General features: G+C 38.4%; 2 protein-coding genes across 3 annotated transcripts; both read left to right on the top strand.

Annotated features, from left to right (window-relative positions):
* The first annotated feature begins 28,271 nt into the window (after positions 1-28,271).
* On the top strand, positions 28,272-35,451 carry LOC114321297 (rac-like GTP-binding protein 5). Of its 2 annotated transcripts, none has more exons than XM_028268478.2 (7): positions 28,272-29,161; positions 29,729-29,816; positions 29,912-30,021; positions 30,142-30,205; positions 34,228-34,292; positions 34,398-34,463; positions 35,022-35,451. In XM_028268478.2, the coding sequence occupies exons 1-7, from the start codon at positions 29,063-29,065 to the stop codon at positions 35,124-35,126; spliced, it is 597 nt and encodes a 198-aa protein (XP_028124279.1). In that variant the 5' UTR covers positions 28,272-29,062; the 3' UTR covers positions 35,127-35,451. The 2 variants fall into 2 exon arrangements, with proteins under 2 accessions (XP_028124279.1, XP_082724384.1); XM_082868258.1 differs by having other exon boundaries at positions 28,582-29,161; positions 34,878-35,097.
* A 4,524-nt stretch (positions 35,452-39,975) lies between these two features.
* Positions 39,976-42,183, top strand: LOC114321298 (ubiquitin-conjugating enzyme E2 28). The gene is made up of 4 exons (XM_028268479.2): positions 39,976-40,313; positions 40,862-40,989; positions 41,258-41,362; positions 41,804-42,183. The coding sequence occupies exons 1-4, from the start codon at positions 40,244-40,246 to the stop codon at positions 41,945-41,947; spliced, it is 447 nt and encodes a 148-aa protein (XP_028124280.1). The 5' UTR covers positions 39,976-40,243; the 3' UTR covers positions 41,948-42,183.
* Positions 42,184-72,089: the final 29,906 nt, after the last annotated feature.

The following is a 72,089-nucleotide window of genomic DNA, read 5'->3' as shown; positions in this document are numbered from 1 at the left end:
TATAGGTCAAGACAGGTTGTTAGGTTATGTTGCTTAATCACGAATGCAATTTTGCCTTGTTGATTGGGTCTTACTCTTACCCTCCCAACCAACACTTTGTACAATCACGCTTTGTCTGTTTCAGTGAAAAATAATTGTAAAAAATATCTTTTTCTATATTTTTTTTGACGTTTGATAAGACAAAAATCAAAAGGAAAAATATTTTTCATAACAAAATAATAATTATTATTATTTAAATAAAAAATATTTTTTATTTTTAAAAAATAAAAAAACGTTTTCCAAGTAACATTTTATCACCACCGGGGGCATACGTAGGAATTTTCTTTTGGGAAATGTTTGGGATCCTCTTTGAGGATGATTCTTACACTTCCAAAGTGATTCTAACCTTCTATTTTATTTTATTTTATTTTATTTTTTTAATTTTTTGATAACTCAGGTATCCCCACAGCCGAAGCATGAGACTAATCCTGAGAGCCCTGAAGTTAACGACCGGGCAAACCTCCAGTGGCCCGCACAGTAACCCGTGGGGAGTGGGATTCGAACTTGAGACCTCCAGGAGGAGCAAACTCCCAGACCCCAGGTTTTCTTCCCTCACCCACTGGGCCACCCTTGCGGGTTATTCTAACTTTCCATGTATGCGTGGAATCTACTCATATATGTGTAGAGTCCGGTCCATGTTATGAATGGCCAAGTTTGTGAGGTCTTGTGAGAGTGAGAGTTTCAATCATTACTCTTTTCTTTTTAGGTTTTCAATTTAAGTCGATCAAAATTCCAAATTCAATCAAATAAGCATAATTTATGGCGAAAATGTATGTGTCATCCTCGAAGAAAGTGGGCTTTGGGTCTAATTTATGCAATTGACTTTTGAAGAAAGTTCTATTTCAAAATATAAATTGTGAAAGGGCATTAATGCTATGTTTTGATATTGAATTTATAAAATTAAAGAAAAATTCAAAAGAACAAAGCTATATATATTATTTATTTTGACTGATTTTTATTTTATTTTATGGGAAAATATGAGACTTAATACATTGCATATCTAACAATATATTATCAAATAAAGTATATCAGAATACAAAATAGATCCCATAAGAGATAGACAGAACCTCCACGCAAGGAGGATAACACTTCCATGAAATTAACAAATCTCAACACAAGATGAGTTATTGCAACAAAAAAATAAATAAAAATAAAATATTTATCGCCAAACAAACATTACCAATTATCATCACGATCCGTTCATTGTCGCAATCAATAATTGTGATATCTTAATTCCTGTCTTTACATTACAAAATAAAATATTATGAATTTAAGGTTAGTGGCAGATGTAGGGGGTGGCCAGGGGGGGCACTACCCCTGTATCCATTTCCAATAGTTTCATTAGTATTTAGTATGGCATATTTTATTTTTTTTAGATCGGGAAGAAACCTTCATTATAAAATCGATAAAAGTTTGGATCAATCTAATACAACAGTATCACAAGATCTCAAAAAGAGATCAAAACGTTTATAGAAGGAAGGATCCGAACCTCCATAGAAACACCCTTATTCAGGCCGTCACCTCGATCATCCCAGCTTACGTAATGCAATGCCACTCCCTTCCCAAATCGGTCACCAATCATATTGATAAACTCAATAGGGACTTTTTGTGGGCCTCTTCCCCCAATCACCGAAAAATCCATGCCATCTGTACGGGGAGGAAATAATTCTCTTCGTATAATCCTGTTGACCAAGTCCACGCTCCTCCGTACGACGTCGCTTTATCACCTGAAAACACAAACATGAACTAGCCGGCGGGTATGTGCCGGAAACCTCTCCGATGCCTAAGTCAGTAAACTTGACAAATAGACAAAGTTTTATGCTCTCAAAAAGAATTGTGTTCAATTACCTCCCCAAAGGCGATGTTTGTGGGTTTTTATAAGTTTCCCGTGGCACAATCCTAGTAGGACTTGTATTTCTCCATGCAGTGTCCTCCTAGGATTCATACTCCTAAGGATAATGCTTATCCTTTTACACCCTCCCCCACTGCTTAAACCAAGTGGGATGGTTTCCTCCATGGCCGAACCACCATTTGACCGAAATAAATCTTGGCTATACTTAAGCCACCGAGTGGACCGAACTCACTCATAGTTCGGTTCTTTTGTCTTCCCTTTCTTATCTCGGCTTTCCATATAGAACCCATAGTACGGTTTTAGGCCGAACCAGCGACTTTCGACCGGTATAGCCCCAAGACCGGCACAACTCCAAGTTGCTTTCGGACCGAAGTACCTCTACAGTCACTGCGCCGAAGTAACTTTGTCCCTCTTATGCCGGAGTAGCTTTGCCTCTCCTGGGCCGGAGTAACCCTGTCTCTCCTGGGCCGGAGTAACCATACCTCTCCTGGGCCGGAGTAACCTTGCAGCCTTTTCACCAAGTCCTTGGCACTTTGGGCCGCGAAGCCTATCACATAGCTCGGCCCAATTGTTACCAAAAATTACCCTCTCAATTGCCCCTTAATTCCATCTGCATAGCATGATTGGGATTACCAGTCCACCAGCCGAGCTGGCGTCGTTTTAAGCTTTTCCAGCCGAGCTAAAAATACTTTAGCCTCTCCAGCCGAGCTAAAAACTCTCGATCTTTTAAGCCGAGCTAATTTTACTCCGGGCTCCATTTTGTCCGGTCAAAAACGTCTCTTCAATCATAGCGTCTGTAACGCTTCCCATTCCAGTGACACGTGGCAAGCTCTGATAAGCTGTGAGCAGCTGTCACGCCGCCCTCGCAGTACGAAAAATTTGAACAGTCCCGCCCTTTCGTCCATTAACCAAAACAACCCTTTTATTTTTTGAATCACTTTCTCCATTATTCTTTCGTCTTCTCTCTCTGTGCCTTTGTTTCTTCCATTATCAAGCTCGCGTTCTTCACTTGCTGATACTGTTGCCGACTCCAGTCCTCTTTTATCCCATCTGGTAAGCAAATCCATTTCCCTTCCATGTTTTTCCTTTGTATCTGTTCAGTGTATTATGTTTAGTGTGTCTTTGCAAAACATTTCTTCCATTTTTGCTACGCTTCTGTACTTTCAGTAGAACTTATGTGTGTATGAATTATCCTGTAAAAAACTAGTCTTGGATCCAAAATCATGTAGCAACCGAACTAGGATACTGTTTGTCCCATATATGTAGATAGATTCAGACAATAACCAAACTAGAACTTGTAGGAATATCAGTAGTTTCTTCTGAACCACTTTAGTCGAGATAAGAGCACCGAACAAAGTTTGCACGTATTGAACTAGGTACTTCGGTCTATAACCGAGCTAAGCCTTTGGGGCCAAGCCAGCTTTCTTAGTTTCTACACCAGACTCAGAAAGCTGCCCCTAGAGGCTCAACCGAAGTAACAAAACCCACAGTTCAAACCGAAATAATCAACCAAACCCGAAGTCCGAACCGAGATACAAACTGTAGCATCCCACATAGCCGAAGTAGGACATGTATTGCTTTTATTTGTAGCACGGTCAGATGATCTGTGCTTAACCCCTATGTTTTCCACTTTGCAGACTTAGGTGGCCCAAGCACTCCCTTGCACACTTGACCGAGCTACTGAGTACAACCCTTGAACCGATCTAACTTATTCTTAATTTATACGATAGATGGGCAAGTATAGATACCTAGTAAATACCCTGGGCGGCCTAGCTGAATTCAGGAAAGAATACCAAATACCTGACGACGTCCAGCTGGTTTTGGCCGAAAAAGACATCACACCCTGGGATAATGAAGGCTTCGTCCCCTTCACTCTTTTATCTATCATTGAAACCGACCTGCGGTTTCCGGTTCAACCGTTGATCTGTGAATTTCTTAGGCAGACTAGATTATGCCCTACCCAACTGTCCCCCAATACGTACCGCATCATCATGGGAATAGCCGCACTGAACCACCAAACCGGACTAAATCTTGGCTTGGCCGAGATATTCCATCAATACTCCATCGGCTCAAAAGAAGATGGGTGGGTATATTACCTTAGGATACGCCGCCGCCGAGAGAAGATAATTAAACACACACCAGACAAAGATGTAAATGACGACGACTTTTTCTGGGTCTCTGGGAACTTTGAGGATTTTCAAGCCCAAATTCCTGGCCGACCTATAAATTGGAAAAAAGGGGAGCCCGGTAATTTAACTTCGGCCTTGTTTTTTGCGATTTTTTATTTCGGTTTTGCTAGTCCATCAACCGAACTAACAGTTGTCTTTATGTTCGCAGATTCTGCTCACCTTCATTCCGTGTACAGTTATCCAAATCTTGCCGTGTTGCGAGCCGCACTACGGTATCCTGAACGTAGTTGGACCAAGTTGCTGCAATTCGAGCCGACCTACCGATATAGCGGTCGCCGAAAAGCCCGAGTGACCGATTTCCTCCTTGAAGACGCACTTGAACCGGACCCAACCTTGCCCGAGATACGACTTGTTCCACTGACTACAGAAGAAGAGATGGCAAAGAAAAGCAGAGTTAGGGCCCTTCTGACTGAAACAACTAGGCCCGAGGTAACACCACCCAGCCAATCGCAACCTGCTGTTGTAGCCCTCCCTTCTCAACAGCCATCCTCTTCTCGCCGAACTAAGCGCGCCCGGACTGCCGAGACCGAACAAGTATTGGTTGATGAAGCAGAACCCGTACTTCCGCCGAGCTTGCCACCGAGCCCCCAACTGGTTCCTTCTGACCGAACTATCGACCGCTGGGGCCCAAAACTTACCTTTAACGACCAAGACATCCGAAATACAGATTCGGTCGTTGCTGAAAAAGACCATTTATTGGCCCTCAATCTGGCCAAGGGTGTGTGCCTCCCTAAAGACATGGAGCATCACCAGAAACAACTGAATACCGAGCTAAAGGCCATCCGGTCAACGACAAAATCCATGATTCTGGTAGGCAACTTCGGTCGTTTTGCTGTCTACTTTCTTTCTTAAACTTCTACTTCGGTTTTAAAGGGAAATCTCTGCTTTGTCAAGCGCTTCAAAAAAACCAAATTACTCACAAGAAAGTGCTTGAGCTTAGGAAAATAACAAGACAAGCGGCGGCGGAGGCCGAAGCAAAAACGACCGAGCTAGAGGAGGCCCAAAAACAGATGGCCGAGCTACGCGGGGAGGTCGACAGGCTGACCGGACTGGTTAATTCGGCGGAAGCCGAAAAGCAAAAGACTGCCATTGCTCTGAAGGATAAATACCTGCGCGAGCTGGTGAAGCTTGAAAGAAAGAAAGATGCCGAAATGAAGGAGAGGACAAAGGAAGCTGACAAACAAGGCTTCAAGAGGGCAGAGGATGCTTATGCCCAACAATGCAATGCTGCCAAGGAGCTGTTCTTTAAGTGCGGCTGGAGGGGAGCCGTTGAGAAGCTCGGTCATGATCCTCAGACCGAGGTTTTCAACCCTCCAGCCTACTTTATACCAAACTCCCTGATGGAATACGCTAATGCCATGCAACAGCAATTTCTCGAGGACTCAGACTCAGATGAAGACTCTGCCCCTGAGGATACTCCGGTCGTGAATGTAGATCAGGTAGTTCGGTCGGAGCCCATGGTGGAAGATCTAACTATTGATCAACCAAGTGAAACCGTGGTTCCGGCCGAAACCACTCTTCCGACTGAAAACGTCCTTGCGCTCGAAACCGGTCTTCAGGTTGCTGCCGATGCTGCCTTTGACGCCGAGATCGAAGATCTTTTTTCTTGATTTTTTCTCTTTGTTTGTTATCTTTTCTTTGTAACCGGGTTATGCCCCTTCCCTTGTAATGGTTTTGAAATGAATGAAAAAATTTTGCTAGAACTCTTATTCCGGTTTTAGTTTGTATGCTTGCCTTTGTAATGCTCTCTATTACTCCAACTGCTATTTCGGTTTTTTCTTGTTAGACTATGCTTACCAGCCAACCACTCCTTAGCCGACATAATTACTTCGGCTGAGGAGTACACATAGTTTGGTTTTTTCCAATCAACCACTCTTCAGCCATACCCTTACTTCGGCTGAGGAGTAACCAGAGTTGGTTTATTCCAGCCAACCACGCTTCAACCATACCCTTACTTCGGCTGAAGAGCAATAAAAGTTGGTTCATTCCAGCCAACCACTCTTCAGCCATATCCTTACTTCGGCTGAAGAGTACCAGAGTTGGTTTATTCCAGCCAACCACTCTTCAGCCATACCCTTACTTCGGCTGAAGAGTAACAAGAGTTGGTTTATTCCAGCCAACCACTCTTCAGACATACACTTACTTCGGCTGAAGAGTAACAAGTGTTGGTTTATTCCAGCCAACCACTCTTCAGCCGTACACTTACTTCGGCTGAGGAGTAACAAGTGTTGGTTTATTCCAGCCAACCACTCTTCAGCCGTACACTTACTTCGGCTGAATAGTAACAAGTGTTGGTTTATTCCAGCCAACCACTCTTCAGCCGTACACTTACTTCGGCTGAAGAGTAACCAGAGTTGATTTATTCCAGCCAACCACTCTTCAGCCATGCACTTACTTCGGCTGAAGAGTAACAAGTGTTGGCTTATTCCAGCCAACCACTCTTCGGCCTTGCACTTACTTCGGCTGAAGAGTAACAAGAGTTGGTTTATTCCAGCCAACCACTCTTCGGCCTTGCACTTACTTCGGCTGAAGAGTAACAAGAGTTGGTTTATTCCAGCCAACCCTCGAAGTTAGTTTTTTCAGCTAACTTATAGTATTTGGTTATTCCGACCAAATGTCCTGCAGCCTGGATCCTTATCCTGGGCTTAGGAAGGGTGTTGGTTTATTCCAGCCAACCTCTAAGTTAGTTTTTCCGGCTAACTTAGAATGAAAATGCTAGCAATGCGCCTAATCTTTACTAAAACTAACTTTTACAAGGAACAACTTGTGCTAAAAAGAATTTCTCATTTTATTGAAGGAAGAGAAAATTACATATGTTTGAAAAAAAAAAAGCTAAAAGTAAAATAACTTGAGATTGGCCGTATTCCATGGCCTAGGGATTGCCTTGCCATCCTTGTCTTCTAGGTGGTATGCCCCTTTGCCTGCTAACCCAACCACCTTATAAGGACCTTCCCAATTTGGGCCTAACTTGCCATCTCCTGGGATCAAGGTGTTTCCCATTACTTTGCGTAGTACCCAATCCCCAATCTTGAATTGTCTTGGATGCACCTTTTTGCTGTATTTTCTGATTAACTCTCGTTGGTATGAGGCGATGTGGACTAGTGCTCTTTCTCTTCTTTCTTCTGCAAGGTCGAGTTCTAAGGCTATGGCTTCTCCATTTAAGTTTGGATCAAAGTTTTCGCTTCGAATTGTGGGGAGGCCAACTTCTAGTGGGATCACTGCTTCCATTCCATAGGCTAAGGAGAATGGTGTTTCTCCAGTTGATCGCCGAGGTGTGGTGCGGTAAGCCCATAAAACGTGAGGAAGTTCCTCCGCCCACTTGCCTTTGGCTTTCTCTAGCCTTTTCTTTAGTCCATCCAAGACGACTTTATTTGATGCTTCTGCTTGCCAATTTGATTAAGGATATGCCGGTGTAGAATTGTAGAACTCTATCTTGTACTCTTCACAAAAGCTTCTGAAGATTCTGCCGTCGAACTGTGTACCATTGTCTGAGATCAGTGCTTCTGGTATGCCAAACCGAGTGATGATATTCTGCCAAACAAACTTCTTCACGTCTTTCTCTTTGATTGATGCCAACGCTTCTGCTTCCACCCACTTTGTGAAGTAGTCTGTTGCTGCGAGAAAGAACTTCCTGCCGCCGGGCGCTGTTGGAAATGGTCCTACTATGTCCAAGCCCCACATTGCGAAAGGCCATGGGCTAGTTAATGGTAGGAGTTCTCTTGCTGGTTGATGTATTTGGTGCGCGAATTTTTGGCATTTTTCACACTTCTTCACATATTTCTCTGAGTCTGCTTGCATATATGGCCACCAATATCCTTGCGAAATAGCCCTGTAAGCGAGCGACCTTCCCCCTTGATGACTTCCACACACCCCTTCGTGTATTTCGAACAAGAATGCTTCTACTTTGCTGGGATGAACGCACTTGAGGTAAGGCCCAGAGAACGACTTCTTGTATAATGCCAAAGATGGAGATAGCCAAAATCGCTGCGACTTTGCCCTTATTCTGTTGGCTTCTTTTTTCTCTTCTGGTAGGATGCCGTCTTTTAGGAATAGGATGATGGGATCCATCCAAGAAGGGCCTAATTCTGTGCAACATACTTCTTCTGCTTCGGGGTCTTCTATGCTTGGTCTTGGTAAGAAGTCGATGAGTAATGGATGAGGGATTGATGTATCTGCCATTGAGGCAAGGCCTGCTAGCTCGTCCGCTCGGCTGTTTTCCTCCCTGCCAATTTGTTCTATCCTTACCACATCAAATTTCTTGATCTCTGTTCTGACTAACTCTTGGTATTTGGCCATTCTGTCATCCTTTGCTTCGTATTCGCCAGAAATTTGGTTTACCACCAGCAGAGAGTCACTGTATACCATTAGTTCGGTTGCCTTCATGAAGTGTGCTGACTTGAGTCCTGCGAGAAGCGCCTCATACTCCGCTTCGTTGTTGGATGCTGGGAAGCCAAGGTTGATTGCTTGCTCTATAACTAGGTCGTTTGGAGAGATGAGGACTATGCCAAGCCCTGCACCATGTCGGTTGGATGCTCCATCCACAAAGAGCTTCCACATCTCTCCAACGAATAGTTTCCAGCAAGTGGAAGGATCAGATGATGTCGTGAGGTCAAGAACGGTGTTTTCTTCCAGGTCCATGTTGGCTGTCTGCCCTTCGTCTTCTGTTTGAGCTGTTGGTGAGCCTTTGTTTGGCTCTTCCTGGTTGTCCTTAGTATGGTCTGCCTTGGTGCTTGATTCACTACCTTCCACTAGGGGTTGCGCTATTCCGGCGTCAACTTCCGTCCCTAGTTCGGTTGTGTCAGTTAGGTCGACTGGGCAGATATGATGACTTCCAGGAGTAAACTCTGCGACGAAGTCTGCCAAAGATTGGGCTTTTATTGCGGTCTTGGGTTGGAACTTAATGTCGAATTGTCCCAACTCTACTGCCCACTTCAAAATTCGCCCACTAAAGTTCGCCCTTTCAAACAGAGCTTTTAGTGGAAAGGCTGTGAGGACGACTATGGTGTGGGCGTGAAAGTAGTGCGCCAATTTTCTGGATGCCATCATTAATGCTAATGCTAGTTTCTCCAGGGGCAAGTACCTTGTTTCGGCTCCCAACAATGTCTTGCTGACATAAAAGATGGGCAAGTGTTGTATTCCTTCTGCACGGACCAACACTGCGCTGACTGCGTGCTGAGAGACTGCCAGGTACAAAAAGAGTTCTTCACCAGGTACTGGAGTTACAAGTAGTGGTGGGGAAGACATGTACTCCTTCAAGCTTTCCAGAGCTCGGTCGCATTCTTCATCCCACTCAAACTTGGCCTTTAAAGCTTGGAAGAATGGTCGTAGTCTGTCTGATGACCTGCTTATGAACCGGTTGAGCGCAGCTGCCATACCAGTGAGATGCTGCACTTCTTTGACTGAGTTTGGTCTCTCCAACTCCTGGATTGCTTTGATCTGAGAGGGGTCTGCTTCTATACCTTGGTTGGTCACCAGGAAGCCCAAGAATTTGCCAGATCCAACTCCGAATGCGCATTTGGACGCATTGAGGCGCAACTTGTGTTTCTTCAGGATCTGGAACATCTCGCCTAGATCTTTAAGATGGTCATTCTCATCCTTGCTTTTGACCACCATGTCGTCGATGTAAGCCTCCATTGTTCTGCCTAACAATGGTTCAAACATCTTGGTGACCATCCGTTGGAATGTTGCCCCTGCGTTCTTTAGGCCAAAGGGCATGACCTTGTAGCAATATAACCCCCTTGGTGTTGTGAAGGATGTGACCTCCTGGTCTGGTTCATGCATGGCGATCTGGTGGTAGCCTCTGTATGCATCTAGGAAGCTAAGTCGGTTATGCCCTGCCGTTAGGTCCACCAGTTGATCTATCCTTGGTAGAGGAAATCTATCTTTTGGGCACGCCTTGTTGACTATTTTGTAATCGACGCAGACACGCCATTTACCATTCTTTTTTGGCACTACGACTGTGTTGGAGATCCATCTTGGGTAGTGCACTTCCCTTATTGCTCCTGCCTCCAGCAGGTTGCCTACCTCTTCTGCCACTATTTCGGCGTGGTGGAGTGCCGATCTGCGTGTGCGTTGGATGACTGGTCTGGCGGATGGGTGGACATTGAGTTGGTGACTGATGAAGTTTGGATCAATGCCTGGCATGTCGTAGGGCGTCCAGGCAAACACTTCGATATTAGAGGTCAAGAATTCCAAGACCTCTAATCTCTCAGTGCTGGACAACGATGAGCCAAGCAAGAAGAACTTATCCGGGTTCTTCTCATCTATTTTTACCTCCACCAAGTCCTCCACCGCTTTCTGATCAGCCTCTTTGCCGACGTCCGCGAATAGTTCATTACTTTCTGGTTCTTCCACCGAATGAACGTATCATTTGGCAGCTCGGCTTCCATTCGCTGTGGCGAAGCATTGTTTTGACATGATCTGATCGCCATAGACTTCTTCAATTATACCGGTGTCGTTGGGGAACCTCATTACCTGATGGTATGATGACGCTACCGAACGCATGGCATGCAGCCATGTTCTGCCCAAGATGATGTTGTAGGTGGAGGGGACCTTCAATACCCAGAACTCCACTTGTTTCGTTACGCTCCCAGCTCTGACTGGAAGGATTATTTTGCCGACAGGCCACTCTGGCATGGAGTTGAATCCAATCAAGGGAGAAACTGCAGGTGCCAAGTCTTTGTCTTGCAGCTTCAGTTGCTTGAATGTGTCGTAGTACATGATCTCACATGAACTACCCTGGTCAATCAGAATCCGCTTGACGTCAAAATCTTTGACTCGGAGAGTGACAACCAGAGCATCATTGTGAGGACAGTATATTCGATCCAGGTCCTTATCTGAAAAAGACATGACGTTTGTTGCTTCTGTTTTCCCCTTCTTGATGGCAGGTTGGGCACTTAATACTTCCCTAAAGTGCTCAGCCTTCTTTATTGAACCTCTGAGCTCGCATACGCGCTCAGGTTCAAAAACTCCATGAATTACATTGATAATGCCTTGAGGTGGTGCATCGATTGATATTCTGTTGGGATGGTCATTATGATCTTGGGGGGGCCGGTTGCGCTCCTCCTTCAATGTATTTGTCCAAGTGGCCTGCTGCCACCAATTCTTCTAAGTGCTGTCTCAGTGGCGTGCAATTTTCAGTTCGGTGCCCCTTTTCTTTGTGGAAGGTGCAACGTGATCTGTCGTCGTAATCTTTCTGAGCTTCTCCTAGCTTGGCTGGCCACTTGACGAAAGGCTCATCTTTTATTTCGCTCAGAATCCGATATATTGGCTTTTTGAACACCGTTGTTATGGCAGTGCGGATTCTCAACCATCTTTTGTCTGGGTCCTCTCCGTTATCTCGTCTGCCACGCCCGTTTCTATTCTGCCGATCTACTGTATTGACCTTTGCTGAGGTCTTCTTTTCTGGTACTGCGGCTGCACTAGATTTTGTTTTTGCACGTGCGCCATCCTCTTCTACCCTGATGTGCTGATGCACTCTTTCCATCAGGGCCTCCATGGTGAGGGGTGGCGTCATGGTAATCGAATCCCTTAGTTTGTTCCCTACTGGTAGGCCTCTTTTATATTGCGCAATGGCTAGATTGGTGGGGCAGTCTCCAATCTGGTTGAATGTCTCCCAGTAGCGACTGTTGTAAGATCTGAGGGTCTCTTTTTCACCCATGTCGATGGAGAGTAACTGGTCTATCTCCACCGGTGTTTTAGTATTTGTCCGAAATCTCGTTACGAACGCTTCTGCCAATTGGGCCCAGGAGGCTATGCTGCCCTCCGGGAGCTTTTCGAACCAAGTCAAGCCTAGGTCGCCAAGACTTGACGGGAAGAGTATGCACATTAAGGCCTCGTTTCGCCTGTACACAGCCATGACTTGGCGAAAGTGGCTCAGGTGTGAATACGGGTCCGTCTTCCCTTCATATGTATTGAATTTCGGCTGAAGGAAGCCTGATGGTAGGGGCGCGTTCTCGATCGCTGGGACAAACGGCGAAGTCTGTAGTCTTGCCAATGCCTTGTCCGTTGGTTCGTAGGCCGGTCGCGGTATTGGCATTCCAACCTCGACGCTTCCATGCGTCCGAGGAGCCAACCGTTGTAAGGCCGAAACTCGGTGTGGATCCCTTGCCCTGGCATCCTCCTTGCATCGTGCTTTTTCTTCGAGCACGGTTCGTAAGTCGGATAACCTGGACAGCTCTGTTTGTATAGATCTGGTTTGGTGTGAATGTGAAGGCCAATACGTGCTTCCTTCAGTATATGATCTTTCGGATCTCGTCCTCTCAGACCTGGAGTGACGAGTTCTGGAAGATAAGGAATGAGTGTCGCCTGTCCTGAGGCTTCTACTCCTTCCTTGGGAGGGTGTAGTATTCTTACTATGATTCTCTGAGTGGCGAGGGGGCGTCTTGTGCTTGCGCCCCTCTCCTGTCGCCACATCTTTAGTCTTCATCTGGCGTTTCAAAGCCTCCATGTCCGCCGTCATCTTTCGAATTAGTTCATCTTGTTCCTTCACGCGATCTTCCAGGGCTTGAGGATCAATCCTCCTCCTTTGCCTGTCAGGACTTTGAGAGTGACGAGGGCTGCTATTCCGCCTTCCCCTGCCATTCCTCCTGGAGTTATGTTGTTGGGGCTCCAGATCTGCCATAGGAGGGACAGAGGGTAATCCTTCTCGCCTTGCGCCCCTGTCTGGAGTTAGCCCGTCGACGGCGGACTGCGGTAGTTCTTCAATGTGTGCCATTGATTGAGAAAAGGAGAAGCTTAGTCAAGAGGTTTTTGTTCTTGTCTGATCTTCCCACAGACGGCGCCAATTGTACGGGGAGGAAATAATTCTCCTCGTATAATCCTGTTGACCAAGTCCACGCTCCTCCGTACGACGTTGCTTTATCACCTGAAAACACAAACGTGAGCTAGCCGGCGGGTGTGTGCCGGAAACCTCTCCGATGCCTAAGTCAGTAAGCTTGACAAATAGACAAAGTTTTATGCTCTCAAAAAGAATTGTGTTCAATTACCTCCCCCAAGGCGATGTTTGTGGGTTTTTATAAGTTTCCCGTGGCACAATCCTAGTAGGACTTGTATTTCTCCATGCAGTGTCCTCCTAGGATTCATACTCCTAAGGATAATGCTTATCCTTTTACACCCTCCCCCACTGCTTAAACCAAGTGGGATGGTTTCTGTTATCCCAGTTAGGCAACCCAAGAGGGGGGTGAATTGGGTTATTAAAAATTTCACAATATTAAATATAACACAATATTCAGAATTTGAATAAATAAAAACAAACAGAATAATAATTATCAATATAAAAGTAGAAGAGATAGAGAGAGAAAATCAAACACTACGATTTATAGTGGTTCGGCACGTCAGGCCTACGTCCACTCCCCAAGGAACCTCCTTGAGAATTTCTTTACTATCAATTGAATAAATACACCACCAAGCTTGTGGATTTGGCACAGGGCTTACTCTTATCTATTGAGCCTCACTCAACAATAAATGCCTTACCCTTACAAAATCTCTCACAAAAATAAGGAATAAGAATAAGTGGTAATTGAACCCACTTTTACAATAATTCTCTCACAAAGAGTAGATATGAAAGTGTAAGAACAAAAACTAGACTTAGATCTGAAAGTGAAAGAGCAGAATACTCAGAATTTTGGAACTCACAGAAATATTTTCTCTTCAAGTTCTTGATTTCTTCTCCACATCCAACACCTCTATTTATACACAAAAATATACCCGTTGGACACTCCTTGTTGACGTCATGGCTTACATAAGCACGCTCCTGACGTCATCGCTTACATAAGCACGCTCCTGATGTCATCGCTTACATAAGCAGGCTCTTGATGTCATTACTTACATAAGCACACTCCTTAAATTTAAATAGTCAGCAAATGATAAGAATTAAAAAGATAAAAATAAGATTGATTTTTTTCTTCTTGTTTTTTTTTCAAACATGGAGCCACCGTTTTTGTAGACAATTTAATACAAAGTTCACAACTTTCAAACAAACAAATAATTTTCTCCATCTAGTTTATAATATATATATATATATATATATATATACATATATACATAACTCCATCTTGTTCTTCTTGTTTAATTATAATATGATATAATTAATGTAGTGTAAAAAATTTAATAGCGCACGTGATGTATTCTGTATATAATGTTATATAAGCTCTGATCAAAATTTTGCATACAGAAAAATCTCTATAAATAATATTTATGATGGATCTGAAAATATATGTCATTTTTAAAATATTGTATATGTTGTAAAGATTTTAAACTAAATGTATTTTACCACTCCATATTAATTTTGTCAAAATAAGACAACTCATAAATATCAAATTTGTCAAAATAATACAACCAATCAATCATTTTTGTCAAAATAATATAATTAATCAATTTGTCAAAAGATGAATAGTAATTAACCCTATTTTTTCAAAAAGTGAATAGTAAAGTTTTTGAAAATATTTAAAATAATCATTTTTGTCAAAATAATATAATTAATCGATTTGTCAAAAGATGAATAGTAATTAACCCTATTTTTCAAAAAGTGAATAGTAAAGTTTTTGAAAATATTTAAAATAATATTTAACATATATATTTTAAAAAGATAATATTATTTTATTTAAATAATATTTAACAAATATATATATATTAAAAAGATAATAATTTGTGTCAAATAATATGTATATTAACTAATATATTTTAGACATCATCAAAATTAAATAATATGATTAACAATCTCCCCCTTTTTGATGATGGCAATATTTGTATGGATTTGACACAAAATAAATTTGACAAAATATTTGACAACCCTGCGACATATAATTTTCAAAATCATATTTTTTCTCCCCCTTTGACATCATCAAAATAAAGATGAAGATAAGAAACAAACACAGTGGATACAATAATCTGGGTGGCCAAAAATAAAATAAGGGGCCGGCTGTCTTGTCGGAATCATTATGGGGATTTTGGACCATATCGAGCGCAGGAAGTATGGACAAACAAAAGATTTGAGCAGATATAGCAGATATGCATCGAGGAATGGAGCAATGGAGTGTATAAAAAGTGACACAGATCAGAGGCAAAGATACAAAATCATCAAGTGTTTTGAGAGAAAAATTTGTTTTAGCTTCTTTTGTAATCATGTCATTCCTTACCTTAGCTATCAATGAGTCGGACCTGCATGAGGTGCCTGTAATGCAGGCAAATGAGAGAGTACCAGTGACGCAGGAACATGCTATGCCTGTAAATGAGGGTTCTAGTGGTATTGGCAATCGAAGTGATTTCGATGCTATTAATCACACTATGGCTCTTAGTACACAGGCCATGACTGTAGTTTCCAATATGGCGCGACGATTACAAGCAAGAGTACAAGAAAATCAGCAATGGAGAGATGAGGTGTGCTTGTTAAAACAACAAGTAGTGAATATGTGTAAAGAGAAGAAAGAGCTAAAAAGAAAAAATGCACAGTTGGAGAATGCAGTGCAGTATTATGCAACGGTGATAATGCCAAGACTCACAGAAATCGAAAATAGAGAGAGGCATGTAACAGAGGCTCATGAAAAATTGTTGAGAGAAGTGAAAAAGAAAAAATCTGTGAAACCTTCAGAAAAGTTACCTGTAATCGAGTAATATTTTCTTTTTCTGAAATAAAATTGTGAGCATTTCTTCCTTTATTTATTTATGATTATTATTATTATTATTATTATTATTTTTAAATTTTGACTTTGCACAAAAAAATTGTTTGTTGGTGCAGATAAGGAGTATGGCAGATAAGAAAAAAAAATGTATATATATACTCCCCCTAAAATTATGCACAGAATATACACATGCCTTTTTTTTTTTTATATATATATATTTTTATAATGATTGTTAATCTCAAAATATGAGTCTCCCCCTGAGTTAATGCACTAGAAATTTCATAAAATTGAAGAAATAAATTACCAATCTATGACACCAAAGGCCCTTAAGATCTGGCCATAAACAACTACACCAAGTGCACTAGCAAAAAAGGAGAAAATAAAAATAAAAACAAATACTTCAATCAAGGTAGAAGCAACCAATATTAAATCCAAGAAAATTTGGAGCACATATAACAAGTAAAAAAATACAACACAGTGCAACAAAAATTTTAACATGTTGATCGGTGATAACCTTGATGAACGGAAGAAATTGAGACGATTGGGTAGATCGGTGACGAATTTTTGTAGATCGGCAATGGATCTTGATGGATCAGTCACGGATCTTGATGGATCGGTGATGGAACTTGATGAATCGGTGAAGATGGTGATGCAGATTTCGGGTGGAGAAGTGATGGAGTTTGGAAGATTAGTGAGGGATTTGGATGGATGGTGATAGTGATGAAAGTGATCGATGATTTTGTGGATGGTGGAGTTGGTTGTAGGCTATGGTGAGGGTGGAGATGGAGTCGGCTAAGGGTAGAGGAAGAAGGGGAGAGCGAGACAGCAAGAGAAGGAGAAAAAGAGAGAGTAAGGGAGAGAGTGGGTGAGAGATAGAGACGGAACGGAAGAGAGAGAGAGAAAAATTATATATATAAATATATGTATATTATTATTATGGTTATTATTTTTTATAATAATAATTATTATTACAATATTTATTTTATTTAATTATTAAAAAATTATTTTTTAATATAAACATTATATTGGAGTATTCATCATACCAAGTTCTGTTCTAATATAACAAAATTGTTCTTCATTTAGAGGCTTGGTAAATATGTCAGCTAATTGACAATTTGTAGGCACAAATTCGAGTTCAATGTCACCTTTGAGTACATGATCTCTCAGAAAATGATGCCTTATTTCAATGTGTTTAGTGCGTGAGTGCTGAATAGGATTTTTTGAAAGGTTAATAGCACTTGTGTTGTCACATTTTATAGGAATATGATCATAGTGAAGTCCAAAATCTTGAAGTTGTTGTTTCATCCAAAGCAATTGTGCACAACACCCAGCGGCGGCAATGTATTCTGCTTCAGCAGTTGATAGAGCCACTGAGTTTTGTTTTTTGCAAAACCAAGAGGTGAGTGAGTGTCCAAGAAAATGACAAGTGCCACTAGTGCTTTTTCGGTCAAGTCTACATCCCGCAAAGTCGGCATCTGAGTAACCAAAAAGTTCAAAGGTGGTTCCCTTAGGATACCATAATCCCAAATTTTGAGTGCCGACAAGATATCTGAAAATGCGTTTGACTGCGATGATGTGTGACTCTTTCGGTGCGGATTAAAAACATGCACACATACAAACACTAAACATTATGTCGGGCCTACTTGCAGTAAGATAAAGTAAAGAACCAATCATACCTCGATATTTCTTCTCATCTACGGGTTTACCTTGCTCATCTTTGTCGATTTTTATCGATGTGCTCATTGGAGTTGCTGCAGGCTTTGATGATTCCATTTCAAACCTTTTGAGTAGATCTTTGATATATTTCGTTTGATTTAAATGGATTCCATCATTAGTTTGTTTAATTTGTAGACCAAGGAAGTAATTTAATTCCCCCATCATACTCATTTCAAACTCACCCTGCATGTCTTTAGCAAACTCTTTGCACAAATTTTCATTAGTAGCACCAAAAATAATATCATCAACATAAATTTGAACGATTAGCATATCTTCCTTTTTGATTTTTATAAAAAGTGTTGTATCAATTTTTCCTCTACAAAAACCTTTGTCAAGTAGAAAATTACTCAATCTTTCATACCATGCTCTAGGAGCTTGTTTCAAGCCATATAAGGCTTTTGAAAGTTTGAAAACATGATCCGGGTATTTATGATTTTCAAAACCGGGAGGTTGTTCAACATAGACTTCCTCCGAAATGTACCCATTTAAAAAAGCACTTTTAACATCCATTTGATATAATTTAAAATCTTTAAAATACGCAAAAGCAAGTAACATTCTAATAGCTTCAAGTCTAGCAACTGGTGCAAAAGTTTCATCAAAATCAATTCCCTCTTCTTGATTATAGCCTTGAGCTACTAATCTAGCTTTATTTCTAGTAACAACTCCAGATTCGTCCATTTTATTTCGAAAAACCCATTTTGTACCAATAACGGGATGATCCTTAGGTCGAGGGGTCAAAAACCAAACTTCATTTCTTTCAAATTGATTTAATTCTTCTTGCATTGCTAAAATCCAGTTTTCATCATTTTCAGCTTCTAAAAAAGATTTTGGTTCAATTTGTGAAACAAATGCCAAGTTACCACAAATATTTCTAACAGAGGAACGGGTTTTTATACCTTCCGCCGCATCACCTATGATGAGGTCTTTGGGGTGGCCATGAGCATACTTCCATTCTTTTGGTAGATTTGAGTCATTTTTTGGAAGAGCATATATTTCTTGAAGTTTCTCCATTGTCATTTCTTCGTCATGTTCGCGTAATGGATTTTCTTCATTTTCCTTTTTATAAATGCTCTCCATGCTTGGTTGATTTTCTACAATATCATTACTTAAAAGATTCTTGGAAATAATATCGTTAGATTCATCAAAAACAACATGCACAGATTCTTCAACAAGTAGAGTTCTTTTATTAAATACTCTATAAGCTTTACTAGTCATAGAATAACCAAGAAATATAGCTTCATCCGATTTAGCATCAAATTTTCCTAAATTATCTTTATTGTTATTTAATACAAAGCATTTACAACCAAAAGCACGCAAGTGACTAATATTAGGTTTTCTACCTTTCCAAAGTTCGTAAGGAGTTTTCTTAAGAATAGGTCTAATCATGGCACGGTTTATAACATAGCATGCAGTGTTTACAGCTTCCGCCCAAAAATATTTAGGCAAATTATTTTCACAAAGCATAGTACGAGCCATTTCTTCAAGAGTTCTATTTTTTCTTTCAACCACACCGTTTTGTTGAGGAGTCCTAGGGGCTGAGAAATTATGATCTATTCCTAAGTCATCACAAAACTTAATAAAATCATCATTTTCAAATTCTCTACCATGGTCACTTCTAATACTACAAATATTAAGATTTTTCTCATTTTGAATTCTTTTACAAAGTTTTGAGAAATTATAAAAAGCTTCATTTTTGTGTGTTAAAAATAATACCCATGTATATCTAGTGTAATCATCAACACAAACAAGGGCATAAGATTTTCCTCCTAAACTTAATGTTCTAGATGGTCCGAATAGATCAATATGCAAGAGTTGAAGCGGTCTAGTAGTTGAAACGATATTTTTGGATTTAAAAGAAATTCTAGTTTGTTTTCCAAATTGACATGCATCACAAAGTTTATCTTTTTCAAAAACAATTTTTGGTAAACCTATGACTAACTCATTTTTTGAAAGCTTGGAAATTAAATCAAAATGAGCATGTCCTAATCTTCTATGCCAAAGCCAACCATTATCATTTATAGCAGATAAACATTTAATGTTAAAATGAGAAGATAAATCATGTAAATCAAACACATATACATTCTCATGTCTATAACCTACAAATAAAGTTTTGTTTTCTAAGGTATTTTCAATAGTGCAATGAGTTTTCTCAAAAATAACTCTATAACCTTTATCACATAATTGACTAATACTAAGCAAGTTATGTTTTAAACCTTCAACAAATAAAACATTTTCAATAATAGGAGAGGGATTTTTACCAATACTTCCTACACCAATGATTTTACCCTTGCTATTGTCGCCAAAAGTCACATATCCGCCATTCTTTGGTTGGAGTGTGGCGAACATAGCTTTATTTCCAGTCATGTGCCTCGAACATGCACTGTCGAGATACCATCTATCGTTACTGGATTTTGTCTTGAAACATACCTACAAAAATTTGATTTCTCTATTGGTACCCATTTTTTCTTGGGTCCATAAAAGTTAGAATTTGATACCCTTGAGATATCCTTAGGAACCCACATCTTTTTTATTTTAGCAAAAGGATTTCTTTTAATAGGACATGAAGGTGAAATATGACCTTTTGTTCCACAAAAATGACATGTGAGATGAGAGTGATTAGAAGATGCATATACAAAACCATTTTTGGCAGTTTTTACTTTTGAAAAAGGTTTATATCCAATTCCGGCTCTACCAAAAGTACGGTTTTGATTTTTAAGAATTTTATCTAAAGTCTCTCTACCTTGAGTGAACTTTGAAAGAGTAGTTTTCAAGTCTTCAATATTTTCTTTTAAAATAATTTGCTCATTTTTTAAAGACTCGTTTTCTTTTTGCAATACAACTAAATGTTTTTCAGAAATTGAAGACTCTTTTTGAGTTAAAATCTCATTTTCCTTTTTCATTTTCATGGCTTCATTTTCTAAAGCATTTATCTTGGAAGTCAATGATTCATTTTCTTTTGATAAACTTGAAATTACTTTCTTTTGACAATTATTTTTCAAACTAAGTTTCTTAAATTCTGCATGTAATTCATCAAAAGCTAATTGTAATTCATCAAATGTAAAGGATTCGTCATTTACCTCATTTTCATTTCCAAGTGCCATTAAACATAGGTTAGCAACCTCGTTTTTGCAAACTTCGGTTTCTGTGTCGCTTTCATCACTATCTTCTCCCCATGCTGCAATCATAGCTTTCTTTTTGTCCTTCTTGAATTTTTTCTTAAGTTCTGGACATTCTGATTTGTAGTGTCCAGGTTTGTTGCATTCATAGCAGGTTACTTCAGATTTTTTGTGATTTTCTCCTCTTTGAAAATCCCTGTTGTTGAAGTCTTTTCTGAAAAAATTTCGTACACCTTGTTTCTTTCTCACAAACCTTTGGAACTTTCTAGTGATGAATGCCATTTCCTCATCCTCATCTGAATCATCTTCCTTATTCTCTTGATGTTTCGAGGTGGATTTGAAAGCTATTCCTTTCTTTTTGTTGTTGTCCTCCTCTTCCTTTCCTTCTTGCATTATGAGCTCATGAGTTAAGAGAGATCCCATTAACTCATCTAGACTTAGCTTTGATAAATCCTTGGCTTCGGTAATGGCAATGACTTTTGTCTCCCAACTTTTTGGCAATGACCTAAGCACTTTTCTTACAATTTCAGCATTAGTATATATTTTGCCAAGAGAAGTTAAACCATTAATAATATCAGTAAAACGAGTAAACATTTGAGGAATAGTTTCATCAGGCTTCATTTTAAAAAGTTCATAATTATGGACTAGCAAACTGACTCTAGATTCTTTAACTTGTTCGGTTCCCTCATGAGTCACTATAAGTTTGTCCCAAATTTCTTTAGCGGTTTTACATGTGGAAATTCTATTGAACTCGTTGGCATCTAAAGCACAGTACAACATGTTTGTAGCTTTGACATTAATTTGGGCCATTCTAGTATCTGATTCATCCCACTCATCTTCAGGTTTTGGTACCCTAAGTCCATCTATAGTTTTGGTAGGAATTTTTGGACCATTACAAATAATTTTTCAACATTCATAATCATTAGATTGAATATGTATGGTCATCCTAGTTTTCCAATAACTAAAATTTGTGCCGCTAAATAGAGGTGGCCTATTAGATGCTTGTCCCTCGGGTAAGGAATAACTAGGGGTTGCCATGATCTACTCTGAGACGGTTAAGTCACAAAAACTAGAGTCTAGGCTCTGATACCAATTGTTATCCCAGTTAGGCAACCCAAGAGGGGGGGTGAATTGGGTTATTAAAAATTTCACAATATTAAATATAACACAATATTCAGAATTTGAATAAATAAAAACAAACAGAATAATAATTATCAATATAAAAGTAGAAGAGATAGAGAGAGAAAATCAAACACTGCGATTTATAGTGGTTCGGCACGTCAGGCCTACGTCCACTCCCCAAGGAACCTCCTTGAGAATTTCTTTACTATCAATTGAATAAATACACCACCAAGCTTGTGGATTTGGCACAGGGCTTACTCTTATCTATTGAGCCTCACTCAACAATAAATGCCTTACCCTTACAAAATCTCTCACAAAAATAAGGAATAAGAATAAGTGGTAATTGAACCCACTTTTACAATAATTCTCTCACAAAGAGTAGATATGAAAGTGTAAGAACAAAAACTAGACTTAGATCTGAAAGTGAAAGAGCAGAATACTCAGAATTTTGGAACTCACAGAAATATTTTCTCTTCAAGTTCTTGATTTCTTCTCCACATCCAACACCTCTATTTATACACAAAAATATACCCGTTGGACACTCCTTGTTGACGTCATGGCTTACATAAGCACGCTCCTGACGTCATCGCTTACATAAGCACGCTCCTGATGTCATCGCTTACATAAGCAGGCTCTTGATGTCATTACTTACATAAGCACACTCCTTAAATTTAAATAGTCAGCAAATGATAAGAATTAAAAAGATAAAAATAAGATTGATTTTTTTCTTCTTGTTTTTTTTTCAAACATGGAGCCACCGTTTTTGTAGACAATTTAATACAAAGTTCACAACTTTCAAACAAACAAATAATTTTCTCCATCTAGTTTATAATATATATATATATATATATATACATATATACATAACTCCATCTTGTTCTTCTTGTTTAATTATAATATGATATAATTAATGTAGTGTAAAAAATTTAATAGCGCACGTGATGTATTCTGTATATAATGTTATATAAGCTCTGATCAAAATTTTGCATACAGAAAAATCTCTATAAATAATATTTATGATGGATCTGAAAATATATGTCATTTTTAAAATATTGTATATGTTGTAAAGATTTTAAACTAAATGTATTTTACCACTCCATATTAATTTTGTCAAAATAAGACAACTCATAAATATCAAATTTGTCAAAATAATACAACCAATCAATCATTTTTGTCAAAATAATATAATTAATCAATTTGTCAAAAGATGAATAGTAATTAACCCTATTTTTTCAAAAAGTGAATAGTAAAGTTTTTGAAAATATTTAAAATAATCATTTTTGTCAAAATAATATAATTAATCGATTTGTCAAAAGATGAATAGTAATTAACCCTATTTTTCAAAAAGTGAATAGTAAAGTTTTTGAAAATATTTAAAATAATATTTAACATATATATTTTAAAAAGATAATATTATTTTATTTAAATAATATTTAACAAATATATATATATTAAAAAGATAATAATTTGTGTCAAATAATATGTATATTAACTAATATATTTTAGACATCATCAAAATTAAATAATATGATTAACAGTTTCCTCCATGGCCGAACCACCATTTGACCGAAATAAATCTTGGCTATACTTAAGCCACCGAGTGGACCGAACTCACTCATAGTTCGGTTCTTTTGTCTTCCCTTTCTTATCTCGGCTTTCCATATAGAACCCATAGTACGGTTTTAGGCCGAACCAGCGACTTTCGACCGGTATAGCCCCAAGACCGGCACAACTCCAAGTTGCTTTCGGATCGAAGTACCTCTACAGTCACTGCGCCGAAGTAACTTTGTCCCTCTTATGCCGGAGTAGCTTTGCCTCTCCTGGGCCGGAGTAACCCTGTCTCTCCTGGGCCGGAGTAACCATACCTCTCCTGGGCCGGAGTAACCTTGCGGACTTTTCACCAAGTCCTTGGCACTTTGGGCCGCGAAGCCTATCACATAGCTCGGCCCAATTATCATCACGATCCGTTCATTGTCGCAATCAATAATTGTGATATCTTAATTCCTGTCTTTACATTACAAAACAAAATATTATGAATTTAAGGTTAGTGGCAGATGTAGGGGGTGGCCAGGGGGGGCACTACCCCTGTATCCATTTCCAATAGTTTCATTAGTATTTAGTATGGCATATTTTATTTTTTTTAGATCGGGAAGAAACCTTCATTATAAAATCGATAAAAGTTTGGATTAATCTAATACAACAGTATCACAAGATCTCAAAAAGAGATCAAAACGTTTATAGAAGGAAGGATCCGAACCTCCATAGAAACACCCTTATTCAGGCCGTCACCTCGATCATCCCAGCTTACGTAATGCAATGCCACTCCCTTCCCAAATCGGTCACCAATCATATTGATAAACTCAATAGGGACTTTTTGTGGGCCTCTTCCCCCAATCACCGAAAAATCCATGCCATCAAATGGAGTGAAGTCACCAAGCCTAAAAACCTAGGAGGTCTAGGTATCTGCCAATCTCACCTTTCTAACCAAGTTGCCATGGGCAAACTCAATTGAAGACTTCATTCAGACAAGGAAGCCCTTTGAACCAAAATTCTAAGGGCTAAATACTCAACGGAAACAAAAATCTCGAGTAGACATTCCCATACTTGGCGCAGTATCAGGAAAGGCAGAGAGTTATTCAATGAGGGCTCGTGTAAACTAGTCAAAACTGGTAGCCACACTTCCTTTTGGTTTGATAATTGGCTGGGAGTGGAGAGCATCCGTAGCCATATACAGGGCCCCCTTACCCATAGAGAGTTGGGACTCAAAGTAAATGATTGTTAGGTTGATCACCATTGGAATTTTGACTGCCTTTCCACCACCCTCCCCAACCATATTAAATCCAAAATTGAGAGCACCACACTTCTCTGGCATGCTCACGCCGAAGACACTTTCACTTGGACATTCTCACAGGATGGTATTTTCACCAATAAATCGACTTACCTCCTTGCCCTCAAACCATCTTCTACCCCCCTTTCCTTAGTTAGAAATGGATTTTGCACACGCTCACTACCCTCCAAGTCCAATACTTCCTTTAGCTTGCTCCGCATGCCAGACTAACCACCAAATCTTTCCTCCTCACTCGAAAGATTACTCAAGACAACCTTTGTCCCCGCTGTCAATCCCATCCTAAAACCATTACCCATGCTCTAAGTGACTGTCCCTCTTCCTGGGCCCCATGGACCCTCATGGTCATTCCCGAATCCCTCACCCCCTCTTTTTCTTCAGACACTCCCAACTGGCTCTGCGTTAATTGTGAATCCAACGTTTGCCACCAATTGTGTCTTTGGGTTGTCCTCTTCCCTCTCACCTGTTGAACCATCTGGAAACACCGCAACACCTTCTGTTTTGATAACAACCCACCCCCCATTCCTAACCCTGCCACCGTCACTGCTAATGTCGTTCATTGGCAATTCATCTCAAATTTTCCCCACCCTTCCAAGACCAAGATTTTATCCTTTGTGAATTGGAAACCTCCCGACCATCCTAGATTCAAGCTGAACATTGATGAAGCAACTCGCGGTAATCTCGGGGCTGCCTCAGCAAGGGGTATCATCAGAGATTCAATTGGTACTTGGGTCAGTGGATTCAATCGCAACATTAGATACGCAACTAGTGTAGCAGCAAAATTGTGGGGACTTCGCGATGGGTTACAATTGGCGAGAGACCTTAACCTGCCTAATATTGAAGTAGAGATAGATGCAACCACCGTGCAACATCTGCTAAACAATTGGTCTTCAATCCATCATCCTTTTAGTAATCTAATTTCTGATTGCAGGTGGTTCCTCGACCAACTCGGAGTACAAGAAATACATCACATTCTTCATGAAGCAAACACTTGTGCGGACCTACTGGCCAAAGAAGGAAACAAGTTGACTGAAGGCCTTCATATCTATTCTAGTATTTCTAGTTTTATTATTGAACATGTTTGTATGGATGCCATGGGAACTTCTTATCCCAAATTTGTATTTGACTCATCTTAGCTTTATAATATCATTTTATTACCGAAAAAGGAACCTCCATAGAAGAGGAGAAAACGCCTTCACAATGAAGCCATATATTGTTGTTGACCCATAATTTATTAGAAAAATGCTTGAGGGCCACAATTTTTGTGGTCACAATGGCTCAAAACTGCTAAAACGACTTTAGCAGTTTTGAGCCATTGTGGCCACAAAAATTGTGGCCCTCAAACATTGTTGAATTTATTAATAGTTGGCTCTTCCAACCCTCAATATATATATATATATATATATATCAACAATGATTTATCCCCCTTTTTCCCCCACCCCCTTTGACCCCCTCTCTCTCTCATTGGTCACCTTTTCTTTTTTTTTTTTCTTTTTTTTCCTGCTCCTCCAATCACCACCTGCCACGTGGCAAAGGGGGTGAGGGGGTGACCCCCAAAAGGGGGTCCCAAGCATTATTCATATATATATATTCTTATTCCATCCAATATATTTGAAGCATTTAACTGAGTCATGCTATCGCACAAATTTTAGTCTAAAACTGATCTTAGTTATTAATTGTTATAATTTATTATGATTCTAATTATGTCTCAAAGTGGTATACGCTGTGAGTCATTATAGTAACTTTCGTTGCAACCCAAATGAGCTTATGTTATAGTTTTAATTAGTTTTGGTTTATGACCTAATGCGACTATGATCAATATGAAAAGTTACTTATATTTTTTTTATTTTTTGGTCTTATATTTTTGTACAATGTGTAAATGAAGTTTATAATATTTTTATGTGTATTGACTAAAAACATTATTTGTAGATATAATGATAATATTTAATTTTTATACTTATAAAAAAATAATTTAATACAATATGCTTATAAAAAACTTTTGTAAAAACATGATAAAATAAAATTGATAATCAATTTATGATTATATAAATTTTAGCCCCCTCTTAATAAGATTTCTGGATGCACCACTGTTTGAGGTGGTTGTCTAGCGTATAAAAGAGCAGCAAAGTCAAATTTTCGGTGAAGAATCAAATCTTAGTTTAGATCTAAAAGCTTTCTCGGTGGTAAGTTGATGATGGAGATGAGAGAGATGGTAGTAGCTAGAATGGTGATGAACAAGAAAAAAAAAAGAGAAATCATGGAGGAAGACCTGGAGGGGAGAGGATGGCTAAAAGCACCATCTTTTTTCCTTAAAGAGGAAAGAAAGAGGTTAGGATTTTTAAGAGGGAGAGAGGCAAAAGTTCCATTTGGGAAGAGCTATTTGGGATTTTTTTGACTATTTTAGACACAAAAGACAAAATAGATTATTTTAGTCACAAAAAATAAAATATCGCATCTAACCTATAATCATTATACTCTTCTCTCACAAAAAAAAAAAAAACTAAAAAACTAAAAAGCCAAAAAACTCTTCCCAAACTAAGCTTTTTAGCTTAGGCTAAAATAGCTAAAAAAAATCAAAAAGTCAAAAAGTTAACTCACTTCCCAAACGGAGGCTATTGTTTCTTAGAAGATAGGGGCTAGCTTAATGACGATATGACAAAAAATAAAAAAAAATAGAACAACAATTTTCTTTTAACACATAAAACATATATATATATATATATATATAAAAGTAATTCTTTACCTTTCTATTATCTTTCAGTTAACAAATTCAAGGTTCAAAACATAGCATTAGATACTAATCAATCAAATTGATCACAACGATAGGATTATTCTCTTGCCATTGTTTGCTATGCATAGAAATATATCTTAAGGTTCACTTAAAATACTAACAAATAATCATTTCCATTAATTAATCATCAAGTCAAATTGATAATTTTTAATGATGATAGTAATATATTTTAGTTAATAGTTTTGGTTATTTCATTGTTATATTAGAGGATAGTCAGAAATTTTATTTTTTCGGTGCCTTTTTGGCAAAAGCCAGAAAGAAGTCAAATGGGGTTATTTATACTTTTTGACTTTTTATGAAAAGATGTGCAAAAAAGTAGACAGGTAATGTAACACAAATAAGTACACTTATTTAAATAAGAGCCACTAGAACTCATAACCATAACTGTGAAGCTTAGTCTACATAACATAAACTTCATTCACAACAAACCTTATCTCTATTATGACTAAGGCCTCGTTTGGAAACAAGTTATTTTAGTAACTTTTAGGCACTTTGACTAAAATATAAGGTAAAAAACTTAGTATGTTTGGAATGACTTTTTGATTTTTTACAAAACGATGTGCAAAAAAATAGAGAGAAAATAGAATCTTTGATTTTTTAATATAAGTTATAGGTTTTTTTAATTTTTTTAGTAAGTTTTTGACTTTTAGACTAAAATAAACACTTGCTAAACAAGGCCTAAGAAAAATATTCATCTTGATGAATGAAAGATGACATGGGAAAGGAAGCCTACACTCAATTTTTCCATCTAAACTGAACTACATAAGAGAAAAGCGATGTAGAAGAGAATTGAGGGCTTGTTAGGAAAATAACCAGGATTGATTAAAGGGGCCTTGTCCAATAAAACTAACAATAATGAAATCAAATAACCTTCCAGTTATAGAAATATAAAGTTAAAAAAGTTCATTTTTTTTCTAAACAAATTTGATATTGAGATTTTTTTTCCTTTTCAAAACGAGATTGCTTCTAAGGTCATTTCCGACTTTAGGCTTTCCTTAGGTTAGATAACTTATATGGTGTTTATACACGTACAAAAACCTCATAGACCATTAGAGGAAAGATTTTTAAAATTTAAAATAAACATATCATATGAAATGAAATCTTTATTCATTTCCCTTTCTATTATTTATAAATCCATATAGATAATATAATTTATAAAAATAGTAATGTCTTATCAATATTATATTAATGTTGTATCTATAACACATTTATTAAATTGAACTTTGATATCTAACTTATGTTAAAAAAAATTATAAAGTCTTTAATATAGACCATCCGGTTCAACTGATAAAAAAAATCAATCTTTACAAGAATATATAGAAACATTGATTTAGAATTTAGGGAGGTTGGTCTATGATAAGTCAAGTATTAATGAGTTGGGAGTCGGGACATATTTTTTAGGGTAAAGTAAATGATGAGAATGAGTAAAGGCAATATACACACACATATATATAGCTAGCTGGCCGAGAGCTGGCTTTAGACTCTTTGGTTCAATCAATGTGGCTTCACAGTTAGGTACTCTGTGATTATCCACCTTGTAATTATACTCTAAAAACTAGGGTTTGTAATAGATGTATTGATTAGGGTTTTGTAAATTAAAGTTTTCAACTTTTCGACTTTTCATAGACCAAGCAAAAGAGAAAAAAAAAAAAAAATATATATATATATATATATAAACACGTACTAGCAAAGCAAGTACAGAGGTGCGGTGGTGGTGGTGGTGGTGGTGGTGGTGAACACGTAGTGGTCGGAGGGTTAGCCGGAGAAGAGGATGAGCGCTTCGAGGTTCATCAAGTGCGTCACCGTCGGCGACGGAGCTGTTGGAAAGACTTGTATGCTTATCTCCTACACCAGCAACACATTCCCTACTGTGAGTTCTTCATTTTCCCCCCAAATTCATCTCTCTTTCTAGCAAGATTTCTACCAAGAAAATGGAATTTTCGTGCCCTGAGCTGAAAGAATTAGTTTTTTTTTTTGGGTCGGTCAATGCAACATCTTGAAGGAAAAAAGGACCAATTTTTGTTTTCCAGTTGGTGAAATCAGTCTTAAACTGCGTTTTTGGATCCTAGAAAGGGGAATGGAAAGGGTACTTTTCATGACACAGAAAGAGAATTAGGGTTCCTTTTTTTTTGTTCAGTTGAAAATTATGAGTATATTAGAAAAATGTTGTTGTAGTGCTGCCCTCAATGTTCTTGTATTAGTTATGTTCATTTATTGAGGTTTTGTAATGGGTTGTGCTCTTGAGTCTGAATTTTCTTTCTAATGATGGAAATTTTCCTATTCAAAGTTTGAATTTAATGAACTACTGTTGATAGTATGAATTAGATGCTCCTGCTAATTTTATTGTGACAGTATTGTTGTTGTGGGTTTTTGAGGAATACTTACTAGGTGTAACTTGAGGATGTCTTTTTGTCAAATTTTTATGTAATGGGAACAGGATTATGTGCCGACTGTTTTTGACAATTTTGGTGCAAACGTGGTTGTGGATGGGAGCACCGTTAATTTAGGGCTGTGGGATACTGCAGGTAAGTTCGACCAGTGATTACGTGACATCCTCTTCGTCTTTGTCATCAAACTTTTGGTAGTTGCTAGATTTCACTGTTTTTATTTTGTGAAACAGGTCAGGAGGATTACAATAGATTAAGACCTCTGAGCTATCGTGGGGCTGATGTCTTTATACTTGCATTTTCTCTCATTAGCAAGGCCAGCTATGAAAACATCTCAAAAAAGGTTAGGCTAAGTTTTTCATGTAGAGATTGGTGCCTTTCTTTTCTTGACACGAGATAGGTTTCTGTCTCATTAGATGGTGTGCTGATGAATGCTTTTTGTGTTCTGTTCTAAATTTTTCAGTGGATTCCTGAATTGAGGCATTATGCTCCTGGGGTTCCAGTAGTTCTTGTTGGAACGAAGCTTGGTTAGATTCTGTTAACCATTCTTTTCCACATTCTAGTGTAGTGCTGCTATTGGTGACTTTTAGTCATTTGAATTCTAGAATTTTGGCATAAATGTGAAAGTTATTTTTTGTTATATAAAAGTTTTTCCCTTGATGTGCTTCTTCATGGCAATGGTTGCAGCTTTAGTATTTAATACTACTCACGTGAGATGCTTATGTGTATATGTATATGTTTGTATGTAGACATGTTGGGTATGGGTCTTTTTGTTTATGGCCGGTTCATGTATGTATAGTGACTCATGTATATATATGAGTGATCACGCTATGTATGGAACATGGGGTATGTATTATTGGTTTGACCACACTTTGACCCTCATTATATTTTTGATGTATACTTTCACTGTTAGTCCACTCGACTCCCATTGGTTAGCCAATAGGATTGGTTATTGGCCGGTTATGATGCCTAATCCTCCAAGGGTGGGGTTTGGGTCGTGAACTTGAAGCATTTCTCTATACACGGGTTTGCATCAGTTATATTCTGTTTGTTTGAGAATCATGGGGAAGCAATAGATTTTGGAGAATTGTTTAATTCCAAGCTTTTATAAAGCTCATCTTTAGTAGGTAAACAATGATGTGTTGCCACATGAACCCAAAATAAAAGTTACTTGGTTTTTCCAAAATTAAGAGATTCCTCAAGTTAAAGCTAATGGATAGATCTAATTTCTTAAAGCTTTATGGAACGGTTCTTACATGTCTGAGCCATGGTTGTTAAAATCGCGATCCGGATCGTAGGATCCTGCGATCCGGATCGCACGTAGGATCCTACGATCCTACTTTGCCAAAACGATCCAAATCGTTGTAGGATCGATGTTATAACAGGATAGGATCGATGTTATAACAGGATCGCAAGTAGAATCGTGTAGGATCGCATGGGATCGTGTAGGATCGTATTGGATCGTAGGTAGGATCGCAAGTAGGATCATAGATTTTATGATTTTTCACCTTATTTTTAATATGTATCATTTTTATTTTTATTTTTATCTTTTTTTTTAATAGAAAGTAGGATCTTACGATTCTCGATCCGATCTTACGATCCGATCTACCAGACCCTCTTACCGATCCTACTTAGAATCCCGATTTTAACAACCTTGGTCTGAGCTAGCATGGGATCCATCTTGTAGCCTCTTTCCAAGGTGTCAGAACTCAAAATGCTTTTATTCTGGGGAAAGTTAGTGCAGAATCCTACTAAATGGTTTTATTTCATGATAAATCCTGCGAAAAATTTATTAACCCATGTAGTCACACTTATATAGAATGTTAGGAGATGAAATCTTTTTTTTAAATTTTAACAATTTTTAATGACTGTTATAAGTTTGATTTAAATTGTATGAATATCATTATGTTTATGGTAGACATAACATTTCCTCTTTTTTTTTTTTTAATGGAGATTTGCATGACAATTATGAGGAATGTGAAATAACCATTACACAGATAATCGTCAGTGATGAAAATTGTGCCGTCATCCCCTTCACACTGCAATATTAGAAAAGGGAATATGTACCATTTATGTCCAAACTGCCAAAACTGCAGAGGGAGGAGTGGCTTAACATGTATTGTGCTTGTTCGGCCACTGGAATACATACCATTTACTTCTCCCCCATCACGAACCTACTTTCATTGTATTATGAACTTTTGGCCGCCACATTTAATGACATCTATCATAAAATATTATACTTCTCTCTCCCTTTCCTCACCGATATACCTCTTTGTCACAATTACATTCAACAACCTCCACCATAAAATTTTACAGTAAAGTTCGCTCCTTCTAGCCTCCCTTCCTCTTTCCCGCAAGGATTTCTTTTTTCTTTATTTATTTTTTTTTGTGTGGTTAGTTTTTGTACTTTCACAATGTAAATAAAGTGTGAAACTTCACAATTTTTTGTCGAATGATTTTTGTATTTGCGTAATAAAAAAGTGTATATATTAACAAATTTTCTTGGATTTGTTGCGCAATCTCATTGTCAAAAAGTGTGGTTTACATTTTTTATTAAATAATTTAAAGATGTCATTGTATTTTGTTAAGTTTATTAATCGAAAGTATGCAGTTTTACATTTACAACTTCTGTGTGTCAGTGTGAATATTCACACTTAAAACTTTCACACTTCTAAAAAATTCACACTATGTTATTCGTTGAAAGTGTGGATATTCACAAATACAACTTTCACGCTGTTATATATATATATATATATATGCAGAGAGGAGTCCAAATGGGTAAGTACTTATGATTTTCTCCTAAAATATAAATTTTGATCCAAATGGGGTAATTAAATGTCATGATTTTCTCCTAAATTATAGATTTAACTGCCATTTTTATCTCTACGATTAAAAATTGGGCATTTTGGTCTTTTGCATAGTTACAGCACGTTTTGGGTTTGTAGAATATTTGGAACTTAATATGGTACAAGTTCTACATATAGGACTTCTTATTAAAACCGGTGTTTTACCTTGGACAATATGGTGTGATCTTAGTTTCTTTCTTCACCTGAGTGCTTCTTGTTGCTAAATTAGGTGATTTTCTTTGACTTGAGAAGTGAGTGCCACTAGTGCTTTATTTATACCCGAATACTTCAAACTGTTATAAGTTTCTCTTTCTTATCCTATCAAAGAAAGTAGGGGTGGGCATTTTTTTGTGTGCTTAGAATCATGATGATGGAAAAGCTACAGGGGTCCTCGTCCATCTTGATCGCATCTCATTTAGGAAACATATCCATTTCTGAAGTTTAATATTCAACATTTGTGTTTGAAATGTTCTTTACTCCTACAAAGTTCAGCTCATACTACAATGTATGTTTTATTTTTTATGGTAAGGAATAGCTCTTCAGGTAATTATGCTTACAATATCTTCCCATACCAATATTCACTGGGTTTTTTTTTTGCATCTTTTAAAATAATATTTGTCTACACTGTCCTTGAAAGTTTGACTAAGAGACTAGGACTTGCTGTTTTTGTTTTTATTGTGCCGATGTGTGTAGAAATGAGGTGTCTGGTGTGCTCTTTTTCATCTATATTCCTTTATGTTCTATGCCTAACTAGATCTATCTATACTGTAAATTTTTGTAAATTGAGTTATCTATTATGATATATATTAAGGCCAAGTTTGGCATCTCTCCAAAAAATCAAAAAGTTACTTAAAAAGTTATCACTATTCATCAAAAAAAATATTAAAAAATTAATTTTTCACACATCCATACAACTTAGCAATCATGAAAAATCTGGCGCTGTGCAGCTTTTCTTGAATACTATTGCACAGTTTGAGTGTAATTTTCACACACTGCTGTTCGGCCTGTGGGGGCCCATCACGGGTCCCGTTTTGATAATCTGAACCGTTCAATGTGTAGAACTCATCGAGTACTATATGTCTGTAAAAAATCACATTAATCGGATATCGATAACTATATGATCAAATTAGTTTTGTATAAAAAATGGATGGTATTATAATTAACGATTGAAAAAAAAAATCTAATCAGATAACTATCGATATCTGATCAACGTGATTTTTTTTATAGGTATATAGTACTTGACGAGTTCCACACATTGAACGGTTCGGATTATTAAAATGAGACCCGTGATGACCTCCACGGGCCGAACAAAACCGTCCAGTGCAATGCCTGAAAAGTAGCCAATAATTTCTTACTATCATTTCGGCTATGTAGATTGTACGGCTGTGTCCCACACATCTCTAATCTTCTCCTACACACTTCTTTGTACAATTTTTTAATACACATTTTTTCATAAAAAGTCAAAAAGTTAACCCAAACATTTATATTTTTTTCCTCAACTTCTTAGTCTAAAAAGACAAAAAGTGTATTTATTTAGGACACCCCAAACAACCCCTAAATCTCTCTCTCTCTCTCTCTCTCTCTCTCTTTCTCTCTCTCTCTCTCTCCACCATTCTAGTAATATTGTCTTGGTAAGAATGTTATTCTTTGTGCGTGTGTGAACAGTATTCAGACTGAATGACCTCTGATTTTGCTTCTTGTAGATCTTAGGGAAGATAAGCAGTTCTTTGTACACCACCCTGGTGCAGTGCCCATTACAACAGCTCAGGTATATTTACAGTATATCTTGTTTCCATCTGCTTTGCATCCATCGTTTTTGTCCATGTGTACAAGCCCTTCTAAGAGAAACCTGACTTCCTACTTTCTTTCAAAGGGTGAGGAGCTGAGACAGCTGATTGGAGCTGCTTCTTACATTGAATGTAGTTCAAAAACCCAACAGGTGATATATATTACTTGTAGGATTAATTGCACATGTCTAGAAAGTATGTGTTTTGTTACACTTTAGTCCCCTATATTTTAATTGTTCCATTTTGGTCCCTAATGTATGCGATCTGTTGCAAGTTAGTCCCTAGCATCAACAACATTCAAAATCAGTACCGGGAGGAGGGGTATTTTTAGTTATTTATTTTTATTTTCATTTTTTTAAATCAACAAAATTTAAAGATTGGGGACAAAAGTGCATACTTTTGAGACTAAATATGAAACACAACGCATATTCTATGAATCAAAATGCTACAAAATGCATACATTGAGATCATGTGTATATTTGGTCATTTAATTTTGTTGAGGCTTATTGTAAAATTTCAGAAGTACGTCTCCTCCAGTTATTGATTTTGAATTGTGTTGGCGTCAGGGACTAAAGTGTAACATAATGTAGACTTTGGAGACCATTAGTGCAATTAACTGGTACTTATATACGTGTGTATCTTCTTGTAAACTCTTGTGATGACCTCACTCTACTAATAGTATTTATGAAAATTTTCCTTTGAAATGACAGAATGTGAAGGCTGTTTTTGATGCGGCAATTAAGGTGGTTCTCCAACCACCAAAGCAGAAGAAGAAAAAGAAGAAAAGGGGACAAAAAGTGTGTGCTATCCTGTAAGAATTTCTTGCAGGAGGAAAAGATGACCAACTGACTAATTACCCGTTAGTTTCTTGATCTCTCTCATTATCCTTTCACCTCGAGGAAGCAGCAGCACGCATTGGTTTGTAGTCGTGACTGACTCTACTAGGAAGCTTTGTTGCAGCAGCATCAAGTGGTTGGTTGGTTGTTGCTTTCTCAGTTGTGTGTTGTTTTGTATATTGATGAATGTGTTTGGTATGAGTACTGCTCTTTTATTTCCTGGTGTCCAGTTTTGCATAATGTGTTAACCCAGATTGTGGAAAATGTTTCTATAAAATAACAAACTGTTTCATCTTGTAGACCATGTCTGATTTCATTCTCTTTATGCTTATATAGAAATATTTGTGATTATGTAGTGATTTATTTTATATTTGCTCATTGAATCAAGCCAAATTTGATCTGTAAACTCTGCATGCTGTTTATGTGCATAACTTCTGTTATTTATTTATTTATTATTTTTTTTAAACACTTGAAGTTGGGCATCACGCTGGTAAGAGTGTCTCATTCACCTCTTTCGTTACTTGTTGCTTTTGTATGATGCAAACTTGTTTTCCAGCAAACTCCTTCCTTTGGTTTTGCTTCTCTTTGCACTGGTGGGATGGCTTTTCATTGTCAGTAAAGTGACAGATCAAAAAAATCATACACAGATATTTAACTATAAAAATGATATATGATTTAGATTCAATTCTTGTATGATGAGATTTATGCCTAGGATGATTTTGAACCCAGTGTTTTTTCTTTTTTATGGAATTTGCTGTATGCGGTGCCGTAGCAGTTCTCATTGGTAGTTTTTTGCTTTCCAAGAAGCTTAGGTGAAAAGGGATGAGTGCCCTTCCATTTGCATCTTTCTAAACTCATTCATATATTTTTTTTATGGGTAAGTTGAGATTCACATCGATTATCTGAATCATCTACTTTGTAGGTTCGGTAATAAAGGACATTTATATTAAAAATTAATTTCTTTAGATATCTGTAAACACAAGAACAAATCATATTTTGTTTTATAAAATGAATACCAAATAAGATTATAAACTTAAATAATTCATTTTGTAAAATAAAACTTGATTTGTTTATGTGTTTATAGTTGTTTGATAAATTTAATTTTTTGTATGAATAATTTTTATTGTGAAACTTATAAATGGTTTAGATTATTAAAGTGAGTCAGAATTGAGGCTCACAAGAGTATGGATGGTTATGGAGAGACGACGTATGGAGGGAAGTTTAACTCAAATGAAAAATGCTATTCTTTTAGAATTTTCATGCAAATTTATTCATCATAATGATATGTAGTGATATTTTTCTTATTAAGAAATATTTTGATGGATTTTTATTTTAAAGTAAAAATGATTTGGAGCTCTAACAAGAGAGCTCTAATACCTGTGATGTGATGTTTTGTTTGTGTTTTTTTATTTATTTTTTATTCCTTGATACGTAAGTAGAGGTCGAATTAAAGCTCTACTTCTAGAGTTCTGTATTACTTTTGATTTTAAAGTGACAAAACCATAATTATGTCACATCATTATATATATAATATATATTTTTGTTGAGAAAAGATTTTTTCTAGTCAGTTGGTGGATTGGAGGGAAATTGGGCCTAATGAGAGCTAATTATGAGTCTCGCTCTAATGATTTAAACTGTATTTTTATAAGGTTTTATGTGAAAATCATGCATGAAAAATAATTTTATTTTATTTGCTTTTAAAAAAATGAACAATAAGTATAACAAATATGTCGGATTGATTAGATTTGTTTCATAGATAATTTACATATGAAATCTTATGAAATGAATAGTTAAAATCATGTAAATATAAGTTATGATGGAATTTGACTAGAAGTGATTGACATTCGAAAGTGTTTTGTGAAGGGAATAATAATAATGCATGAAATTGAAAATGGAAAAGGTTGGGGGAAAACAAAATGGGTATTCTCATTGTGTGGGGGAGAGTGATCATCATATTTTTGTGGTGCTTCGAGAATGTTTTTTGTTTTTTAGATGGTGTGCATTGAGAATGTTGACAGCAGAGTTTTTCTTTGATTTTCCTTTTCATTTCATGGGATTCCTTCCATAATATCAAAAGATATTTGATATGCTTTTTTTTTTTAAAGGTCTATTGGGATAAAAAGTTGGCCCTCAAATTCTCAATTATCTCTACGAACGGATGGTTTGAGCTAAGCACGAATATATGTATCTTTTAGAAAAAATTGCATTTAAGTGGAATAGTAATAAAAAAAAATTATATTTTTATGATGGTACAATTCTTCTGTATTTATGGTACAAATTTACTATTGTGTTTAGTGTAACTCTTTCTATGTGTCAAAGTTGTACAAAAAAAAATAAAAAATCTCACTTACGGTGCAATTATTTTGTAATTGTCTTATCTATTTGCAATTTCTCCAATCTTTTACGCCTTAAAAACAAAAATGTGAAATTGTATTTATAGGACATGCTTATTGAACTTTTGTCCTCTCAAATTTTTAGCCATTTTGAAGGTCTAGTTGGGAAGAACTTTTTAAACTTGATTTATGACTTTTTAACTAATTTAGCCGGGTTAAATTAGTTTCATTTGGAAAATTTTTTTTTAATTTTTTTGATTTTTAGATTTTTTTGTAAGAAAAAAAATGAAATCATTATGATTTGAATATGATATTTTATCTTATTGATTTATTTAGCATATTTTGTCTTTTTGTATTTTTTTAGTCTCAACCCACTTCCAACCCACTCGAGTATGAATGGAATGATAATTTTTTGACCACCCAATAGAATGATTATTAAAAATAAAATAAAAAAAAGTTGTAAATTGTAATTTTATGGAGAAATTACAGCTTAGTGGTTTTTTGAAAAAATATTTACAAATACATGAAAAAGTTTAGGATTTTAATTATTAATAATATTTATAAAATTTACCAATGATGTGTAACTTTTTTTTTTTTTTTAAAAAAAAAAAAACCAAACCAAACATGATAATAAATATTCTAATAAATTGATCATTCTTTTTATATCTCAAACGGTTCACCAAACTTTTCACCAAATCTGAGTAAAAAAATCGCCATTTTCTCAATTTGGTACCAGATGCTCCAACGGTTCACCTTTCACCAAATCTGTCCCGGGACAACCGGTTGGTCGATCGGTGAGTGGAATTTTTTTTTTTTTTTGAATTGTTTGAACCAGAAATGTTGAACTGTTTGAACTCTTTCCGGGACAACCGGTTGGTCGACCAGCTGGTCGACCGGTAAGCCAATTTTTTTTTTTTTTTTAATTGTTTGAACCAGAAATGTTGAACTGTTTGAACTTTTTCATGGACAACCGGTTGGTTAACTGGCTGGTCCACCGGCTGGTCCACCGGTTCGTCTCCCCCAACGGTCATGTACAGTGTTTTGGTGAAATGCGAAGCCTGTCCTCAGTTTGATGAATCGTTTGGTGAAATTTCATTTTGATATCAATTTGGTGCAACCGTTGGAGCACCAAATAGTAACTTTTTCATCAAAATTTAAATTTGATATCAAGTTTGATGAACCGTTAGAGATGGTCTTAGTGAATCAAACACTACTTAAAAGTACTGCAAGCATTACTTTATAGGGCATGAAAGTACTTCTTTTAACGTCAATTAAAGTTGTGTTTGAATTTTTTGAACCAAAAAATAAATAAATTTGAAGCTAGTATTGGCTTCGTTTTCCAATTTTTGATTTTCATGTTTTCAAAAATAAAAACAATAAAAAGTCTGAAGCTCTCACGATTTTCAGTTTTTGAATAAAATGTTTCTTGAAAACTTAAAATTAACTTTTGGTGTCTCGTAAGAAGGTGTATTTTTTCCTCTAAATTTGTTTTTAGAAAATAGTTTTTGAAATAGTTCACCAAACAAGTTTTTTTCTCAAAAAATAATTTTTTTTGTCATTTTCTTTTCTTTTCTTTTCCCTCCACAAATCCTTTCACAAGTCCGAGAGCCAAACACAACCTTGGAATGATGCTAAGGAATTCTGTCTCTTTAATGATGTTGATTTTGATGATTATCAATGGAGTCCCAGTTTTGCTTTCCAGTTTTTATTTATTTTTATTTTTTTAGCTGACATACAATAAGATATTTGGGGTAAGTAATTTAGATTATAATTAACGAAAGTCGCAATTGCTCTATCACAGGGCCGGCCCTGAGTTTCCGGGGCTTAAGGCGAAATAATTTTTTGGGGCCTTTTTAGATATTTAAAAAAAAATAAAAATAAAAATAAAAATCACTCTATTTGGTTTAGAGTTTTAAAAATAATTGTTTGAGTTTACAATTCGTATTTTTTAATATTTTTTGTATTTGGTAACGTTTTTAAAAATATATATATATAAATATTATAGTTTTTAAGTGTATTTAAATTAGATGTATCTACAAAATAAATAAATAAAAATTGTGTAAAATATTTTTTTAAAAAAAATACTAAAAAACACATAATTGGGCCATAAAGAGAGAAAAAAATAGGCCACACAAAATTAGGCTAACGACTAATACATATACATATATTTAATATTTTATTTTTTTTAATTGGACTAACAACTAAAACTTATAAATATTTTTTAATTGGATGTTTTATCAATTGGGCCAAATAGATTTTTTGAGGCCGTTTTAAAATGGCCTAAATTAATTAAATAGAATTTGATCATTTTAAATTTTTAATATAATGTAAGACTAAATTTGGGGCCCTTTTTTAAGCCTAATTTTTGGGGCCCTAAGCACAGGCCTCATTCGCCTTAGCCCAGGGCCGACCTGCTCTATCAACTCGAATCCTGAATCTTTAATCTTCCTACTGTCCCAAGGGATATTTATATGGACCAATGAGCAAACTATCTTGCTTTCCAAATTTTCGGAATCCGTTTTGATTCTTTACTTTGCGGCGCCGCCACCTTTCTTTCCTAGAATCTATACTGCTTTTTATTTGCACCATTTTTATGAAAAACCAGTGGCCGTTGTTCTTCTTCTTCTTCTCCCTTGTCTCCATTAAATACACCCGCACCTCTGTTTCACAGCTGTGCATTCATTGATTATCTCTCTCTTCATTTTCTTTCCAATTCCAATTACTCCTCCCTTTGGATTTCTCTTCCTTTCAGAACTTGCTCTAATGGCTTCAAAGAGAATCTTGAAGGAGCTCAAGGACTTGCAGAGAGATCCGCCAACTTCCTGCAGTGCAGGTACACACACACCATGGTTCTTGTAGCTGCTTCCACCACTCCGTTATGCCTGTTGCATAAGATATATTAAATCTTTCAAAAAAATTATTTTCAATTTCAACAAATGTGATTCTAAAATAAAAACATTTATCAGTCAGTTTTTGCAGCAAGTGCATGAAAAATGAAAATTTTCATAACTCCGGTTACAGCAACAGTTACGCTATGACCGTAACAGCCTGCAATTGGATCACTACTACAGGCTTAGAGCAATTGTAATTGTCAATTGAAACCTTGACACACACACACACTTCAGTCAAAATTGCTAGTTCATTCTTCTTTTGCTTCAATTCTTTTACGAATACAAAAAGCAGACACAAAATTAAATACAGAATACATGAATGAATAAAATTTTACATGATTTATTAGTGTGGCCCACTTCTGATGAATCTTGTCCATCTATATTCATTATGTGTCTGATTTGTGATCAATTTTCGTGTTTCAAAACTTATTCTTCTTTTTTTCGACATACTATGAGTGAAAATGTCACAAATGGTTGTGTGTGTGTTTAGGTCCGATAGCAGAGGATATGTTCCACTGGCAAGCAACCATCATCGGTCCGAATGATAGCCCTTATGCTAATGGTGTGTTCCTTGTCACTATCCATTTCCCTCCGGATTATCCATTCAAACCTCCAAAGGTATATAACTTTTTAGTTTGGTTATGGTTACGGGATCTTCTATTTCCAAATCTCGCTCTCCTTGTCTCAAAGATACTTGCTGTAATTAAACTATGCCCCGGGTATTTTAGATTTTCAATCCTTGAAGTTTTCATTGCAAGTGTTTTGAGATAGGAGACAGATGAATTTGGAGATAGAAGATCCTTTAGTCAGTAATTCTGCTTTACTAACTTTGCTACCTTCATCTATGTGTAGTAGAAAATATTTTATGTGTTTTCACTGTTTTCAGGTTGCCTTTAGGACCAGAGTTTTCCACCCAAATATAAACAGTAATGGGAATATTTGCTTGGATATCCTCAAGGAACAGTGGAGTCCTGCTCTTACCATATCCAAGGTGATTGTGGTCTCTCTCTCTTTTATATATACATATCACTTGGCTAACTAATTCTCAGATACATGTAGTCCTCCATCCTACATATATCAGATTGGGATAATCTCAAACGGAAGTGAGAAATGAAATTTGAGTCCTATAATGTTTCTTTACTATAAAAGCTAATTAACTACTTGGTTAGCCCGGTGGTTAGGACTTGAGCAGTTGAGATTTGGTGTGGAGGCTTTCATGTGCATCAGAATGGTTTTGATCCACCGTTTGCAGGTTCATGTTGCCCTTTCCCATCCTCCCACTTAGCGGCACTGCTCCCCCAACCTTTAGGATTGGTCCAAACTTTTATGGATAGACAAACCCCCCCCCCCCCCCCAAAAAAAAAAAAAAAAAAAAAAAATCATAAAAGTTTATTAAAGTTGGTGTTTAAACTATGGTGATTAATTGTTGCAGGTTTTGCTATCTATATGTTCACTTCTAACTGATCCAAACCCAGATGATCCATTGGTTCCAGAGATAGCTCACATGTGCAAAACTGATAAGGTCAAGTATGAATCCACTGCTAGAAGCTGGACCCAGAAGTTTGCCATGGGCTGACCCAAATCCCCCATCTTTGTATTCACTTTACTTTTTTTTTCTTTTTTTTTTTCTTGAATAAAATTTTTTATAAAAAAAATCTTTATTGATGTTTTAAATGTTCTTTTTATTGTCCTGTTTCATTGTTGAGGTACTGAAATGGTCTAAAGTTTGGCTAACCAAACAAATGGCTTTAACTTGTAATCTGAGCATCTCCTTGCTTTGGAATAAAATGTTAGCCACTCTGCTTGATTTTATTTTATCTTCCAATTATTTTTCTTTTTTACTTCATAACACATTAATGTGACAATCACATGTGGTAATGTGAATTAGGACTGCAAATATGGGTGATAAACGAGCTGAACGAGCCAAACAATTAATTGTTCAAATTTGGTTCATTAAACTTTCGAATAAATTTTAAACAAGTTTTTGTAAAGTTGAGTTATAGTAGTTTGATATTTTTATATAGTTTTAGACTTACTAAATCGAGCCGAACGAGCAATTGACTGTTCAAACTTGATTTGAAAATTTTAACGAGTTCTAAATTGTGTTCAAGTTTAGTTTGTTTACTTAACGAATTAAGCTTAAACGAGCAAAACATGAGTCAAGACTGAGCTGTTTGGTTCGTTTATCGTCCCTAAATGCAACTAAAGCTGCTTGTGAGCTTGGCTTGGTAAGGTTTGCTATGTAAATAAACGAGTTTGAGTTAGAATAAATTCGACTCATTTATTATTTATTTAAATAATAAAATTAATATATAAAATGATATAAAATTTATTATATATGCATATTTAGGAGTTGTTTGGAATGATCGAAATAAGTGCATTTTTTGAATTTTTATGAAATATGGGTTGGGTTTGAAGTGATGTGTTAGAAAGGTGATGTGACTTAAATAAAATGATATGACTTAAATAAAATAGTGACTTTTTGACTTTTTAACTTTTTTCAAACATGCCAAACTAACCCTTAATAGAGAATAATATTTAACGATTAGACTGTAAAGCCCTCAAAATACAGTATATGACAACCATTCGTATAATCTATAAACATAGAAGAAAATGTTATATTTTTATTCATCAGAGTCTTCGTAACAAAAGATATTACATGTTCGCAACGAAATAAATGCCTTACGGGTTTACAGCTTTCCAAGTCATCACTTGGTTACAACAAAAGAAGAGTCTTAGGCCCCGTTTGTTTGGGGTTATAGGGAGGGGATTGAGATTACTAATCCCTTGGTATTACTAATGGGGTGTTTGTTTTGAGAGATGGGGAGGAGACTATTAATCCCTTGGTATTAGTAGTCCCCTTGGAAGGGGGATTGGCAAGGAGGAGACAGAGATGGTATTAGAAAAATAGTGAGGGGATTAGAATTTTTTTTTATTTTTTTATTTTTTATATATTGGGAATTTTTTTTTAAAATATTAATGTTTAATTTTTTATATTTTTGTATTTGTCTTATTATTTTATATAAAAATAATTTAACAATTCCTCACTAACAATCCCCTCACTATTAATCCCCTTACTATGAATCCCCTCTATTCTATCTCTGAAAACAAATGGGGCCTTAGCTCTATACATAGAAAGCCCTCTGCTTGGATATACATTTCACACAAAATATAAATAACAAAACGGAGTCTTCAACTCCTAAACCTCCCAAACTAAGATCTTGGAGGCGGCATATCACATGTACCTGAAAAATGATGTCCCAAGTAGGGTGAGCCAATGCCCAGTAGAGATATACTAAACAGTATATGAGAATTAACTAAAACATTAGCATCCGATAAATGTTTAACACTTGAAAACCAACTTACACTCTTTCCATAACCAATCAATATTGACATCCATATTTCAATCCACTTTCATTTATTTATCCAAATCAATTCATTAACATAATTCGTTTTTATCCAAACAATTCAAAATGAGATTACAACTCATATTATCAACATTTCAATCATCAACATCCTTTAAATGCATATAAGATTTCGGGACTTTCACCCTGAACACTCCGGCCAACTTAATTATCAAAGGAGTCCATCCCCTATCTCCTCCCAAACAAAGATACATATGCAATGTATTTAAACACGTTGTCATATACAATGACCAATTCAATCACATATACAATGTTTACATCCAACCTTCATATTCAATGACATATTCCAATTGATTAGTTTCAATTCACCTAATCATCATGCAATTTCTACAACAATCATGGCTATCCTCCACCGATAGCCTAAAACAGATATTTCTAAACAGATAAATAAATCTATCAAATAGATAATTTATGAACTTTTCCATAGGTGATTGATTTATCAATCCAACTACACCATATAATCACATTTTCCCCCAATTTCATAATTCCCAGACCAATTTCATATTTTCACAATTGATTTCATTATTTACACAAATAATGTATATAATTCAAATTAGGACATTGTCCCATTTTTCTCAAATATTGCCCCCAAGGCCAAATTTTACCCATTACACACAAACAACCCCATTTTCAAGACCCCACATACATATGGAACCCAACATTAGGAAACCCCTCTTTTATAATTTCAAACTCAACCCTAACTTTACCCAAAATTTCCAAATCCCACAATTTATACAAAATGACCAATATTTATGTCAAAACTCATATTAAGGAGTAGATTATCCCTACCTCAAATGGAGAAGCTCAAAGGAGAAGAGCCAAGCACGAGAAAAACTTCGAAAGTGATGAAACCAACTTTTACTCGGTTGAAAATGGAGATCTTGAAGAGCTTAATCTTTTTATCAAAGGAAGGAGAGTGAAGAGATCACTAGATCTAGGTCAAAAGGTAGAGAGAGAGAGTATTTTAGAGAGAGAGGCTCTTAACTTAGGGTTTTGGAAAGTTTTAGAGAGAGAAAGGAAAGAAAAAGTGATTTAAAAAGTCACTTTCGCGATCTGATATACGCACAGTTCGCTCGAGCAGAGAGTTTGACGCTTGAGTGTCAGACACATAAATTTGACCCGCTCGAGTGCGATAAAGGCCGCTCGAGTGCCAAGACACAATAGCAAGGCACTACCTGCTCGAGCGCAATGAGACCCGCTCGAGTGTAGAATACACTCGTCTAGTATTTTACAGACTTCAGACAATCGCTCGAGTGCCAAAGGGGCCGCTCGAGCTCAGACCTGTTCGAGCGTAAGAAACTCTGCTCGAGCGTGAAAAACACTTATGTAGTATTTTTGCAGACGCACAACGTACTAAATGATTGCAAACCCCACTTGAGCGCAAGAAGGCCCGCTCGAGCGAAAGACCAAAATTATGGGCAACAAGGTTCTAAACCAAATAGCAATCAACCTGTTTTAAACACGCCCAAGACATTCAAAAACCCAAATTCAAAGGGCAAGAAGAGGAAAAGACATAAACAACAACATTAAACCCCAAGACCCGAGTCCGAAACACCATAAAAGCCGAGTCAAAAACCGGGATCGCTATATAGACAAAGCTTATTTATCGAGCCAACCTTGATTAGTATAAATGAATTAAGTTGAACTCGAATTAGACTAATTTTTAAGCCGAGCTTAAACTTTATTTTTGAGCTCATGAAAGAGAAGAAAACAGGCTTTGTCGTTAGAAAATGTATGGGCTGGATCAAAACTTTTGCCAAACAAGAATCTTATCACATAGGCCCACATAGCCCAACAGGCCCATTCATAATAACTAGTCCTTGAGGATTGTATTTTTTTTTTCACTTTTTCAAAGGTTTATTTATTTTTAAATTTTATTATTGCGTGACACATTAATTAATAAAAAAATTATAAATTTTGTTAATTTGTATAACATTTTCTTATTTTCTGAATGTACAATATGTTTGTTCGAACATAAAATATTTTCTCTATTTTTTGGTGTTTGGTACAATAGAAAATGAAAGTTAATAGAAAATATTTTTCATTATTAAAGGAAAATAATTTTATTTAGATAGAAAATATTTTTTATTTTCAAAAGGTAGAAAATATTTTGAATTAAAGTCTTACAAACGTTGCCAAGTTATATACCACTGCTACTATCACCTCCACCACTACAACACGAATCACGATCATCACGGCCACTGCCACTATCACCACTGTCACCACCACGCCACCACCTCTACCTCCATTTTCACTTTCGTCCCACCACTATCACCACCAAACATACAAAATTATTTTATCTAGAAAATATTTTTTGAAAAAAGTTTTTCATAGTGTTAAAAAATATTTTTTGTCCAGATAAATGGAACAATAGTATATTTTGTATGTATATATGACATTTGTCATGTGATTCATGTTTTTTTAAAATAAAAAAAATTAAAATCCATCGAATAACAAATATTATTTTTTTTTTGTTTTTAGCAAATTTTATTTAACTTACTAAGAGTATCCGCATCAGTCTCAGCAAAATTTGACCCAAATTATAACCCAAAATTCACTTTTGTATTTTAGCTAGTCTCTTTTCTATGTATACACTCCATCAAACTTTATCTTCTAAAATTCTATTTCATTAAAATATTATTTTTTATATTCAATTTGTAGTAGAAGCTCATGAATCATGCTTTTGATTATGTTTTGATTTATTTTGAAACATGGATTATAATTGAAAACTTAATGTTTAATTAAATCATTATAATCCTTAAATTCTCCTTATGTTTAACCATATTTTTGGAGTGCAAAATGGTGTCAAAACGGGTATAAAATAAGGCCCAAGATAGCAACAGATCAACATCAGAGTAACAACAACACATGAGGGCCGAACTCACTGAGGGACAGTTGACTGGGTGGACCACCGGATGGTCGACCGATCAGGCCAAATTTGAGCATTTCCCTTCTTTTGTTACAGGGCTCATGGGACATCCGAGAGGACATCGGCTATAACTTTTTGGCCTAGCTTTGCTCAAAAAAATATAACAAAAAATAAATTAACCTATAAACAGTCTCTCGCTTAATCGGGTGAGGCGATTAAGCGAGACACTGTAACAAAGTCAAAATAAATGGTTGCTATAGAGAGTCTGATGTAGCACGTTTTTATAACTTTTACTCTGTACACTACAATAACTTCAAACCCATTATAGAGAGCCTGATGTGGATGCTCTCATACTTTAAGGGCAATGATACATACCACTAAAAGTGGTGCTCTAAAGCACCACTAGTGAGTTGGCACACATTTTTAAAAAAAAAGAAAAAGAAAAACAAGGCATAGTAACACTATGGCAGCGAGTGGAGCCCATTGCCACATCATTAGTACTACCACTAATTAGTGGTCTCAACCATTTTTCATACTTTAATTAAACCCCAACCACTCCACAAGCATTCTAGTGTTACTGTCTAATCTAACCTTACAAAAATATTTATTTAATTTTTCTATCAAGACCCTTCCAACACGACCCTTCCAACATGCTTCTATCCTTTCTTTTTTGGGGAAATTACCTACAGGTGATAATTGTAGAAAATTATTACACATGTATGAACAAATTTATAATTATAATTATTAATATTAATAAAGTTTAAGGGGACTTACATGTAGGTCTTAATAGGTAGATTTATTATCCAATTAGTCTTATAATAGTATTTGATAATGCTGTCCGTCCCGGGTGGATGGGTCGGGCTGGTCCAGGCTCTTCAAGTTCCGGTTCAGGGTGATGATTCCGTCAAATGACCTGCAAGCAAGTCCAAAGGGGAACGGGGCAGTCCCCCAGTGAACCCTCCGGCGAGAGAATTAGCAGTGGAAGAAGGAAATGTAGAGAGAGAGAGAGAGAGAGAGAGAGATAAGAAGCTTCACTTTCCTCGTGTCTTTCTATTCTTGCTTATATCCTTTGGTAATCATTTCACTGTCCCTTGTGACGTGCCCCCTTCCGCCAAAAGCCTGTGCCGTAGCTTACCTTGTTCAGGGTGAGGGGGCTCTGTTCCGACGGGGAGGTGTTGTCGTAATAAATGCTGTGATGGGCTGCATTAATGGTGATGTGTTGTAGTAATAACTCTGCAGATCTTTGTCTACTGATGTGGCTTGTGTTCCACCTGCCATGTGCCCGAATGCCATTGGCCTCCCGTGCCTAGATGGCCTCCAGCTGTCCTGGGCTTTGCCAACCGGGTTATGCTATTGGTCCCAAGCGATGGGTTTGGGGTGGTTTGCTGTGGGCCGTATGCCTTGTGGGCCTATCCATGTTAGTAGTCCCCCATTTCCAAGTGCAGCTTTAGCCCAACGAAGGGAATAGTAATAAGGAAAAGAAGTGCGAACCGAGTGGAGAGGCCGACTGGAAGCCGTGCCGACCGCAAGGGGGACTGAACGGGAGAAGCTGACCGTGAGGGTGGCCGAGTGGGAGGGGTCGACCGTGAGGCGTGCCGACTGCGAGGGTGGCCGAGCGGGAGGGGTCGACCGAGAGGCGTGCTGACCACGAGGGTGGCTGAGCGGGAGGGGTCGACTGAGAGGCGTGCCGACCGCGAGGGTGGCCGAGTGGGAGGGGTCGACCGAGAGGCGTGCCGACCAAGACGGCGCGGGGCTCAAAAAGAGAGGGGGTAGGGTGGGGCCATGTGATGATTTGAAATGGAAAGGACAGGGTAAAGGGAGGGGACAGTGCATCGTGGCCATACACGTGGCAATATCGTAGGGGAAGTGAAGCGTTGGAGCAGAAATGAAACGATAGGTCATGAGGGGGTTTTGAAAAGGCGATTTTGGCGGTTGATTTGAAAGGTTTTGAAACGGGCGAAAATTAATGTGGATCCATGGAATACGGGTAAACTGTGGGTTTTTGGTATAATGCGCTTCACTTACCTTTTTACAAAAACTCAAAATATCCAAGTGTTAATTCCTTCATTGCGTACGACACACCTGTGTAGCATTTTCTCAACTTCCTTGCTCCTGTGTCAGAAGTGATTTGTAAGCAAACCCTAGAAATGGCACAAGAAGAAGTAGTCAATGTGAGGGTGGACCCGCTGGGAGACGATGATGCGGAGGAGTTAGCAACGCGATATAGGACGCAGACACGGATGGTGGGGGCGGGGGTGGGGGAATCGGTGGGAGAATCGCAGGCGTCAGCCTTGATATTGGCTCCAAAGCCACTAAGCCAGGTAGAGCCAGATCAGTGGCACACTAAGGCGGACAAATCCACACTCACGACAGCGGATTTGGAGGTTATCAGGGAACGATACCAGATTCCGGCGGAGGTGGAGTTATTGCTACCAACATCAAGGGGAAGGCCGTCTACTGTTAGGCCAGGGGAGTTTTCCCTGTACGAGGAGGCGCTAAAAGGTGGGCTGAGGTTGCCACTGCCCCAAGTGGTGGTTGACGTGTTGAATCGCCTTGAGGTAGCGCTGGGGCAATTGATGCCCAATGCATGGAAGATTCTGCTGGCCTGTGCGAGTGCGTGGCCCAAGGCGAATGGAGGGGAGGCCATGACGGTAGACGAGTTCTTTTCGTGTTACAAGGCGTCGGGGCAGCAAGAAACTTGGGTCACCCTACAGGCGGTGATGAGGAGGGGATTGGTGGCGGGGCTACCGACATCGATCAAGGGGTGGCAGCCACGGTGGTTCTACGTGTCTGCTAATGGGGGAGTGGGGGTGCGCACCATCTGGAAGGTGTCAACTAGGTCGATAGAGTCGAGGCTGGGGGCAATGGCGGAAGAGAGGGTGAAGAGAGTGAAGGAGTGGAGAGAGAGAGAGAGAAAGCCAGATGGGACGAGCTTGTTCAACCGTCCGCATTGTTTGAGGCGGGGCTAGGACCGCAGCCGAAGGGTGGGGACCTCGACCGAGCAGAATTAGAGGCGAGAAGAAAAGCTCAGGAGGTAGAGGATCAGGCCGTTCTAGCCAAGGCCACGAAGTTGAAAGAAGCGCGATGAGACCGACCGCCTCAACTGATCACGCGGGAGAGGATCCGACCGCACCCAAGGCCGTTGGGGGGAAAAGACTTGAGCAGTTTTGAGCCGCGGCCGCCCCCCGTAGACCCTGTAAAAGAACAGGCCAAAAAGGAGGGGGAGGCTCTGAAAAAGAAGAAGAAGAAGAAGAGGAGTGCCCCAGAGGAAACCGCAGATGAGTCTAGGGCCAAGAGGGCTAAGGTGGCCCCAACTGAGGTAGAGGTCCCTGTGGCCAAGGATGCCCCAGAGGTGGTGGAGATCATCCCAACAGTGGAGGTTGTGGAGATTGCTTCAACAGTGCAAGTAGAGGCTGGGCTGACTGAGGCGGCGCCGAGCGGAAGGGAGCAGGTCCAGAAGGGGCCTGCCCCCCAGGAAGGAGGGGTTCTCCTGGCTACGACAATCTATCATGTGCACGCGGTAGCTGGAAGGTTGGAGGGAGGAGAAGGCCCAGCCAGGGCGGGGGCAAACCGCTTGGTGAAGATTGTGGAGGAGACAGCTCTGCGCGCGGCATCAGGATATAATGAGGCTGACCTGCTGAGGGGGTTATGCTCCGCCCAAATGGAGGTAACTACCTTGGCATGAGCCCTTCTTAAGAAGGCAGGGGCTGCCAAGTTAAAGGCTGAAGAGGCCAAGGCCCAGTTGGCCAAATTGAAGAAGGACAGTGCCGACTAGAAGACTACCCATGCTGATCTGCCAGCAGTCAAGTTGGAGCTGGAGGACACACGCCGTAAGGTCGTGTCGCTCGAGTTCCAACTGGCTGGCGAACAGAAAAAGTTGGAAGAGTCTGAAAGGGCCTGCACCGTTGCGGTCGAGCGGCATGAAGAGGCCATGAGCAGCAATGAAGAGCTGGTCAGGCAAAAGGATGAAGCAGATTCCAGAATTGGAGATCTGTTGAAGGAGTTGGGGGAGGAGCGCGCCAGAGTAGAGGAGGAGAAGGGGAGGCTTCTGAGGGAGTGGGAAACAGAGAAGGCGAAGGTGACGGCGGAGCTGGAGAGTCTGAAGAAGGGGGTGGAAGAGGAGAGGGCGGCGGCGGCTGCTGAAAGGGGGGGCCTGCAAAGAGAGCTGGACGAAGAGAAGGCGAAGGCGGCATCTGAGAGGGCGGCCTACCCTGATCTGTGCGTCGCAGCAGTGGAGCAATACAAAGGGTCCCCCGAATTTCAGATGGTAGTAGACGCCGCTGTCACCAGGAGTTTGGCTGGGCAAGAGTCTGGGGGGGTGGGCCCATCAAGGAAGACTGCTGGAGGTAGGACAAAGGCAGAGGTGATTGAAAGCTTCCAGCAGTCAGACTTCTACAAGCACGAAATGGCCGAGTTCTGGGACAGCAGTTGGAAGATGTTCAAGCGCAGAGCTGAAGAGCTGTTCCCACACTTGGACCTGAGTAGTGTAACGATAGGTGAAGATGATGTGGCCCAGACCCCTCTGGACGAGGGCATTGAAGAAGAAGAGCTGGCGTCCAGCGAGGAGGAATAACCAAGAAGAAGAAAAGCAGGGCATGCTCTGTATTTGTGTTTTTTTTTTTTTTTTTTGTAATGAACTTGTGTATACATTGTAAATGTATGAGTGAATGAATGAATGAATGAATAGTTTAATTGTAATGAATTTGTGTGCAAATGTTATTTTGTTTATGTTGCCAGTTGACTGTGTGGGCCTATATTGTTTATGTTTATGTTATTTTGAATGAAGGGCCTATTTCGTGCAAAGTTAAAGTTAAAAGTTCCTTCCTGCGGAGTGCGATTGGAGTTGTATGAAAATTGAAAAGATGATAGTGGTTGATTGAAAAATTGGAGTAGGAAATTGTAGAACATAATATTAAGTACGGATGAAGAATCCACGGATGAGGACAAAGGGTAGGTTGCAAATTGTAACTAAATAGTTAATTGTAAACTTGTAGAGGAAAGATTGGAGAAATAAACTGGGTGAGGTGGTAGATAATCTGATTAGTAAATGAAATTCGTGAGAGCATGTTTGGAATTTAACTAGGTAAAAACGTGGTCCTGGAATTGTGAAGAAGCTTCAAAATGTGACTAAGTGTTAAAAATGTGGTCCTGCTTGGCTTTGAAGTGCTCAGTCTGGCTGAGGCTTTGAGTGCTCAGTCTGGCTGAGGCTCCAGGTGCTCGGTCTGGCCGAGGCTTTGAAGTGCTCAGCCTGGCTGAGGCTTTGAGTGCTCCGACTGGCGGAGGCTTTGAAGTGCTCAGTCTGGCTGAGGCTTTGAGTGCTCGATCTGGCCGAGGCCTTAGGTGCTCGGTCTGGCCGAGGCTTTGAAGTGCTCAGCCTGGCTGAGGCTTTGAGTGCTCCGACTGGCGGAGGCTTTGAAGTGCTCAGTCTGGCTGAGGCTGTGAAGTGCTCAGCCTGGCTGTGGCTTTGAGTGCTCCGACTGGCGGAGGCTTTGAAGTGCTCAGTCTGGCTGAGGCTGTGAAGTGCTCGGTCTGGCCGAGGCTTTAGGTGCTTGGTCTGACTGAGGCTTTGAAGTGCTCGGTCTGGCCGAGGCTTTGAGTGCTCAGTCTGGCTGAGGCTTTGAGGTGCTCAGTCTGGCTGAGGCTTTGAAGTGCTCGGTCTGGCCGAGGCTTTGAGTGCTCGGTCTGGCCGAGGCTTTGAGTGCTCAGTTTGGCTGAGGCTTTGAGGTGCTCAGTCTGGCTGAGGCTTCGGAGTGCTCAGTCTGGCTGAGGCTTCGAAGTGCTTAGTCTAGCTGAGGCTTTTGAAGTGCTTAGTTTGGCTGAGGCTTTAAAGTGCTGCAAGTGAAAATGTCATGGGAGCTACATACAGACAGTTGAATTATGAAAGCTGAGATCTGCAGTCGGAACTTGCATTATGTATTAAAAAGGGAAATACAACAACATTGACAATACAAAAGTATGAACTTATTGATAGTAACGCTTCAAATGTTCCGCATTCCAGGGATGGGGCAGGTCTTGGCCTTCCATGTCTTGAAGTCGGTAAGTGCCTGGTCGTGGTCGGGCTTTCACAACGTAGGGCCCCTCCCATTTGGCTGCCAGTTTGCCCTCGGTTGGATTCTTTGTGGCAAGAGTCACTTCTCGTAAGACAAGGTCCCCCACGGAGAACTCTCGTGGTCGAACTCGGCGGTTGTAGTGTGTTCTCATTTTCTGCTGGTACGAAGCCAATCTGACAGCGGCAGTCTCTCTGAGCTCTTCGACGAGGTCCAGGTCTGTTCGATGGAGCTCTTCGGCTGAGGCCAGACCCGGATGTAAAACCCTGGGAGTGGGCAGACCGACTTCGACCGGAATAACCGCCTCAGCGCCATATGTTAAGCGAAAAAGGGGTTTCCCCAGTGGGAGTGCGAGTAGTGGTTCGGTAAGCCCAGAGTACGTTTGGTAGTTCCTCAGCCCAAAGGCCTTTAGCAGCTTCGAGCTTAGTTTTGATGATTTTCAGAAGGGAACGGTTGGTGACCTCAACCTGGTCGTTTGCTTAGGGGTGACCGGGGGAAGAGAAGCATGGTTGAATCTGGAGATCTGCACAAAATTTTTTGTACTTCGCGTTATCAAATTGTTTGCCGTTGTCAGAGATGATGGCTTGAGGGATGCCAAATCGGCAAATGATCGATTGCCAGATAAACCTGGTGGTGTTCCGCTCGGTGATTGTGGCAAGGGGTTCAGCCTCGACCCATTTGGTGAAGTAATCAATGACGACAATTGCGAACTTGGTCTGGCCTCGACCGGTGGGAAGTGGACCAACCAAGTCGATCCCCCACTTGGCAAACGGATAAGGGCTGCAGAGTGTGATTAACTCCGTAGGAGGAGCATGGGGGATGTTGGCGAAGCGTTGACATTTATCGCATTTGAGCACGAAGTCGGTCGCATCCTGATTAAGAGTTGGCCAAAAATACCTAGTACGGAGTATCTTCTGGGCAAGGGACCTGCCACCTGAATGATTACCACAAATTCTCTCATGGATCTCCTGCATTACATAAGTTGCTTGAGCTGGATTGAGGCACCGTAGATATGGCCGGGAGAAACCGCGCTTGTACAATATACCGTTGACAATGATGTAATTGGACACTCAGGATCGGACTTTGGCAGCCTGCTGTTGGTCATTTGGGAGTGCTCCTGTGGTCAAGAATAGGAGAATGTCGGATGCCCAAGGGATGGGTTCATTTTGGATGTATTGTACAGCTTGCAGGTCGGGTGAAATGGCCGGGTGGTATAGATATTCGACGCGGACATCATGGTTGAGAGTAGGATGGTCAGCAGAGGCCAACTGAGCCATTTCATCTGCTTTGGAGTTTTTCGCCCGAGGAATGTGCCTGATGTGGAAGGTATTGAAGAGGCGAGCAAGGAGGATTGCCATGTCCCTGTAAACTCGCATCGTGTCTTCCTTGGCATCAAAATCCCCCGTCATCTGACCGACGACGAGCTGAGAGTCGCTGAATACTCGGAGGTGGCTGACCCCTATGTCCTTGGCAAGGTGGAGTCCTGCTGTCAATGCCTCATACTCGGCTTCATTGTTGCTTGCTTCAAACAAGAAATGGAGGGCACATTTGAAGTAGCCGCCCTCAGGGGAGGTGAGGATGAGGCCGGCACCACTTCCTTTTCTTCGAGACGAACCGTCGACATTGAGAGTCCAAGAATGAGGATCTTCTGGCTCTGTTGGAGTTGGTGGGGGCAGAGGTGTAGTGGTCGGGGTCGGCTTGGTGAATTCCATGATGAAGTCAGCTACAGCCTGCCCCTTAATTGCTGTCCGAGGGCGGTAGGAGATGTCGAACTGGCTGAGTTCTACGGACCACTGCATCAGTCTACCTGAGAGTTTTGGTTACTGCATGACCTTTTTCAGGGGCTGGTCGGTGAGGACCACTATGGAGTGGGCTTGGAAGTATGGGCGGAGTCGTTTGGAGGCAATGACCAAGGCCAAGAACAGTTTTTCTAGCAAAGGGTAGTTCTGCTCCGCGCCCCTGAGAGCCCGACTGATGTAATAGACCGGCCGTTGGATTGAGCCATCTTCTCTGAGGAGAGCTGCACTGACTGCGGTTCCCGATACTGCTAAGTAGAGGAAGAGGGGTTCGCCCGTGATTGCTTGGGAGAGAAGGGGAGGGTTGGCTATGCATTGCTTTAACTGTTGGAAGGCCTCTTCGGATTCAGCTGTCCATTCAAAAGTCTGCCGAAGAACTTTGAAGAAGGGCAAGCACTTATCTGTTGCACGGGAAATGAAGCGGTTGAGGGCCGCCACTCGGCCGGTGAGTCTTTGAACCTCTTTGACCGTCCTAGGCGACTGCATCTCAACCAAGGCCTTGATCTTCTTAGGGTTAGCTTCGATGCCGCGTTGACTGACCATAAAGCCCAAAAATTTGCCAGACTCTACGCCGAAGGCGTACTTCTCTGGGTTGAGCTTCATCTGGTACTTGCGCAAGGTGGCGAAGGTCTCGCGTAAATCAGTGAGGTGATCGGAGGAGTATTTGCTTTTGACTAGCATGTCATCGACGTAGACTTCCATATTCCGACCTATTTGGTGATGGAAAACGGCATTAACCAGCTGCTGATAAGTGGCCCCAGCATTCTTCAATCAGAACGACATTACACAATAGTGATAGGTACCTCGGTCGGTAATAAATGATGTGTGCTCCTGATCAGATGTGTGCATCAGGATTTGGTTGTACCCAGAGAAGGCATCCAAGAAGCTAAGCATTTGATGACCGACCGTGGCGTCGACCAGCAGATCTATGCGGGGAAGGGGGTAGCTGTCTTTGGGACAAGCTCGGTTCAGGTCAGAGTAGTCGACACAGAGCCGCCATTTGCCATTGTGTTTGCGGACGAGGACCACGTTGGACAACCACCTAGGGTAGTCCACATTTTTTATGAATTGGGCCTCGAGAAGCTTGTCAACTTCTGCGGCTATAAGAGTGTTGCGCTCCGGATGGAAAATGTGTTGCTTCTGGCGGTCGGGTCGAAAGTGGGGTTCGATGCTGAGGCGGTGGGTTATGAAGGAGGGGTCGATGCTTGGCATGTCAGAATGGGTCAAGGCGAATACATCTCTGTGCTCGGTCAGGAGAGCAGTAAGGTCGGCCTTGGCTTGGGAAGGTAATTGGCTGCCAATTTTGGCGGTTTTGATTGGGTTGGTGGGATCAATGTTAACTTCAACAAGTTCCTCTACGGGTTCACCTTTGACCAGCTCGTCCTCGTCTCGGACATCAAGCCCTTCGATGATCATGGCCTTTTTTAGCTTAACTTCTATGAGTGAGGAGACATAACACTCCCTGGCCACGGTCTGTTCTCCTTTGACAGTTCCGACACCGAGATCGGTAGGAAATTTGATGGCAAGATGATATGTGGATGTGATGGCTTGGAAGGCGTTTAGGACTGTGCGACCAAGGATGATGTTGTAAGCAGAGGGGCAGTCGACTATAAGAAAGGTGAGCAACTTAGTGGTCTGCTGCGGGTGCTCGCCAATGGTGATAGGTAGATCGATGGAGCCGATGGAGGTCACACGGTCGCCGGTGAAGTCGACCAGAGGGGTTTGGAGAGGAGACAAGCTTTCTTCCCCAATCTTGAGCTGGCGGAAGCAATTGAGGAAGATGATGTCTGAAGAGCTGCCGTTGTCTATGAGGACTCGTCTGACCTTATAGTTGGAGAGGATGGCGGAAATGACAAGGGGGTCATCATGTGAGTAACGGACTCCTGCACAGTCGGTGTCGGTGAAGGTGATGGGTTGGATCCATTGTTTTGACTGTTTAGGAGGTCGGTCCACCGTCGCCACTGCTTTGTCTGAGCCCTGCCTGATTTTTCTGAGCTCTGCCTTCTGAGCCGAGCGGGATGGTCCCCTGCAAGCAAGGCCGCCTGAAATGACTCTGATTTCTCCGACTGGTGGAGGGGGATTACCTGGAGGCCGAGGCTGTGGTGGTGGGCGATCGTGGCCTTGGTTAGGTGGGGCTTGATTGCGGGGTGGTGTGTGTCGGCGATTGTTCCTGGGAAGGTCGGTTCTTTGCCTCTGTGGAGGGCGGGTGTCTGTGAATCGGCTGAGCCGGCCCTGGCGTATGAAGGTCTCGATCTGATCTTTGAGTTTAATACACTCGTCGGTGGTATGGCCATGGTCTTGGTGGAAACAGCAGTATTTGGACTGGTCTTTCCAAGTGGAAGGGTTTCGTGAGGGTAGGGGCCACTTGAGGGGGTAGTCCCGCTGGATCTGATTGAGGACGTGCTCCATGGGGGAGTTGAGAGGTGTGTACCGCTCAAACCGACCGGGCGGTCGGGTTGGAGTCGACCGGTCGGCTCGGGGGGGTCGGTCATTATAGTGGGGTGTTTGGCTATTATACTGGGCGGTTCTGGGTTCGGAGTCTTTCCTCTTGTCTCTGGGGGTTGGATTTTTAGGGGTCGGCTCTTGCCGAGCGGCCAGGGAATCTTCAGTATTCATGTATTTCTGGGCTTTGGATAGTAGGGCTGCCATGGTGGTTAGAGGGTTTTGGAGAGGGAGAAAAGGAAATCCGACGACCGCAGGCCGGCCATGAAAGCGGTGAGGATGACCTTGTCGTCATTCTCCGCTACTTGAAGGGCCTCGGTGTTGAAGCGGGTGACGAAGCTGAGGAGCGACTCCCCTTCGGTCTGACGAATGTTTAGGAGTTAGGTGGCTGGGCGTCTCTGACGCTGGGCTCCGATAAAATGGCTTAGGAAAGAGTCACTGAGGTGTTGAAAGGTGGAAACGGAGTCCGCCGGTAACTGGCTAAACCACAACCGAGCTGATCCCTTTAGTGTCACTGGAAAAGCTCGGCACATGATCTCGTCAGGGAAAGCATGGAGGATCATGAGGGTGCGGTAGGTTTCCAGATGGTCGACTGGGTCCGTCGTGCCATCGAAGGAGTCAATGGTAGGCATTTTGAACTTGGCGGGCAATGGTTTGTCGCGGATGGAGGCAACAAAAGGCGAGTTGGCGGTGACTGAGGGCTTGTGCTGAATGTTCTGCATGACCCCTTGTAGTTGAAGTTTCATAGCTCGGAGTTCAGCGTCCCAGAGGGGAATGTTGTCGCCATGGTCGGTCAATGGGAGTTGGACACTGCTGGCTTCCCCCTCAGGGGCTAGTGGCACGACTGGCGGGTGTGGAGGTGGAGGTGGTAGGTTCATATGTGGAGGAGGAGGGGGTTGTGGACCTTCTGGGTTGAGGGGAGGGGGTTGTGGAGCAGTGTGGCCCGGGGTTCTTTCTTGGTTAGGTGGAATGTCTGGAGGTGGAGCGGGGAGGTTTCTTTGGAGTAAAGCATTGATCAGGGCTTGGTTTTGCTCGGCCATGCGGTTAATACTGTTAGTAAGTTCGATGATGTACTGTGGTGGGTTGTTTGGATGTGAAGGGTCTGTTTGATGATCGGTGGTATTATGGTGGGAGGCCATGGACCTAGTTGTGACCATACACCTGGACAGGTGAGAGGAAAAAGGTAATGGTGAGAAAGGAGGGCTCCGGCGATAGTGAACACAACTAGCGCACGAATAAACCACAAGTTTCCCACAGACGGCGCCAACTGATAATGCTGTCCGTCCCGGGTGGATGGGTCGGGCTGGTCCAGGCTCTTCAAGTTCCGGTTCAGGGTGATGATTCCGTCAGATGACCTGCAAACAAGTCCAAAGGGGAACGGGACAGTCCCCCAGTGAACCCTCCAGCGAGAGAATTAGCAGCGGAAGAAGGAAATGTAGAGAGAGAGAGAGAGAGAGAGAGAGAGAAGAAGCTTCACCTTCTTCGTGTCTTTCTATTCTTGCTTTTATTCTTTGGTAATCATTTCACTGTCCCTTGTGACGTGCCCCCTTCCGCCGAAAGCCTGTGCCGTAGCTTACCTTGTTCAGGGTGAGGGGGCTCTGTTCCGACGGGGAGGTGTTGTCGTAATAAATGCTGTGATGGGCTGCATTAATGGTGATGTGTTGTGGTAATAACTCTGCAGATCTTTGTCTGCTGATGTGGCCTGTGTTCCACCTGCCATGTGCCCGAATGCCATTGGCCCCCCGTGCCTAGATGGCCTCCAGCTGTCCTGGGCTTTGCCAACCGGGTTATGCTATTGGTCCCAAGCGATGGGTTTGGGGTGGTTTGCTGTGAGCCGTATGCCTTGTGGGCCTATCCATGTCAGTATTTTTCATCAAACACTATTAGAAAATTTCACGAATTATTAATTTTCAGTGACAATTTGAAAATTTTGTCACAAAAATGTCATTAATTATAAATTTTAGCGATAGTTTTTTAAAAAATCGTCACAAAAAGTCACTAATTTTTAACTTTCAGTAACAGTTTGAAAATTTTGTCAAAGAAAAAGTCATTAATTGTAAGCTTTATCGACAATTTATAAAATCCGTGACAAAAAAAAAAAAAAAATCACTAATTGTCAATTTTAGCAATATATGCTAAAAATAGTCACAAAAAAATATTTTTAGCGACAATTTATTAAGACTTATTTTCAATAGGACTTGATGAAAATTAAGTTAAACTATTAACACTTATGGATAGTTTACCGTAAAGTGATTTATCACTAATTAATAATTATTTTTCAACTTATACACTGATTTAAAATTCTCCTTTTTTCCACCTCATGTCAACTCTATTTCATCAAATTGTACTTTGTTTAGATAAAAGTTTATATAGTTTCAAGTAAAACATTTTTAAGTTGGCAATCTTAATCAAACTTCAAGTGTTTGTAATATTTTTCTCCCAATCTTGTCATTTTTTACAAGTCTTATGTATCGTTCGTCGGCACAAGCAATATTTCACATGCTTAGTTTAAATTTCATGATCTTCACCTAACACATTTTTTTAAGATGTGATGACTGATCTCAATTGATATATCAACTCAACTAAGGCTGTGTTTGGTTAGAGGATTTGATGAGTGAAATGGAAAGGAAAAGGAAATAGAAAGAAAATGAGAAAGAATTAATAGGATTCGAATTCCAAGTTATGTTTGGTCGAGTTTGGAAATGGAGGAAGAAAGGAGCCTAAGTGAACCTAAAACAGTTATACACAAAAATTGGGATTGCATTTCTCTCTCACTTTCTTTTCCCTTGTGTTTTCCACTATAACCAAACAAAAGATGGAATTGCATTTCCTTTTCCCTTTCCATTTCTCACACCAAATCTTCCAACCAAACATAGCCTAAGAGCGACTCTCCACCTCGACGTGTCTCTTCTATGCCTCAATTTTTTATCTTCAAAAATGTACCTTGATGCTTTCAACCTAGAGGGTACATTAGGACACCCAAGCCATCTACACATTAATTTGTTCCCAGTTCTTGAAGGACACCTTGATTGAGAAAGAGAGAGATCTCATCGAGAAGACAATTCTAATATAACCAAGGCACAAGATTTTGCCTATAGGCCAAGATAGGGTGATCCTACAATTTTTTTTAACAAATAAGTATTTTAAAAAAAAATGTAGTTGTATAAGCTATTAATTGCCCTAAATTATACAAGTTCCCCTCTATAGATCTTTTAAATAATTTCAACTGACTGCTTTCTATATCTATGAAACATATGCTCAAATTATAAAAACAAAAAATTAGAAAAAAAAATATGGCATAAGAAAATAAATTTTCGTAACTATTGTCGATTATAGACTGTAGTGAAGAAAAGAATGTGGATGAGGAGTTAAAAGCTTACTTGATCAAATTTATTGAGAAAAACATTGTTAAGAGTTTTGGGTTCAGCTTAGTTAAAGATGAAAATAGTAGAAAAAGTGAAAGAAATAGGAAAGGAAAGTTACAAGAAAATTAATTTTTTTATTCAACTTATAATAACATAGTAACCAAGTTTATAGTTTCTTGCAAACGATATAAGAAAATTAAAATAATTATAAAAATAGTTAGTTATAATTAAAATTTCTATTTTCTTGTAAAATTTTTAGCATAATCAAATTCATACAAGAAAATATATTATATATTTTATTTTTTTTCTTTTATTTTCTTTTACTTCACTCTCTATCATTTTCACTTTCTAACATTTATTTCTTTCTAATTAAACGGAGGCGTAATGTTTATAAAATATTTTTTAATAATATCAGAAAATATCAAACACAACCCAACATATCTCTCCGAGTAGGCATCCATCAAACAACTTGAAGGAAAATTATCAGGTGTGTTGGCAATCCTAGCGGATAGGGGTGGGCGCGGGTCGGTTGCGGCCACGAAACCTCCAATCCGCCATCCGTCCGCCAGATTGGCGGATTGAAGAAAATCAATCCGCATCCGTCCGCCAATCCGGCGGATGTGGATTGAGCGGATTGGCGGTTTGGCGGATGGATGCGAATCGGTTTGGCGGTTTAAAATTTTATAAATTTTCAACATAATTCAACTTGTGCACTTCCTTTAAAAAAAAAGAAAAAAAAAAGTATTACAGTCAATGACTTAAAAAAGTATTACAATCACTGTATGCCTTATCCAAAGAAAGAAAGTTTGAAACTTTAGAATATTACGATCACTGTATGCTTCATCCACATATTCAATTACAGCATGATTCATCCGTATAAAGTATTACAATCTGTGATTCTTAAAATATAATAACAATTCAAACCACCAAAACCATAAACAGAGCAGTAGTAGAGATTGAATGTCTCTATATTGTTACATCTACATATGTTTTTTAAAACAAAAACCAACCAGCATATATCATATTTTTTATTTATTATTTTTAGAGTTAGATTTAAAAACTAAAAAATATAGATGAATAATATGTTTATTTTTTTCAATTCAAAAATATATTCAAGTTGAAAATTTTTTTTCAACAGAATATTTAAACTCTTTTTCAATTGAAAACACAAACATAATATTTAAATAAATTGAAAATACAAAGTCTTATAAATTACTACAGGTGCTCGCGATTTGGCGGTTTGGCGGTTCGGTTGCGGCCAAAAAATCTCAAATCCGCCATCCATCCGCCAAATTGGCGGATTGGAGAAAATCAATCCGCAACCGTCCGCTCATCATCACGCATCCGTCCAAAATGCGGCGGATCGGTTCGGTTCGGTCGGTTTTGGCGGATCGGTATATCCGCTGCTCACCCCTACTAGCGGAGTTCTAGGTCAAGTTTGGGAAGACTAAATAAGTACACTTTTTAACTTTTATTGAATTATGTGTAAAAAAAATAGAGAGGAGATGCTGATTGATGTGACCCAAAAAAGATAAAAAGATAAAAAGTATAGACTAAAATAGTCTAGCCAAACTTGGCCCTAGTATGGTTGGATGCATCTATTTTCTGACATTTGGTATAATAAAAAATAAAATTAATAAAAAACATTTTTCATAATTAACGGAAAACAAATATGTTTAGGTAAAAAATATTTTTCACTTTTAAAAGGAAAAAAATATTTTCCATATTAAAATCTTATCGATATCAACATACTATCACTGCTACTATCACCTCTACCACCACACAACCATCATCATAACCACTGCCACTATCACCATAAAAAAAAATTTCTTCAGATAATATTTTTTTTTTCAAAAATTACATTGAAAATATTTTTCATTGAAAAACATTTTTTCGTTCAAATAAATAGAGCAGTATTGTATTTTGTACGTATAAATGACATTTGTCATGTGATTCATGTTTCAAAAATAATAAACCAACCAAAAAAAAATACTAGGCATATCAAATATTTTATTAATTTTTTTTATTAAATGTCTCATATGAGTATGAAAATCCACACCATATAAAATATTTAATAAAAATGTTGATAAAATATTGGATTCCTAATATTACTTCAACAGAACAAATAGTCGAAAAGTATTTCTGTTTATACATTTGGGTGATAAATTTAATTTAAAATTTTTTAGAGTAACATTTTAAATTTTAATTTTTTGAAATAATAATAATAATAATAATTTGAAAGATGGTATTAATCTTACTTATTTATCTATTTATTTACTGTTTTACATATTTATCTATATCACCTATATTTATCCACTTATTTGTCTGTGTGCCACGTAAAATAGTTTGGCACAGGTTGTTAAAGATTGTCAAACCATATCAAGTACCTAGCGTTTTTAAAAACTAAAACCAAACGCAACTTAAGTTGTCGTTTAGTAACACTTACGTTTTCAGTTTATATTTATAAAAATTTAAAAAACTCAAATAAAATTTGTTTGGTAAATTTTTTATTTATAAATCAGTGGTCTCAGTTTATAAATTTGACTAAAAAATGTAAACTCAAAAAATGAATTTACGTTTTGAGTTTTGAATTTTTTTTTTTTTACTACCCAACACTAGCCATTTTCCACCACCATTTTCCACCACCGTCGTCCGCCACCACCACCTGCCACCACCACTCACCCCCACCATTACCCACCACCCGCCACCCACCTGCCATCCACCAGCCACCACCCATCTCCTGCCACCACCACCACCACCCACATGCCACTCACCAGCTACCACCACCCACCTACCATCCACTAGCCACCACCACCACCCCCACCCACCACTCACTGCCCACCTGCCACCTACCAGCCACCTGCAACCCACTCGCCACCACCACCCACCCGCCACCACCCACCACCCGCCACTACCATCCATCCGCCCGCCACCACTACTCACCAGCCACTTGTCACCACCATCTACCACCCGTCACCACCAGCCACCAGCCGCCACCACCACCACCACCATCACTCACTACCCACTACCCACCCGCCACCACTATCACCCACTACCCACCCGCCACTACCCGCCACCGCCACCACTACCCACTCGCCACCACCCACTACCTGCTACCGTCACCCACCCACCCATCACCACCACCCACGACCACCCACCATCCACTACCCACCTGCCACCACCATCCACCCACCCGTCACCGCTTTCCACCACCGTCTTCCGCCGCCATCACCCGCCACTTTCCACCACCGTCTTCCGCCACCACCACCCATCCACCTGCCACTTGCCACCACTTTCCACCACCGTCTTTTGCCACCATCACCCACCACCTGCTATCATTTTCTACCACCGTCTTCCGCTACCACCACCCGCCATCATTTTCCACTACCGTCTTCTGCCACCACCACTCGTCACTACCCACCACCCGCCACCACTTGCCATTTCTCACTCTTTTTTATATTTTTAATTTTTTTTAAACATTTTGTCTAAACCAAACGCGTTTGTTGTTTATGTTTTTCAAAAAATAAATAAAAATCAGTTTATAAAATTTTTATAAATATAAACTGAAAACGTAAGTGTTACCAAACAGGCCCTAAGTGTTTGGCATCGATTGTCAAAGACAGCCAAGTATCAGTGTAACAAGGTTAACACAGCCCGAGTTTTGTATAACCTGTCTGGATTCTCTACGAATGACAAAATTCCATACAACTAAAAAAAAGTCACTATTAAAATTATTTTTAATACATTACCTTTTTTTATCTCATAAAAAAATTAAAAAAAAAACAAAAAACGTTACTAAAAAAAGACAAATCTCAAATCACATCTTATCAACTTTTGTTTTAAGAAAAAAGATATACAAATCTACTTTCTAAATTCATTTTATAGATCTAACGATATAAAAGTGATATAATTAATTAATAATTAGACAATATATGAGAAAGTATGTTACTTTCAATATCTTAATTGCATCATTAGACTTCAAAATTAGACATAATTTTTAGTCTTGAATAACTATGCTCTTGTTTTAAAGCTACTTTAGGAAGTGTCTTTTTGAGTTGCTTCTTGCTAAAATATGAGGTGACAGTGTTTGAGATTTTTTTTTTCTTTTTTTTTTTATTTTAAAAAAGAAAGTATAAAAAGTGGAGAGATCGGGATGTAATCTTCGACTTTTTAGATGACCTTTTAATTTTTTAAACTTTTAACTTTTTTTTGATTTCTAATAGACAATTTTATTTCACTTAATAATACTTTAATTAAACCCCAACCACTCCACAAACATTCCAATTGTTACTGTCTAATCTAACCTTAAAAAACTAATTATTTAATTTTTCTATCAAGACCCTTCCAACACGTTTCTATCCTTTCTTTTTTCCACCTCATGTCAACTCTATTTCATCAAATTGTAATGTGGTTATCAAAGTTTATATTATTTTCAAGTCAAAACATTTTTAAGTTGGCAATCTTAATCAAACTCTAGTTGGTTAAAATATTTTTCTCTCAATCGTGTTATTTTTCTACAAGTCCTACGTTTCGTTAGTTAGCACAAACAATATTTTACGCGTTTAGTTTAAATTTCACGATCTTCACCCTACACATTTTTTTAGCTACGATGATTGATCTCAATTGACACATCAACTCAACCAAGAGCGACTCTCCATCTCAACGTATCTCTTTGATGCGTAAATCTTTTATCTTCAAATAGTACCTTGATGCTTTCACACAAGCCTAAGTTGGGAAACCTAGAAGGTACTTCAGTGTTGGTTACGGTTGGGGAACCCGAGCCACGATCCCATGACCTTTGCATGGACCTTTGGGGTTATGTGGCTCGGTTGTTAGAGTTGGGGTTCATCAACACATTTGTCCGAATTGTTGAAGGACACCTTGATTGAGAAAGAGAGATCTCATCAAGAAGACAATTCTAATATAGCCAAGGCACAAACAATATTGGACCTAGAGTAGGCCAAGATGGGGTGATCCTATGATTTATTTATTTATTTATTTTTATATATTTAAATATAGCTGTATTAGCTATTAATTATCCCTAAATTATACAAGTTTGCCTATAAAATTGAAAAATTTAGAAAATAATATAATATAAGAAAATACTTTTTTCAATTACAAGCCATGTAAGCCGTGGTCTACAGAAAAGAAAATAATGTGGATGAGGAGTTAAAAACTTGATCAAATTTATTGATAAAAACATTATTACGAGTTTTAACGTCAATTCTATTAAAGAATTTTTTTAATGATATGAAAAAATGTCAAACATAACTTAACATATCTCTCCAGTTATTAAAGGTTATATATTCAAATTATTTCTTTTTTTCCTCAAAAGTGACCGCATGCCCTTACTGATGAGTAGGCACATAGTCACATTATGTTACAGTATGCCAAATAATTTTGAAGTTCTAGTTCTTCACTACTACCACTCTCACTCTCTTAAAACTACGTTAGCTCTTCTCTCATTCATCTCCTATCTCTCTTGCAATCTTAGTGTCTATCATCCTTCATCGACAACCCCATTTTAATCTCTTTTTCTCCTATAATGGGCATTGTTAATTTCTTGTTGCATACGTACCTAGGCCCTATAATAAAAGTTGAATGAATTCATGCCAAACCTTATGAGAAAATAACTCATTTGGTAGATCACAAATGAAATAAAACTACCTCCATACCATTCACGAAATTGAACCAAACAAAAAGGTAGGTTGAGAGGGTCACATTCATGACAAATAGCATACCTACCAAAATAAAATAAAAGAAACTATATAAACATTAGAGAGGACCACACATTTTTTGTGAATAAAATCCAAGTGATTTCATGCCATACCTCATGAAGTTGAATGAGAAATATATATCTCCAAGGAAAAGCCCATATATGGTTAATTAACATTATTGTAAAAAACAGGGTGGTAGGCCTTTCTCTCTCATGTGCGTATATATTCTCCCCCACAAAATGATTCGAAATGCTTGGTTCAAAAACATAGTCAAATCAACCCTTCACATTTCAAAAAGTAAATTCACTTTGTTCTCCTATATTTTACTTCATGTGTAGTTTATTTTTTAATTACACGGATGTGTTTCACAATTATTATTAATTTAGATGGAGTGTCTAACGATACACTCAATTCACAAATTACAACAAAATTTTGTAATTATTTCTAAATGATAATGAATAATTTGCATATGAATCAAACAGTAAAAGATAAAATGAAATTCACCCTTTATTTTATGTGTGATTCATATTACAACTAAAATATAGGCTACACATTAATTTTATATTTATTCTTTTAACCCCTTTTTTGTACATGAAACATTATTATTATTTTAACACCCATTTGATTTGACGAAAAATGAAAAATATTTTTTAAGAAACATTTTATACATTTTCAAATGTTTGATGTAACGAAAAATGAAAGTCGCCGACAAAATGTTTTCCATGGTTAACAAAAAAAATTAACTTATTTGAGAGAAAAAGAGTTTTCACTTTTGAAAGTAGATTCAGGCTAAAATCTTTACCAACGCCATCACACCACCACCTCCACCACTAATACAACTACTAACAAAGTAGTTTAAGGTGGCAATCATTAGAAAACGTTTTCTATACATTTTCCAAAAACATATTTTGTTTAAAAATATTTTTCACCAAAAACAAATATAGCCGTAATTTCCTTTTAGTTTTGGAAAATACTATTCTACTAGAATTTCTATACATAATTTTATATCATAATGATATGACAACTTCATTTTTGTAATTAAATACATCTTAATAAACTCTTGATTTAAAATGATAAGCCCAATATCCAACCAAATTGTTATATATATATATATATATTTGTTTATCACTACTCTTTAGTTTTAGCACTTAGCATTGCTCAATTCATTTCCAACTAAGAAATCTTTGTATGCTAATAAATTTAACAAGAAGTCTACGGATACAAAATTAATTACAAAATTAATCATATAAAATAATTTTAATCATACATATCAAATGACAAAACTTATAATAAAAATTGAAATTTCACTCAAATTACTGCTCTTATATTTTATATTAGGAAAATGTTTAGAACCCCCTTTTGTGAACGCCCCCACCACCCCCACAGTGATGTGGACCAATAATATGTTTGTATTTTTTTTTTCTTTCTCTATCTTACTTGGACCAATCATAAATGAGTGAGAATTGTGGGAGTGATGTTTTGTGGGTTTGAATCATCACGGTTTATATTATTAATTTTGTAGTGGACTTTGTGTCTATAAATTCAGTGTGATATTAATATGTCTATTATCGTAAAGATGGGAACATTTTAATGGGAGCACTATACAATGTTCTTTAGGACAAAAGCAAGGGACAACATGTCTTGCAAAAAGAAAAGAATAATATCCCCTTTCTTTCATTTTCATTCCTTTTTTTTTTTTTCAAATTAATCACATGCACTTTGTTTGGATACGTATGTTCTCACAAATTATTATTTTTGGGTTAGTGGTGGAACCATATATTCCAGCACTCCTTTAAACAAATAGGGTCCTTCAATTTTTCCCACCGACACTACTTTGGCCTCTGTCAATTGGAGAGAAGTTTATTTCAATTTTAATATAATCATTTCCTCAAAATTATTGTTAATTATTATTTTTTATTTGTTCACACCTTATGCAAAAAAAGACTTAAAATTTAAGATTAATATTTTTTAAATTACAATAATAGAAATCAAAATGAAACTTGGATCAAAGTAAAATTGTGCAAAATATAATAAATCATTTATATTTTGAAGTTTTTTTAAAAAATTATATAATTATGATTATTAAATAAATAAATATTTTTTAATAAACAATTTGCACATATAAATTTGTAAAATAAACAACTCAAATTATTTTATTGAAACCTAGAGTAAACCCACCACGAACTCAATTGTATTATGAGTAATTATTTTGCCTTTCAAATACAATATTGGTTGTATGATTAATAAATAGTAAAGGTTAAATTTTTATTTTATGTTGTTTAGATAGGAAGTTAAACACTTATATAGTTCAAAAAATTAAGAAAATAGTGAATCACAAAATATCATTAAACGAGTATACAACCATGCAGTGTTATTTGAGTAATTGGTTCGTTTGGGATGTGAGTTGGTTTTTTGACTATAAAAAATTTAAAATCCCTGAGATATTGATCTGTATGTATCAATTTTAACCAGTAAATAGCAATTCTAATCAAACAATCAAAGACAAATCGACACAACGATTTTACGCAAAAAAATCACAATTGGAGCGTCTCCAATTGTGATAAAAAACTACGAGCAAAAGCCATAAAACAACCCACTAAGAAAATACAAAGGAATTACATAAGTATACTTTCAATTACCTAGTGAATCCATGCCCGAATTGAACCGACCCCTATGTGTCTCTTTTAGTCCTATCTTCACATCGGAATTGCCTTGCCAAATTTTAAATCCACAACGCCGATGTCGAATCTACGACGATGAATCATTTCGGAATCCACCAAAGTTTCAGACTCAAGTTCCACGAAACCCACCAAAGAACAACTCTCTCTTTTGTGAATAAAGCAAACTAAACAAACCCTTTGATATAATTAACTCAATTCATGATTAAACTCTTACAAATATCAAAGGAAACAAGCAAAGAAGCTCCAAATAAAAACCATAATATCCAAGAAGAAGATCTGGAAGTAAGACTAAATTAATCGCAGATTTATAGAAAATAGAATCTCGATCTCTGCTTGAGCGCAAGAATAGTCGCTTGCGTGGACTAATTAAAACGAGTGTTTCAGAACAATGATCTATGCTCGGGCGCAAGAAAGGCCGCTCGAGTAGAAAAATACAACTCCCAGTACTTTTGCAAGCTAGTGAAACTTCTGAAGGGATTGCATTTTCGCTCGAGCACACAATCGGCCTTTCGAGTGGACAAACAACTTCGACTACAATTTTGCTTTTTGCTTCGGGGGGCGCTGCCCCTCAACCCCGCCATAGGGTGCTGCTCCCTAGACCCCCACGAGCTGATCGGATAGCTCAATCCTCGACATAGTCAGCGAAGGGGCAAACATGATAAGTTTAAGATCACAAACTCCTCTGCATAGGCACAATTCAGGTTGGATTCACATCTAATTACTCAAAGCCTCACTAAAATAAAAAATCAAATAAAATTACAACTGAAAGGAATTTTGTCAAACGAGATTGCTAATTACAAAAACCTAATAGACTATTTTAATTTGGAGTTAAAAAGTCTCATTTGAAATGGCTTTTTGATTTTTTTAACTTTTATGAAAAAAATAAATAAAATGATTATGATTTGGATATGATATTTTGTATTATTGACTTTTTAATCTATTTTATATTTTGACTGTTTTAACCCTGTACTCTTATGCTAAACGAATACTATGATTGTAGATAGTTCAGAACATTTAAAGTTGAAATAAAATTACATCATTTTAATATATGTAATTTTAATGTCAATCATGTTTTTTAGTAACATATAGTGTATTGTTTTGATAGAATAACACAACAAAATCAGTGACACTATGATAGAAAAATCAGACCATCCAATCCATATGTGTGATAATTTTTTAGTGTAATAATGGAATACCAAATCCTACACTTTTAAACATGGAAATCGTATTCACCCAAAAACAAACATGGAAATCGACTTTACGTTATTCAGATCTTTCCTTCTGTCGGTAGATTTTGCTGATCTGGAATGCATGGCAATCTGGAATTGACATCTAACCAAACAAAAAAAAAAATACTAAGCATATCAAATATTTTAGTAATTTTTTTTTATGAAAATCCACACCATATAAGATATTTAATAAAAAATGTATTTTTTTTAAGGTCCTTGATATTATAATTTTATAGTATAAAGGACATCAAATATTTTCATGATGTCTAAGGTCCCTCAACAACAATCCAAAGAAAATTGGTTCAGAGAAAATTCAAGTCAGAGAAAATTGGTCCAAAGAAATTTTGAATTTCTCTGACCTCCTTAGCCTTTCATGGACACTGCCAGAGAAATTTCCTTAGCCTTTCATGGATTCCAGAGAAAATTCAAATTTCTCTGCCGTGGATTTGATCCTCCACTAGCAGCATCCTGGTTATATGATTATGAATTACAAATTCTTCAATTCTGCCAAAAGATTTCGTTAATGTTACTGGATGTGTGGAACCTAAGAAAAATTTCTTTAATGTTAAACATGCCAAAAGATACATGCTTGAAACCAGAGAAATTCTCTGGATCAAACTAGAGAGTTGAACCCAGAGATGTTGCCTTCCATAATATATACCTTTGACTCTAACAACCAAACAATGCATAAAGCTGAGAATTTAATTACCAGAGCTAGAGCTAGATGAAACGAGAATGAGCCAAGCAAGAAGAAAACGAAGCAGCATTAGAGTTCGCATCTTCTCTCTTCTTCACATCTTTCGGGGTTCAAGATTGTGCTGGTGGTTGTTGGTGTAAAAAAAAAAAGAAAAAGAAAAGAGATACACACACAGCAACACACAAGCTCCCTCACTCTCTCGGTGATGGTCTCGTCCTCCGCCGACTTCTTCTTGCAGATCATGCAAATGCCGTCTTCGTCGCAGGGGAGGTTGCTAGAGTGCGCCTTTGAAGAAGGAAAGGCAGGCCGGGTTCCGACGATCATCTCAGTTCTCCATGATCGATCTGTATTTCAGAAACAGAGTGATGATGATTGCGTTTCCGATCACGAACAGTGAACTCTGTGTGTGTGCGTGTTTGATCGTGGTGATGAATGAGAGTAGAGAAAATGAAGGGGGCTGAATTTCTCTGTGATAGATGGGAGGGACCTTAGAAAACAAAAAATAATATCGTAGATCTCTTCCATTACGAAAAGTGGGGGAGGAACCCTAGACCAATTTTCCCTTAATAAAAATGTTGATAAAATATTGGATCCCTAATACTACTTCAACAAAACAAATAGTCGAAAAGTATTTCTGCTTATACATTTGGGTGATAAATTTAATTTAAAATTTTTTAGAGTAACATTTTAAATTTTAATTTTTTGAAATAATAATAATAATAATAATAATTTGAAAGATGGTATTAATCTTACTTATTTATCTATTTATTTACTGTTTTACATATTTATCTATATCACCTATATTTATCCACTTATTTGTCAGTGTGCCACGTAAAATAGTTTGGCACAGGTTGTTAAAGATTGTCAAACGATATCAAGTACCTAGCGTTTTTGAAAAATAAAACCAAACGCAACCTAAGATGTGGTTTGGTAACAGTTACATTTTCAGTTTATATTTATAAAAATTTTAAAAATTCAAATAAAACTTGTTTGGTAAATTTTTGACTTATAAATCAGTGATCTCAGTTTATAAATTTGGCCAAAAAATGTAAACTCAAAAAATGAGTTTACGTTTTGAGTTTTGAGTTTTTTTTTTTTTACCACCCAATATTAGCCACCATCCGCCACCATTTTCTACCATTGTCTTCCGCCACCACCACCACCTGCCACCACCACTCACCAATCACCCCCATCACTACCCACCACCCGCCACCACCACCCACCTGCCACCACCACCTACCACCCACACGCCACCACCACCCACCCCCTGCCACCACCACTACCACCACCACCACCAGCCACATGCCACCCACCAGCCACCACCACCCACATGCCATCCACTCGCCACCACTACCACCAGCCACTCGTCACCACCCCCCACCACCACTATCACCACCACCACCATCACCACCCCCACCCACCACTCATTGCCCACCTGCCACCCACCAGC

This window comes from Camellia sinensis, chromosome 5 (assembly GCF_055761805.1).
Source record: "Camellia sinensis isolate YWXY chromosome 5, ASM5576180v1, whole genome shotgun sequence".
Taxonomy (NCBI): domain Eukaryota; kingdom Viridiplantae; phylum Streptophyta; class Magnoliopsida; order Ericales; family Theaceae; genus Camellia; species Camellia sinensis.
This window is presented reverse-complemented; position numbering and strand designations above follow the sequence as displayed.

Coding starts and splice junctions, on each gene's coding strand:
- LOC114321297 (XM_028268478.2), top strand. CDS start 29,063: ATGAGCGCTTCGAGGTTCATCAAGTGCGTCACCGTCGGCGACGGAGCT. Junction 29,817..29,911: donor AGGGCTGTGGGATACTGCAG/GTAAGTTCGACC, acceptor TTTGTGAAACAG/GTCAGGAGGATTACAATAGA. Junction 30,206..34,227: donor TCTTGTTGGAACGAAGCTTG/GTTAGATTCTGT, acceptor TGCTTCTTGTAG/ATCTTAGGGAAGATAAGCAG.
- LOC114321298 (XM_028268479.2), top strand. CDS start 40,244: ATGGCTTCAAAGAGAATCTTGAAGGAGCTCAAGGACTTGCAGAGAGAT. Junction 40,314..40,861: donor GCCAACTTCCTGCAGTGCAG/GTACACACACAC, acceptor GTGTGTGTTTAG/GTCCGATAGCAGAGGATATG. Junction 41,363..41,803: donor CTGCTCTTACCATATCCAAG/GTGATTGTGGTC, acceptor TAATTGTTGCAG/GTTTTGCTATCTATATGTTC.